At 37.9% G+C, this 72089-nt stretch overlaps 1 protein-coding gene across 1 annotated transcript; it reads left to right on the top strand.

Moving 5' to 3' along the window:
* The first annotated feature begins 18243 nt into the window (after window positions 1-18243).
* CALCR (calcitonin receptor) lies at window positions 18244-70500 on the top strand. The gene is made up of 12 exons (XM_047752663.1): window positions 18244-18318; window positions 23621-23777; window positions 25457-25567; window positions 29929-30041; window positions 32670-32761; window positions 40582-40708; window positions 50627-50780; window positions 54628-54688; window positions 54768-54834; window positions 57385-57603; window positions 58864-58905; window positions 68678-70500. The coding sequence occupies exons 1-12, from the start codon at window positions 18268-18270 to the stop codon at window positions 68930-68932; spliced, it is 1449 nt and encodes a 482-aa protein (XP_047608619.1). The 5' UTR covers window positions 18244-18267; the 3' UTR covers window positions 68933-70500.
* The last annotated feature ends 1589 nt before the right edge of the window (window positions 70501-72089 follow it).

The raw sequence follows: 72089 nt of genomic DNA, 5'->3' as shown, positions 1-72089 counted from the left end.
TCCCTCACATTATGAGTTAACCAGTAGTTTATTCTCATTATGTCAAAGATGAGCATAACTCCCCTAAAACAAGTCCTCTTTGTCTTGGCCAACTCTAGAACTAAGTAATTTTTTATTAGGACAGTATTACAGCAGAAACAAATAACCCAGTCAGCAAACAGAGCAAAGAAGATTAAATCTATAGGATGTTGGTATCATTTTCCCTGTTTTCAAGGCAAATGAAATCTCTCATGCCTTTGTATCAATGACTGAGACAAGCTGGCCTTGTGAGTAGAGGTGAAGTGCAATTTGATAAGGACCTTGATCTCAAAATATATTAAAGATCAGAACATCATACAGAAGATTAGAATGAAGTTTCCTGAGCAGTTAGAAGAACTGGAAAATGTCAAGTTTCAAGAGCCCTTAGATATCCACTAATATTCATATTATAGATGGGAAACTAAATCAGTATAATGATCAATCTAAGATGGTATGGGTACAGTGAGTGGTAAAACCAGGGCAAAATTATGGATCAATAATATCATTTGAATATTTGTAACTCTAGTAATTATTTACACTCTTTAAAGTTTCTTCCAATTTTAGTTATAAATATTGCTTCATAAGTATTTAGAGCACTCCCTTAAATGCTTTCTTCATCTGCCTAGGATACAGAACTTGTTCAATATATGGATTATCTACTCAAAGGAAGCTTTCCATAGAAAGGAAAGAGAATAGAGATAGGAATACTGTGATTTTATTGTTTTTGTTGTCCCTCTCCCTTTCTTCTTATTTCTTTAATGAAAGGTCTTTGCTCGGTTGCATCCAGTATGTCCAAGGCAACGTGCCTTAATATTGATGTTCTCAGGATGACATGCCATGTCAATTACTCCTTCTCAATCTCCCTGTGCCTGTTTTTATTTTTTATTTTTTTGGTAAAATGAGGGTAATTCTGTAAGAATTAAATGATACAACCTATATAAAACACTTTGAACTTTGTTAATCCATAGTAAATGCTAATTAGATTTTATTATCACCAGTCATTGTTATTTGCTTAATCTTTTTTTTTTTCAGACAGTATCCATGAAATACCATTTTTTAAGGTTATTTACAGGCACATGGGAAAATCTGGCAAGATAGCCTCAATATATTATTTGAGATTATTTTAAAAAGCCAGTTTAGGAGTTCCCGTCGTGGCGCAGTGGTTAACGAATCCGACTAGGAACCATGAGGTTGCGGGTTCGGTCCCTGCCCTTGCTCAGTGGGTTAACGATCCGGCGTTGCCGTGAGCTGTGGTGTAGGTTGCAGACGCGGCTCGGATCCCGCGTTGCTGTGGCTCTGGCGTAGGCAGGTGGCTACAGCTCCGATTCAACCCCTAGCCTGGGAACCTCCATATGCCGCGGGAGCAGCCCAAGAAATAGCAACAGCAACAAAAAAGACAAAAAAAAAAGCCAGTTTAAGAACAGAATAATTTTCAGATCTAATTGAAGATTGTTCCCTGTAATTATAATGATAAAAGATGGCATAAAGAATAGTATATGTATGAACAGAATTTTTTAATGTGTGAAACATTAAATTAGGTTATAAAAGGAAAAAGTTTACCAGAAATGTGCAAAAACAATCCCATAAGTGTATGTCTCTCCTAAAAACCTTATAGCACATAGAGATAAATGTTATCATCTTAAGTCTGTAAGCTTTCTAAGGACCTTCCACTTCTCTGACTGTATCTGGGTCCTATCCCTGACTTACTGCACTTTCTAGAGGCTTCATTATTAAATTATTGTTTATTCTCAAAGAGAAGTGGAACATGCCCAGGCCACGATAAAAATAAGGGTCTGTATAGTGAATGGTTATTGCATGTCAAATGTTTACAGACCCGACTTCTTTGAAATTAATTTTAACACTGCAAGACTGGCATTATGATCCTCATTTTTCAAATGAGAAAATGGAGCCTCAGAGAGATTAACTGACTTTCCCAAGGTCACACAGCTCAAAAATGCCATAACAGGGTTTCAAACCTAGCTTGGTCACTTGCCATGCAGAAAGTTCAAGAGGTTTTATTGAAAAAAATAGCATTCTAGAAAATATTACCTTTTAAAATATGTACAGAAATATTAGTAATAAAATATTTTTCTTAAAATAAGAGAATATTTTCTCTCTTAAAATAAAGTATTTTTCTAAAATAAGAGAATAACTCAAATGAATGGAAATATAAAAACATAATAAATATCTTTTAAAATCAGCTGTTCTGTGAGAAAGCCATAGTTCTATATTGTAGTATTCAATAAAATGACCTATCAAATAAAAATACATGTATATACTTTTAATCTGAGCAGCGGGTATTAGATTTTTGTTGTTGTTTTAACATTTATTAACATGAACGATTAGCTTGATCTTCCTTCAAAATAGGTTTTTTAAATATTTCTGTGGAGCATTTGAGACTTCTAATTGTCCTTTAAGATTACTTATATCTCAGTTTCCTTGGAAGCCAGGAACATCCTTGAAGCATAGTGAGAGGAGGGCTGGGGTCAGGATTCATATGCAGGTAAAGACCACATCTCTGGCCTTTGCAGGGAGCACAGAGATTATGGAAGATCAGCTCTGTGTGATCTGCATCACCTCTGTGTCTGAATTTAAGAATGGACATGGATTTGAAGAGTGTTAATGATCACCCTTGGCCTTTGTCCAGTTTGTCTTAAATATTTTGTTTTTCACATAGCAGGCTCTACTGCCTTTTGATATTTAGATGCCACTTCCTGTGTACAGTAATCATATGTTGGAAAGAAAGTGGTTATCAAAAATTATGTCAGTGTAGCCATGTATTGAAGAAACAAAGTTTATTAAGTGCCACTTAGAACCAGGAATTTTCTGTGGAATTGTATGATACTCATGTATGGTCAGGAGCAGGTGCAGCCAAACTGCGTGGCACTCTTCAAGATCTGCTGAAGAGCCTCATTCACTTTGGAAGAGAGTTGCTTTTTAATTAGACTTCTCAGATTATCTGTATAAGTCATAGTAATTCATACTATCAAAATATAATTATCTTAAATATTTTAGGATCTCCAGCTGGATTAATTAAGCAAGAGGGTCCCTCCATGCTTATACTCACCAAATGGTTGTCAATTCTGTGTAAATTTTATAAAAGTCTTATGTATGTTTCTAAAACCGAAGTAATTTTATTACCAATTATGTTACCATAAAACAGAAGAAATGCTATTCTGAAGTAAGGAAATCACCACGAAGTACTGGGAAAATGAAAACATGGACTGTAGGTCAGAAAAACTTAGGTTTGATTTTGGATTCTACCTCTGACTAAATGAAAGACTTTGAAACAATCTCTTAATCCCTGCGGGGTGCAGTTCCTTCCTCAATAAAATAAAGATGGCCTGTACCACACAGGGTTGTTGTAAAAGTAAATAGCATGATGCTTGGTCATACCAGGTCTCCAACAAGTTTGAGTTCAAGATAGTTGTCAGAAGTACCTGTGAATTCTTCCCAATCTCACCCCATTACCTTCCCAGTGAGAGACAACTGTTATCCTAAAATTTCTGGTTATTAACACCATGATTTTCTTAATTATATGCTTTGCATTCCTGAGTGATATATATGTATGGGTTTTTTTTTCACCTTGTAAAGTTTTATACTTATCTTTCTGTTCTCAGCTCAAAGTCACCTCCTTCACAAAGTCTTCCCCAATTTCCCAGGCCCACTCTGTGCCCCTCCCTGCCTCTAGGACTGTTCTTCCCCAGCCCATTTGCCAAATAGAATCCTGTCCCTTTCCCAGTCAACACTCTAGAGGCTCCCCTGTTCTCCTGGTCCAGGCTTAGAGATGAAAGAGTTGATGCAATATATGCAAACCACAGTGCTATTCCTAGCTTTTTGCAAAAGACTGATTAAAATCCCCTTGGGAAAGCCTCAGTACTCCCCAATGGGTGCCCCCCTGGCCCACCACGAGATGAGTAGTCTCCATGGAGCTGTCCAGAGAGGCCAGGATGTTTTCTGGCAGTGAAAGATGAGCCCTACTTTAACATCTTGGGGGGCCACCCCCACCACCATGGCTAGTAGCCAGGTCTTTAGCTCCTCGTGTTCTCTGAACCAGGAAAATGTGGAGCAGAGAAATACTGATCCGCTCTGACTTCAAAATATAGTTTTAGGGGAAGACATTTTCATATCATTAATGTAAATAATTATAGAGCACTCACTACTCTGAGTTCCACTTGATCAGTGAAATAATATAAATAAATGGGAAATTTATAGGGAGAAAAAAATCTCAAGAGCCCTTAGAAAAGATTTTTGTTTTGTTTTGTTTTTTAAGATAGAGGACATTCCAAATCTTCCCAAAAAATCCCTTCTATATTAAAAAATTAGTAAAGGTATATAAAAACTATAGCAAAGCTTTATGTTAAACTAATGATGTAGGGAAACTATTTTTACATACTTAGCCTATAAATATCCACATTCTGGAATTAGAATTAAGTATTAACTAATTTTACTGCAGAGATTTTTCAATTCTGTATTTAAATTTTCATGATGTACTAATGTCATAGATATAGTTTACTTGATGCTGAGCCCTTAGTCAGGGACATAGTCCTTAAGTGCAGCTTTGTTCCTGGATTAAATAAAATTCACTTGATAGAATGATTTTCATTGAAGAAATAAACTGGAAACATATATTTGGCAGGAAGTTAATCTCCAAATCTAAGTATTCCAAATGTTGTTTCGGACAAAGTCTTTAGAAAGAAAATAGCACTAGTTTCTGCTTTGAAAGCAGTTGACCTCAAAAGTTTTAGATTGATTCTAAATTGAAATTTTTTGCTGAGTTGTCTTGAAAGTTTTTTCATTTTGTTTTGTTTTTGTCATATGTACTAAAAGGTTCAAAAAGACCTAGAGCATCTGTTTATATGATATCAGGTTAGGAAGTCTGTTGGCTCTTAAATACACTATTAGGATCTTCTTTTTCCCAGATAACAATGTCATATTTCTAATAGCTTGAGTCTATGAGTTGCCAGCACCTCTTGAGAGAATGACTCCACCAGATAGATTTTCAGTAATGTGCAAGATAAGACTTATTCGTTTCCTGTCTAAAAACCAATATTATTGGGGACAATTTAAGAGATTTGGGGAAGCAAATTTTTCCTGGGCAGCTGAGTAGAGTAGGCAACTAATTGGAGCCTAGAACTTTCTTCTACCAAGCACATATTTTGCAAATTCCACTTTTCTTCCCTGTATTTTTATATAGAATGTAGCTCTGAGAGGAAATTGCTTGTGCCTTTCTCACTCACACTTGCATTTCTAATGCCAGCCCATTCCTTGGCACAATGTATATCTGGTTATATGTGAGACACATTTGTCATAAAAATATATATGTATATGTGTACATATATACATATATATGTCAACATATATAATGAACAATTTCATCTCCATTCAGAAACCTTGTGGGGGTGTATAGCTGAAAAACATTGAGACTTCTTTTTAATATCACTGTAGTTTTTTCTTTCTATTTATTGAGAGAGAAGTAGAATTTTATTGGCTTTATTTCCATTATGAATGAGCCAGTTCATAAACCAAACCCACTAGAAAGTTATTATGTAAAGTCATGTTAGCAAATCTCTCATTAATTTAGAATATTAAAGAATATCTATCTGCATGTTAAGAGATAGGAATCATTGACAAACTTTAAACCCAATAGGAATATTATTTTCTGTTGTGATTGATGCAAAAATAACCAGAAACTTTAAAACATTTTAAATTTTTTAATTTGATTTCATGATGGAAGATCTTAGTTTCATTGTTTTATTTTTGAAATTATATTGACATCTTGTTTTGGAAAATATTTCACTTTTATCAGCCTTTCTGTTGCTGATATAGTTGAACAAATATCAACATAATTTAGTACATTTAAACTTCTTTGACTTTCAATTACCAGTTTAGGAGCTGACACAAGGGACCACTTTATCATCTTATTTAGGAACTATCTCTCACATTACATGTAATAACTTAAATGAGTGCATAAAGATACCAAAAAAGATAAAATAAAAAATCTCTCTAAGCCTTCCAATTTAATGTCAAACTTAGTTTGTTGTGTAGGTCCCAAAGGAAGGACATCTTTATTAATTCAGCCTTTCTAACCACTAAGCATGTAGATGGTCTAAGTCCTTGTTCTCCCACTTTTCAAAGTTCTATTAATTTATTTGAGAATTATTTGTAAAATATTTTTAGAATTTTAAGCATACTCTTGAATTTAAAGTGTAGCTGGAACAGAGTCCTTGATTCAAGTATCATTAATTGAATAGCCCTTAAGTCAAACCCCAGCTGAAGAGTCCTTGAAAACTAACTTGAATTCTAAAGTACATTCCTAAAGAAATACATGTGTAAAATTTTTCTATATCCTATCAAAATGAAAACCTTGGATCATATTATATGTGTCTTGCCACCTATTTATCAAAATGCTACACTCCATAATTATGGTGTACCTAAAACTTAAAGATCTGTGTGGAAAAATATCTAATGTTATTAATCTGCAAATGAAGTCACAAAGCTAAAAACCTTTTTTTTTGGTAGCATCAATGTTTATGCTCAATATCTATAATCACTGTCCATAATTTTATTCTTTGCATGAACTAATATTTTTCCATCCACTCCAGAAAAGAGTATGTATGTAAAGTGTGTACATTTGTGCACACACATGCAATGAAAGGCAGAAATAGATGGGACAAGTGACTTTTAAATTCCTTTGCCACTCAAGTTAAGCATAAACTGAATGTATGAGGACCACACACCTAATTCCTTTTTGCCTGAAGTTTTCATTTCATTAATTGATTCAATCTCTTCTGGCACCTATTTTGGCATAATATAAGTATACTCTATTTGAAATTAATTCCAAAAATGTGCCTGATTGCTGTGTACATAGGTATGCTAATCATTTTGTGAATAGTGAGAAGTCTTAGCCAGTTTTTTTTGTTTTGTTTCTTTGTTTGTTTTTTGCTCTGAGTACCTAGTTTAATTTTGAACAAGGGAGTAGGAGAGAGGATCCAGATCCCCAATTCTTAAGCCAGAAAGTACAATTAGGCAAGTACAATTTTGTTTATGGTTACATGAGAATGTAATGTCAATAGAAGCAGAATTAAGTTTTAAATGCAATTAAATTGCATTTAACACTTTAGTTGAAAATGTATTTGTTGAAAAAGCCCACCCTCTTTGGTGAATTCTCATGCCTTCTGTTGGCCACACTTCTGAAAGTGTAGTATATCCAACTGGAAAATATATTATATTTTCCTTTAACTCACCCCCCCCCACCAAGTCTATTAACTAAATTTCTTTGGTTATATATACCAAACAGCAATAGAGGTTTTCATTGTACTTAGTATCTATGCTTCCATAAGGTTCTCTGAGAGTATCCAACGACATATTGTAGATTTGAGGTTTGGGGAAATTTGAAACATTGATTCTTCACAGATAAAAATGGAGAAGAGGAAGTCGTCTTCATCTAGTCCATGTGAACAACTGCACAAAAGAATGCAGACTTCATCAGCCTGATTCCAGGCTGTAAGGTGGTTTCTTCTGTTCTCTTTTTCCATAGTTCTTTCTTAAGACCTGATTCAACTTGGAGCCTGTCTCAAGAACCCCAGCATTAAGAGCACACAGGGCCTGCCTTACCTGGTCATTCCCTCTGCCCCTTTCAATTCTGGATCACTGCCCTCCCAGCATTTCATTGCCCTGCCAGCTTGTTACCCTTTTGAAATGCTCCTGTTATGCTAATGTTTTCTCAGTCAGGTTTTAACTGACAGAACAGTTTAATGTGTCCCCTTTTTACAACTTCCTTACTTCATTGGTATGTTTACTCTCTCTCTCTCTCTGTGTGTGTGTGTGTGTGTGTGTGTGTGTGTGTGTGTGTGTGTTCGACAAGGGAATGTAATGCTGCCTTCTAATTGCACTAAGGCTGCTTACTCTTCATTTTCACTAAACTTACCCTAATTTGGCTCTTTGGGACTTTATTTCTTTTCTGATTATTAGCCACTTTCTGGGGAAATTGTTGCTTAGGAAAGTAAGCTAGAAAGCTGAGACTCTCCAGATCTTATACACCCCTGAGTAAGAGATCAAAGATTTAATATAGGAAACTTTAGTTGTGACAAAAACGTAATGTTTCACCAATATTTCACCATCATTTGGTTCCCACCCAGGCAATACATCCGTAATAATTGTTAGTAGTTCATTTGTGACCTCTGGCTATTTAACTTATTTCCTTTGAAAATCTTATTATGTGTTTGCCTTAATTTATGATCCAATTTTGTTTTATGCTTTTTCCTTTTTGCTTTTTAATGATGCTTTCAGTAGTCACCACTGATATGCTCATTACCTGGGCAAAACCACCCTAGTGAAGCATTTTAATGGCATAGCACTCTGTTTTCTTCTGGTAGCTCAAGGCAGCTTGTTCTTATTGCTCTTTCACGTGGAATTGTGCAGACAATGTCCACAAGGAAAAGAGGAGCTATTAAAATAGTGAATCTCCCTGATGCAATGACTTCTACTTCTTGACCACACTCTGGAACTGTCTAGGAATGGATGTTCTCAGTGATATTCTTGCTTTCCAGGCATTTCTCAAATGAAATAAGGTATGTGCCCCTCTCTCAACAGTGTTATTAAATGGGGTTTTTGTCATTTGGCACACTGCCATTCAGAGGGGGAGAAGGGATCTTGCCCCATAGAGAGACAGAAGAGTACACAGCATATCCTCTGGGTCCTGAGATCCTGACTACAGTTTAGAACACAGGAGTGACCTGTCAGCAGTTTTCTCCCACAGGAAAGTCCCTTCTGTTTCTTCCTTCTTTCCTCCCTGAATACTGATTGTTGTCGTGCTTAACACTCCATTTTCTATTCAACATCCTCCATCTTCATTGAATTATAGAGTGACTGAAGGTTACAGAGCTTATAATAGCCTTTCTTTTCCACATCTGTAGTCCACATCTTGCCAAAATTCCTACGATTAGCTAAGAGCGAGGCTGCAAACTGAATCCATATCTCCGGACTCCCACTCAAGTTATTTCCCCTCAGCCCTACCCCTGTTGGCTACTTTATCCTCTCCCACCGTGTCAGTGATGAACTCTAAATGATTCCAGCCATTTAGAGATTTTTCCCTAGTGTCTTTCTTGTCTTATTTTTCATTGTGATAGAATACTTGTAACATAAAGTTTGCCATCTTAACCACCTTTAAGTATACGATTCAGCGGCCTTAAGTACATTCACTTTGTCACGCGACCGTCACCACTCCAGAACTTTTTTCATCCTGCAAAACTGAAACTCATACCCACTGAGCAGTAACCACCCCCACCCCACACCTTCCCACTAAGGTGTGGTTTTGATTCATATTTCTCTTATGATTAGCGATGTTGAGCATCTTTTCTTAAGCTTATTGGCCATTTGTATCTCTTCTTTAGAGACATTTCTATTCAAGTTCTTTGCCCAAATTTTAATGTAGATTTTTTGTTGTTGTTGAGGGTTCTGATTTGATTAATTAATTTTGAGGCAGCTTATATTACACCTGTCTCTTCCTGAGAACTGTCATGCTAAAAATAAAAATAAAAAATACCATTTCAAAATATAACATGGGTGTAATTTGCATAGAGTTGCCAACGCAGCATTTTTTTTTTTTTTTTTTTGTCAACAGTGTATCACAAGCATAAGCATTTATCTCTCTTAGGTCTTAAAGACTATGGTATAGACATAGAAGGCTATCTTATTTCCAAATACTCTCTGAGTGTCTGCCCAAGATGAAAGATCACAGATTTCATTTGCAGTGGGAAAAAGACAAAACATTGCTGAACAGAGAAAATAATATGTAGTTAAAGAATTCCTGGAGTTCCCGTCATGGCGCTGTGGAAACAAGTCCAATTAGGAACCATGAGGTTGCGGATTTGATCCCTGACCTCGCTCAGTGGGTTGGAGATCCGACGTTGCCATGAGCTCTGGTGTAGGTCGCAGACACGGCCTTGATCTGGCATTGCTGTGGCTGTGGCATAGGCCGGCAGCTGTAGCCCTGATGAGACCCCTAGGCTGCGAACTCCATATGCCACAGGTTCAGCCCTAAAAAAAGAAAAAAAGAAAAAAAGAATTCCTGCTGCCATTCTTTGAGTACCAGATATAGCTGAGGTAAAATATTGTAACTACCTTATAGTCTATTATTTTGCAATCAAGGGTTGCCTTTATTTCAAGCACAGATGCTGCAAAATTTAACTATTCTTAGCTACATTTAAATAATGTTAGAATGATAGTGTATATTAGGAAAGGCAAATGTGAAACCTAAGAACTTGTTGGGTTTTTTCCCCTAGCTGGTAGGAATTTCCAAAAAAGCAAAACAGTGATAAGAACTAAAATAGAAAACCTGGGCCATTTTCTATAATATCACTGAACGTTTTCTGCCTTTGTTTGTGTTATTAGGAACTGTTTTTATTGGTGGATTATGACTATTTTTCATTAGCCGTTGAGATTCATTTCCTTTTATAGTAATTATATTTATGAAATATATTTTTAACACCTAATCACCATCAGGGCACTCTTAAGAGATGTGATTAGAAGGACTATCAGACATTCTGTCTTAAATGTATTGCTAATTTAGTACTAACTCATTTTTTTTATTGCAACTTGCTATTGGTATCATGAACAAAGCTTTAATTATAGAGAATGGTCCTCACTGAAATGGCACTTCCATTGGTTTAAGTGCCTTCTTTTAATTTGGAGAGTATTCCTTTTGGGAAATTATTGTCAAACATTTTGTTAATTATACTTCCAGTTACTAGAAGACAGATTGAAAACAGCACCAAACAATTAAGGTGAGATGAGCATAACTTCCCCTCCTCTCTACAGTTTACTTTTTCTGTGCTCCAAAGCTACACCACAGGGAACATTCCCATTAGCAACACTGAATAAAACCCAGAACCTACATCCCCAAACCAGACCGCATTTATTAAGATGACTTCCTTGGTGTTCCTAATTAAGTTGATGATTAGATAAGTCTTTTTTTATGTACCATAACTTCTTTATATACTTAATTTTTTTAAGTGAACTGGCAAAGCAAGTCATAAGCAAGATCCTCACAAAGACTAAGCTTTCTTTAATAAAGCAGGTTGCAGAATGTTTTTTTCACCTGAAATGTTAGATTGCCACATTGACATTGACTTGGACACCATCAGTTTAAATAAATGGCCTTTAGATCAGAGCCTTGAACATTAGCTGTTAGGGCCATGTGGGAAACAACTGCTGTTATGGAAACTGTCTACATCATCATGGCTGACATTTAGGGATCCAGCTTGGCAGGCCCTCCCCGATGTCATTAATCCTGCTTAATCTCTCCATTTTTTTTTTCCAAGGGAATCCAGCTAATTTTACAGAACCTTTTGAGCTGCTCACACAGCCATGCAAAAAGGATCATTTCCAAGATGCTCAAATTTCAGGGAAATGGATCTTTAAATAATTTCAGAAGAAAAGGAAAGCTTTGTAATGATTAAATTACATTTGGTGATGCTCTTCTCTACTAGGAAATATATGCTACTGGGATTGGAAATACAGGGGCAAGCTTGTCCCTTGTAAGCTTCTAGATAAAACACCTTTGTGTGGAATTTCAGAAATGGTGAGAGGACTGGGAACCATGGGTACATCAGGGTAACTCCCACTCAGGCATCCTCTGTAGTGCATAACAACTCAGAAGAGCAAGACATGCCTCTGACTCTATAAATATTTAATGAGTACATTTACAAATACAAAAAGTGCTTTGCTGTATTGTACAACCTGGGGGATATAGCCAACATTTGCAACAACTGTAAATGGAAAGTAACCTTTTAAAAGTATATAAAATTTCTAATTAAAAATAAAAAGAAAAATATTCTTAATGACTAGAATTAGAGAAATTAAAAATTTTAAAACTAAAAAAAATGTGTTACATGGTGCCCTCTGTCTCATTCCAACCCACCTCTATTTCTGCAAACACAAATGTACAGAGATACATGCACAGTGATGAGTAGCAAGGTTATGGGAGAGAGGAGAAAAGTGGAGAACAGGGCTGGTTTACACCTGGGGAGCATTGGTGTAACAGCCCTTGCAGTTAACAGCCAGCAATTGTTCTGATTGGTAGATGTTTTAAGTAGCAACAATTGTTAAATATTTTGAATAATATCACAGGTTATTTAACCCATTTTATTCAGGGCTAAGCGCCTTCTACCCTTTTACCCTACGATATCCTTGAGATCAGAACCATCTGTTTGGGAGTTTGGGATTCTGTTATTCCTGAAGGTAATTAAGAGACATTGAACTGGGTATTTATTGAATGGTTTGATTTGTATATGACATTGAATTCTACCTGAATGTTTTAGAGTTTGACTTGAAGAGCTTATAACTTGTTATCGGCCAATGAGTGCCTCTCAGGAAATCTCCTGAGTAAGAGAGAAGGATACTTTTCACATATCAATATTTTTTAAGTAGACTTTTAAAACAAACCATCAACTTAATCATCTATTTATTAGAGTTGCAATTATCCAGACAAGTTGTGGCAAAGTCCTACAATTTCTATTCCAATAAAATAAATACTGATAAATCTGCAACATTTGCCTATAACTGCAATGTTTTAGGCAAATAAAGAGAAAGCAACACAACTTTCATTCACTGACATTCCTCATTCTGGTTCTACCTTTTTTGCCTTGCTTTTCTCCCTTAAATTCATAAAGCCCAAGCTTTCTTCACAGCTCAACCTGCATATTGTTTCTCCCCTCATCACAAATCACCATGAAACACTTTTCTCAAAGACAAGCACATCCACAAGATACTGTTTAACCCTGGACAATTACAGTTGAAATTTTCTGGCTAGAGGCAGGGGCAACACAGCCCAGATCTACTCTCAAGTTGCACATGAGGACTTCATTAAGAGTTCAAAATAATGCAAGACTAAACCCTTTCATCATTTGCAAATGTTCACTCTCAGATCAATTTTCACACTGTTTTCATTCACCTTAGTTGTTCATGATACAAGTGTAAAAGTAGTATACAGGGCTTTGAAATCATGGGACTCCCCTTTCCTGTGACAAATTGACTATGCAGCTTCATTCACATTCAGGGGGACAAGTCTACAGCTTCTAATCATCCTCATTGTAATGATCCTGTTAAGTCAAAACTGAGAAACTTTATAAAAGATCAAGTGATATCAAATCCATACAGAGATAGAACAAGCCAATTAACAGCCTATCACCCCATATTAGCTTTCATAGAGAAGCTGGCTTCTCACTGTGCTTTAGCTCTCACATTTGGAATTAATGATCAGGACTTGTGAAGCACAGATCTGGTTTTAATTCTTACACATGTAGTATTCCATACACCCTACTTCTCTCAGGAACAAAATCGTAGGCTATCATATGCTGCCGCCTCTTAGAAATTCACTGTATGTCTATGATTTCCTTCTTAAAAAGTAGGATCTAGTTAAGGAATACTGTGTCAGTTTCACAGGTATGTGAACATTTCAAAAGTTTTACCTTTTACACCAGGAAATAAGTCTCATCCAATACCCAGGTAGTAATATTCCCAATTAAGGGAGAAGTCAAATTAAAAGCTCCTCCTCTTCTACCTACTTCCCCTTCCTGAATTCCTTCATTATCTGTCTTTATGCCTCAGATAGCAATTTAGGAGACAACTTAGTTTCTCTTTATTTCTCTCTCTGATCATATTGGTGCTTGTTACTAAAGAGGGGTGCCTGTATAACTGCATTCCTAGCCAAGGGTTTTATGCATTTACTTACAATTTGTAGGGAATCACTGAAGGAGGATACAGTTACAACTCATTTGGGTATAGAAAATGGGTTGTAATGATTGAGACTTGCAGTTTGGAAACTGGTGTGAGGCTGTTGCTAGGGTCTGACTATGGTGGTGGAGACCAGTGAACAGAGTTTATGGGAGTCATGGGCACTAGATGTTGGGCACAAGGAAATGCGTGAAATCAAGGACCATCCCTTGTTTCTTGTTTGGGTAACTCATGGATAATTATGTCACTTTCATGGGAATGCAAGGAGTTTGAAAGGAAAAATAATTCATTTAGAGGAGTTCTATGCTTCATCGAATTCATTAGACTACAAATCATCATTACTACATGTTAAGTGATTATGTGAAGTTCCAGAGATACATACATTAAAACATTATCCATATCTGAAAGGGGTTTAGGATCAGGCTCGGTTGTTAGACCATGTATATACATAGATAAAAAATGTGTGGCAGACACACAAAGTGCTAAAAGGGTGGTTTGGGTAATAAATTTTCTAGGCACTCAAAACCTGCTTTTATCTGGCCTTATTTTCACTTCCTCAGAAGCTCAAACTCCAGCTGAATTAAACTATTACATTCTTTATTCTTTAGCTACCCCTAAATTTTTCTGTCTCTATGTCTTGTTTAAATCTGCTTTCTCTGCCTGTATGGGTTTTTGTTTTTCAAAACCCTATTTGGTTTTCAAATTTCAGGTCAGAATACAAATCCTTCCCTCATCCCCCAATCAGAAATGATCTTTTATGAAGCTCCGTATGTGTACCATTTTGTCACACTTTAACCCAGTCTGCATTGTAGCTCTTTTAGCACATGTCTTATATCATTCAAACTACTCTCTTCCCCCTCCCCACCACGCTCAGTTTCTTCTAATGGAACCATATCTCATCCGGCTCACCCATATGTGCATTCCTTGTAATGCCTTAGCTCTTAAAACATGTATGTATGTGTTTTTAACTTGCTGTCAGGCTGGAAGTAAATCAGAAACAATGATAATAATCAGCATATAAGATGACACTTGAAACTTCTACCTTATATTCTCAATTTCCTGGCATACAGATATGTAAATTAAATGCAGTTTACTCTTTTGAGAAGAAGCATAGCAGGCCATTCAAGATGGCTGGTCTCTTGCTCTCTGTACATCCCCCTGCTCGACCAGGTCCTGCTTCTCTCACATGCCTCTCCAATCCTCTTAATTATAGGGCCTCATTAGTAACTGCCTGCCTACGTGCTTGCCCCCTGCCCCAGCTGCTGGTTTCTCTAGTATCCGAGCCAGTGACGTCAGTTCCTCCTATAAATGGTAGCCTCCTGTGCCCCCATTGTAGGGATGCTGTCTGTGGTAAACAGTGCGCTGTTGCTTCTGCTCTTTGGTTTAGGAGCCCCTGTCCAATAAGCCACTGATGTGTCTGTTGCTGTCTCTAAATCTTCGGTCCCAAGGCTGGGCAACTACAAGGCTTGCACGCCTGCAGGGTGTAGTCCAACAACGGGTAAGAAGCCAGAAAGCTGAGAAAACTCCTGTGAGTGCCGGGATATTAGAAAATAAGGACAAGGTATGGAAAGCTGGGGTGGGGGGTAACCCCAAGGAGGCCGTCCACCAGCCTGTGGGGCCCTGTGGCAGCTGACTGCCATAAGAGATGTCTTTTCCTTTTGTTACACTGCTGATATCTTGTTCACTTCAGAGCCTCTTTCCAGTTTAAAAGTAGCAGTTTGTGGCTCATCTGACTGCACAAGGATGGCTGGGAATTTCCTATCAAATCCTTGGGTATTAGCTGGTCAGGTAGGACAAGCATACCCCTGTCCCACCACCCCTGGACAATTACAGACAAAGGCTTTAGGGATATTAACTCAAGGACAGGCTTGTGAATTGGACATGGCCAGTTAACCCAGAAGGGTTTGGTTGGAGCCTGTGGCAATGGCAAAATGGCCTTGGGCTTCTGGTCCCAGCTATGCAAGGGGGCAGAGCAGTGATATCGTGTGATGGGCCAATGAGTATATCTAACCTACTAAGCATTAAAATAGGTGGAATATATTTAAAAGGCCCACCTAAATTGCCAGAAAATGCAAAAACCCCCACTTTACTGACCATGAAGTTTAGGAATGGGCTGATAAAGATGCTATACACTGGTACCTCTACCTGTCTTACAGCCCCGCTGCTGTTGGGCTAATTAATGGACTAATTAACAATTGAGATGGAAAACCTGCTCTCTCCACTCATGGCCATGTCCCAGGAGCAGCAGTACCAGTGCTTATGCCATGTTAACCCTGAGGCAACTCATCAACACAAGCTGAGTTCAATTGTTGACTACCTAAGGACCACTGCATCTATCAGTCAGGACAATAACTCGGTTTTGCCTTTATCACAGTATCTACCCCCAGGGGAACATACTATAAAATGGTCCTGAGACAGGCAAGTAAGTCCCTGGCGGTTTGGGCTTGATGCTGTGTGGGGAATAGGATTAGAAAGGGACTTAGAGGTTTCACCTGTCTCCTACTCAGCCCCACCTAAGACTACTAAGGTAATTAGTCCAGACCCTCTACTGGGGAAAGGCCCCGTTGTATTAACCCTGTGGTCTCTTATACTGCCACTCCAGGATTCTTTGCTGGCTGTAGGGACTGAGGATGGACAGGTGGGATGGCACCACAGACTAGGATAAAAATCCCAGGGGTAGTGTTATCTCAAAATACAGGTACTGCTTGTGCTTTGCATAATGGTCACAATCTTCCCTGTATTGCGCCTATTAAATATCTTATATTCCCTCCTTAATTTGAGTGGAAAGAATCTGTGGATTGAGTGACAATTGTGGTCTCCCTGCAAAATTAGCGTGATGACTGGGTCCCGGTAGCAAGATGATGGCATCCTCATCCGGACTTCCATGAAAAATGGATCTAAATAAGCCGCTCACCCCAAAGTTTGCCCGTCTCTTTGACTCTTGATACTCTAGCTGCTATTGTCTGTATTGCATGGGTAGTGTTTGCTTGCAGTGCACCTGGAAGCATGGTGTTGTCACGGAAGAGGGGCAGGACCAAGAATGTAAGAGTCCTGCAGGGCATGTAGAGGTGGCATGTATGGTCAAGCCATTCAAGATGGATGTTCTTTTGCTCCCTGTACATCCCCTGCTCAACCAGTCCTTGCTTCTCTTACATGACTATCCTGTCCTCTTAATTATAGGGCCTAATTATTAACTGCCTATGTGTTTGCTCCCTGCCCCAACTTCTGGTTTCCCTGGTAACTGAGCCAACCTGATGTCAATTTCCTCTGTAAATGGTAGCCTCCTTCTCCCCCAAGTAGTCAAGATTGCTGCCATGTTCTGACTGCTGTCTGCTCTTAAATGGTGGGGTATCTCTCCAGGACCTTTTGCTAAAGCACCCCTGTCCAGTAAACCACTGATGTTTCCTCCACTGTCTCCAGGCTCCTTCTTTGGTCTCAAAATTGCAGGATGCAGCCCAACAGGCACACTGTAGATATTAACTCAAACCTAGCAATATGTAAAATCTACAGGTCCCACTGATTGAAAAACTAATAATTTTTTAAGAGTTTTCACTCCTTGGGGGAGGAGGAGGTGGGATAGACTGGGAGTTGGGGATTAGTAGATACAAACTATTACATTTAGAATGGGTAGACAATGAGGTCCTGCTGTATAGCACAGGGAACTAAGTCCAGTCTCTTGGGATAGACCATGATGACAGATGATAGAAGAAAGGGAATGTATATATGTGTGTGACTGGGTCACTTTGCTGTACAGCAGAAATTGGCACATTGTAAATCAACTGTAATAAAACATTTTAAAATGTGAAAAGTTTTCACACCTTTATTACCTTGTGTAAAATTATTTGCAGAGTCAAACTGTGACACAGCAGCTTGTTTCTGGCCATTGTGCTTTTGAGTAGCAATGGTGAGCTGTTAGACGGCATACACAAGCTTTGCGGTGAAAGAAATTTATACTTAATAGCAACTTGAAGTTTGAAGAATTGTATAGGAAAGAAAAATGCTGAAGGCTCTAAATAAGACCAATTAAAGAACAATTGGCCTTTTGATTACCCAGAAGGCACGGCTATTAACCTTTTACATAGCACAGATTTTATTCATGTCTATTGAGGTGACTTTTTTATGCATGTTTCCATTGAAGTTTTTAGCGGTTCTATTGATGCCATGTGTTAATTTGAAGTCCACAGTGATTGTGCTTAATTTTTTAGAGTCATGTATATCAGTCCTGATATGTGAAGGGGGGGCGTGCCAGAATTAAAGGGGAGGACTATAGCCCACAATCAGAAAACAATCTTTTCCTGGCCAAGAGGGAGGGCGATGGAATAGCAGCTGCACTTGGCTCACAAGCTTAACTGTTCTTACTTACATGGACTTTATTTAGGACATCTTGGGCCTTGATCTTCAAGTCAAATAGAAAGGCACGAAAAGTCCATAGTCAATACTAGAGCTATATTAATTTAGATGTCTTTGTTTTATGTATTTTAGGACTGACAAGATCATCTTCAAAAATCAAAAATGAGGTTCACACTTACACGCTGGTGCTTGACCCTCTTCATCTTTCTGAATGTAAGTGAAACAGTTATTCTAAGCTCTTCTAATCAAAAATACTGAAATAGTATGAATGAGTATGATTGGGCAAGGGTAGACATTGCTCTCCAGACGCCAAACTATAATTTTCTCAATATTTGTTAATCTCTTCTAAACATCATACAAGGAAAACTATTACTAATACTCCAAAATGTTAACTTAAGTGAATTTACATTTCGTGATGTTATACATCAACAAGTTAATGGAAATAATTGTTAATGAAGCTCTTTTGTACCTGTTTGAGTATAGTTTATTTTGTTATGTAAGACTGTCATGTTATTTTAATTTTTTAGATAAACAGTACAATTCGCTAAAAGTAATCCAGTATTTGGAAATGCAGCTACCTTCATACTATTGGAAATTTTAAACAAGAATATTGTAGAAATGACTGGAATATTTTATTTTGTATGTAAATGTGTAAGCCTTATGTCATTCTATAGATGCAGAAATAGTGGTATATTCTATTCATATTGATATCATTGCTATTTCAAATGAGAATGCTATGTGATCTACAAATGAGAATATTTCTAAATTTTATTTCATAAAGCGTAATTAGACATTGATAGAAATGCTAAAGTAACTATTAGATAATATATTTGAGTATTATTCAATTACTCTTTTACAAAGGCTACATAATTACATAAATTTTGGTGTGTTGAAAAACTAAGTCCAACTCTTTTCAAAACTTTGACCTGATACAGTTTTAAAACTCAAAGATTGAAAGAAGTATTTAATATATTTCAAAATATTCATATACTTGAATTAACAACAGGTGTCATGATTTGTGGGCATCTTTTTATTAGTAAACATGACTGCACAAGGTACTTAAATGGCTTTGTGCTCTCTTCACTATGACAAATAGAAATTTGCTTTTATTTGTATTTGAATTCTATATTTGATTTGGAGGATTTGTCCATAAAAAAATTTTGTTACATCAGTTTCCTTCTGAAACATTCATTTTGCTCCTCATTGAAACTCCTCAGAAATTTAATGATAATTGATTTTACTTTAAAATGTCACGTTTAAGATACATCATTGTGGAAAACTACTACCAATGTATTTATTGAATTCTACCAACCTGATTTCCAAATCATCTTTAAAACTATTAGTTTGGGTCACCACATTCCATTAGCCTCTTCTACATTTGCCAAAACCATTCACTTTCTCTTATCTACAGTAATACAATAGGCTTAGAGCAGAACTTTGCACATAGTGCTCAAAAGATGCTAGTGATGATGACAATGACAACAATGATGCAGACAGAAAAAGTAGCTTCTTCTGAGAAGCATTATGTTGTTGTCACCTACCTAGCTGTATCCCCCTAGTTGTGTTGAACTTATGATATAGCAGTTTTGCTGATAGAATGCTTAGGTAGAAGTATATAGAATATCAATAAAGCCCCTGATCCTACCTGGAAGAAGCAAGGCTGACAGTTTTTATTAACTATTTTATCCTTTGTTATAAGAACTGTATAAGAGAAGTATAAGAACTGAAAACTACAAATAATTCTAATATAGACATCATCATTAAGGATGGTGCCACAGAAAATTGGCATGAGTCTGAGTCCCCACGTTCAATAGCTTCAGACCATTTCTCAAAAGTTCCACACAGAACAACTATTTGTTCTGTCTCAAACCACCTATAACCCAAAAGGAGGCTGATTGTCCTCCATCAAAGTAGGACTTGCTTAAACACATGGCCATTCAAATCAGATTGCTTTCCCCTCTGGACCCCATGATAGTGTGGATGGAACCTTCTAGAATGTAAGCTCCATGAGGGCAGGGATCTTGCCAGTTTTGTTTACTGCTGAATCTTCAGAACATAGAAAAGTGCCTGGCATGTGGAAGGCACTCAAAGTATTAAGTGAAAGAACAGCGATGTTTCGGCTGCGGACTACAGCTGTCGGTGGCAGCTTGGTGGTCGTATGTGTGGCGCCATCTACTTGAGCGGTTAGGAGTGACATCACATATACGGCGGCTAAACTGCTACATAGGACAACAATTAAAAGGTTGTTTTGTTTTTGGAAGAATCATGCAAAATGGCTTGTATGCAAAACTTTGAATTCCAGTCTTTATTCAAAAAAGAGACATGCCCTAATGTCTCATTTCTATCTTCATGTAAGCATAAAATTATTTACATTCCACAAATACATAGAATAAACATAACACTTAAAAGTGGAATATTCTTTTTCACATTGTTCGGTGGTTTTATCTAATCACTACTGCTTTTATTTTACCTCTTTATGGCTGAAAATTATGCCACCTCACTAGTAGCAATTTTTAGCTGTATAAAATCATCAGCAAAAAGTTTAATATGTTGAATGCACTTCGTGAAATTTGCATATGTTAAGCAGTAGTAATTCCATAATCAGAATTACATAGACGTAATGGCTATATATCTATTTCTATATCTACATATATCTATATGTTATATAGACATAACAGAATGCCTCAATGTATATGTTATTTTCAGAAGAAGTCACTGAAACATTTCAGCTACCACTGGAAAAATTCCATCGTCAATGCTCAGGCATGAACCAGACCAGGAGCGGACTCAGATTGTTATGGCTCATCTAAGGACAGAAGTTCTAATTTCTCATTCCTTCAGTGTTGAAACACTCTGTTGAACCAGATTACAGAAAGTTCACTGGAGTTTTGTTTCAACATTGCAAGAATGATAAGATCAATGCTGTGGTGATCTACATGAACTACACCTACTTTTTCAGATGGTCATATCTCCACTATTACTGGTATTTAAACTGTCTTAAACCAAGTAATGTTGTCATTGAAAACACAGGTATAGGGTTTCCACTGCTGTTCTTGCACATACTCCCTCCCCATGGCTTACATGAATTTCCAGCTTAAGAAAGGAACATTTTTTAACTGGTTGTTCAATCCATTTAATGTTACTTCTGGAAAGAATGTCAAACTTGAACGAAGTAGTTCCTAATGTCTACAATATCTAAGTGACAAAAGATTTATATGTGACATCATACTACATCTTCTAATTTGATTTGAAGATGGTGAGAAAATGACCCAGAAATAATATATCAAATGATTGTCATATCCATTTAAGATTCAAAGAATAGAGCCACAAAGAATCTAAAAATGGTGACATGAGCTGAACCCATCATTTGTATCTTACTGTGAGGACACCATGCTCAATTAAAAATCATGGTTACATTATCTTTGGTCAAATTATTAAAACACATTCCTGCAAATGTAGGCCAGTAAAACCCAAAAAGAAGCTTTTACATGAAATGTCTTCAGAATAGTTTTTCTTACTCCAAAACCGTCTCTCAATTCCTGATGGAATACCTAAGCATTCAAGGATTGATACCTCTTTACCTTTCACAATTTATGTCAAAACATATTTATAGTGTTGGTCTTACCTTCTTCCCCCAGTAAGGTTTTCCTTTGCCAATTTCTCCTCTTTCTCAAGGGCACTACCATTTTTTTCCCAATTATATTGGGGGGAAAAAATATTTGGGCTATTTATTATTCTCTCTCCCTTATATTCAAACATAGCTCTGTGCTTTTATTATTTAATAGCTCAGAGTTCTCATCCCATCTTAAGGTGATCTAGTCCATGCCTTCAGCTGCCTGGCTGATCTCCCCATCTCTAATCTGTGGCTATCTGATGCCTACCACATGAATTTTATTAATGCTCTCCTTTCACAACCTACATCTCATCAAAAAACTGCAAAATAGCTTTATCATGTTTTTAAAATATTAGCTAAAAACATATTGAGCCTTCATGTCCCAAATACTTTGTTTTCACAAGGCTCTGTATTACCTACTTTTTCCATGATTTAATTTCTTACCTTCAAATATGCTCCTGTCCCTGGCAAGATTATTTCCTTAGTGTGTCACACATGCCATTTCCCTCCTGTAGATACTCCTGCCATCCTCTCCTTCCATCCAGAAAGCCTTCCCTCTCCTCTCTGCCTATGCAGATACTACGTATACCCAGGGTCCAATCCAAATTGTACCTTGTATCTGTAGTTATTCCCAACTATTCTTGCACCATACTCTCTCCACTCTGAATTTTTATCATTTATGTTCTGCACAGTTTAGCTTTTAGCAATAGGCTCTCTCATAGGACAGGATGCCCCATCGACACAGTGAGATACATTGGAACATGATGAGGCTGTACCATGAAGGACCAGGGGATGTACAGGTCAGCTTAATAAGAATGTTTATTTTAGAGACTGTGGAGAATAGAGAAGGGTATGTAACACTATTTCTGCTATCAGTACACTGGAAAAACTTCAGTCTTGGAATAATTTAAACTGAGTAAGGCCAAATAAGAGTGTTTGAATGGGTGTAATGGCAAAGCAAAGAGTATTTCTAACTTCAGGAAAAGAAAAGTCAGTGCAGGCTGAAGCTTGCAAGTCTTCTCCAAAAATCTCTCTATGCAGAACGTAGATAGTAAAAAAAATTAAAAATCAGATTCAAGCACTACTAAAAAACCTTAGAGCCACAATAGAAATTGAAATCTATCTAAACCCAGCTTAGGACAATTTGTCAGATATTCATCTTTTCAGATACACACAAACTTTCACAAACATGACTTGTTATAATAATGAGGATTAAAAGAGACTGACAAAACTAATGTCAGACTGAAAATTCAAAGGCACCAAGAGAAATATTTAAGGTTTACATTCATTTTCAGCACTGAAAGTGAATATCTTATTTGGTCACCTGATGATGAAAGCAATTTAAAGAGATTGAGGCCAATTATCCAGAGCAGAATATTTCAGAAGAACAGATTTTGTTTGTTCCATGAAATAAATGGGGTAAATTTTTGGCAGTGTGTGCAATCTAAGCACAAACAAATCAGCTGAAAGGATCCAGTTAAAACTTATTTATTGCACTAATATATCTACTTTTAATAACATGATTCTTGAGATCCAAAGAAAGCAAAGTTGAGTTAATATTAGTATTTTTTGGAAATCAGGTTATTTGCTTAGTTTACTTCTAAACTTTACACTGATCATAAAATTAAAACAATCTTTTGAAGAGGTGCATGAGTTTGTGTGGGTGCTACCCATTTCCAGGGGTGAATGGAATGAATGTAAATATGAAATTTGGGGGTAGAATTTTTAGAGGAAATATAAATATACTTTTTGCTTATAGAGCAGAAACATTCCACATGGAGACCATGCATAATTTTTGCTCATAGAAGGAAAGATAAATGTTTTCCTACTTTTTGTTTGTTTCATTTATGTATTCGCCCATTTCTACTCTGCATAACTAACTGAGTTTCTTTTCTAATACAGCGGCCGTTACCAGTTCTTCCTGACAGTGCAGATGGCGCCCACACTCCAACACTTGAGCCGGAGCCATTTCTCTACATTTTAGGGAAACAGCGAATGTTAGAGGCACAGCACCGATGCTATGACCGAATGCAAAAGTTACCCCCATACCAAGGAGAAGGTAAAAAGAAGGATGTATGTGAATGTGTATTTCAAACATTTAGTAAAGGCATATTTTCTTCTGTGGGTAAATATGTGTTGACTCATTTTAATCTAATATGCCAATAGTTTTACCTGTGACTCTCACACCATGGTATGTTCTTGTATTTTATGCAGCAGGCATAACTAGTTTCTTTGTTCAATATCAGCTGATGGCTTTGGGGCTAATATCTGCCCTTTTAACAAAATTACTGCAGTAACCCAATGTTCATGTCTGGCAAGCAGGAACAATACAAGACTCCTATGTGAGGGAGAGGAAGTGGAGAATGACAGGAAGAGAGTTGGAAAAGGCTGGGCAGAGAATTAGCCTGGGGTGGAACCTGTCAAAACTCTTTGTTGCTTGGATTAATTAGGCAGTATCTTCCCTTACCTGTCAATTGCTTGGCAACTCCTGCTGTTCCTTTTTCTTTTCTACCCCCAGTTCCCAGAGGAATCAGCAAAAGATTATCTCCTAGGCAGACATTGTTTATCTATCACCTTCTCTAGAATACTCTGTGTGATTGCCCAAATATTCTCAGAGCCAAGCATATTCTATTAGCTACTGAGGGCCCAGAGGAAAACAAAAGGGCTGTAATAACCAAGTATTGCTACATCCAATTAAATTGTCTGCCCCATCCCCTAAAACATTTGAAAAGGCCCAACAAGATCTTGTACGTCCTCCTATCTTCTCAGACAACACTGTTTGGTAGGAGGAAAATTAGTTGAATATACTGTTACTACACAAGATTTGCCATCAAACAGCTAAGGTTTTAATTTATAGTTCCTATTCTTAGCATTTTCTTTCAAAATGAGTAAACTGAAAGATAGATACATGTCATTCTTCTGTCTGCACTGGTTTCAGTGTTTTTCTAAGAACCTGAAAAGCCATTAGATGCAACTATGCCCAAAGAAAAAACCATTTCTCTGTAGTCAATGAAACCATAGAAACACAAAGTTGATAGTTTCAGAAACTGAATGAGTGTAGTCTTCTTGACTTGCCTGTAAAGCCTGAGGCTCATTCTTTTGAATATCTTTATAAAGGTAATTCTTTAAGTTTTAGGGTAGATTTAATTTTTGAAAGTGGTGAGAAACCATTTGGAGCCAATTGATAAATACATAAGGTGATCAAACTGAGCATTGTTTCAGTCAGTAACAAAGTGTGAGTCTAAAGTACTAAGACCTTTTATATGCAACCCATTAACTGGCTGCAAATGCATCTCCAGTAGGAATGTTGAACAGATGTGTCACCCATGGGTTAACAGCAGAACGACACAAGGCAATCCCTTTGAAAGTTAATGGTTAGTGGAATACATATGTGCCAGAGCCTTTAATTCTAGGGCAATATTGCATGTACTTTCACAAGAGTTCTTTCGTAGCATTTCTGGAGATATTTTAAAGCAAAACTTTTGGAGGAGCGTTTGCATACAGATGACAAATATGCCTTTTGAGGAACAATTGGAGAATATCCTCCAAAAAAAAAAAAAAAAAGTAAATTCCCTTAGTCTGGAAAAGTTAACACCTTTATTTTGTTGTTGCTACTGTTGTTTTAATATTTCCATACCCAAGTGGAAATCCCCAGAATAACTGCCTATGCACTGTTAAATCCTGCTGGGGAGTCTACAGTTTTTAAAAAACTGCAATATGTTCTTTCTAAATGTCCAGGTCTGTACTGCAACCGTACCTGGGATGGATGGTCCTGCTGGGATGACACACCGGCTGGAGTGCTCGCCGAGCAGTACTGCCCGGACTACTTTCCTGATTTTGATGCAGCAGGTAGAGGATTTATTTGTATTTTATATTTTGTCTATGAATCTTTTAGGGTTTTTCTAGTTCTGAAAAGAAAATCAGATACAAAATATACTACCAAATTGTACTCTATGCAGTTTAGCATTATGCATAAATGTTCTGAAGCATTTATGGAAATGAAATATTACCCAGTTGTAGAAAGATTGCCACTGTCCTTATTTTGAAGTCACATTTCTAACCAGTTATACACGTTGGTCATAAAGTCTATTAAATCTTAAAAGTTATGTTGTTAAATATTAATGTTAAATTGTAATACAAATTTAAATTTCTCTACAACTTAATGGTTTTATTTAAATGTGTGTTTTTTAAAAATGTTCAGTTGTTTCACATATGATGACTTAATACAAATGCTTGATCTAGAATTTGGTGTACTGGGCTGCTAGAACAAGCATAATAGAAATTTTATGTAACCTTGAAAATTATATAAAACTGTCATGTGTAGGGAAAATAAACCAGAAAGTGGTAACTCTAGACACTTACCAGATTTCCAACAGCAGATTATTAACCTATGCTCAGTAAATAAGACTAGTACTATTAAAATGGATCATAGTAACCCTGCTCTGTACCCTGCACAACGTGAACAGCCAAAAATATGTCAATTAATAATATAAAAGTCATGTAGGAATACTTTCCATTGAATATCTTTTTTCTTTTTTCTTTCTTTTTTTTTTTTTTTACTTTCTAAAATACTTTCCTATATATTATCTCATTTTATACTCATGGAATATTTGACATAAAACCCCAAGTGAACCCAAGTCTCCTGGGCTCTTAGAACCCTTATCTCTGTAAGTGCCAACAGTCTTGGAAAAGCATTTGAGAAACACTATTTCTAAATTGTTGTAGAAATGTATGCAAATTGAAGTACTTTTTAGAACTTAGAAATTACTCTAGCCCTAAGACAACGTTTGGGAGATGCTTTTTGCACTTCCTCAAGAATGAGATACAAAGTTCTACCCCAGTAAGGCAGAGATAATGGAAATGGGATTACAGTGGGGCACTTTTTAAAAGCAGCTCAGACCAGCCACTTCTAGGAATTTTCATTTCAATTGAAAAGTTGGGATATGAAGAGAGAAAGAGCTTAGTGCTATGCCCTGCTCAGCACTACATTCCTGTAAACTCTAAGTGCTACTTTTGGGGAAGCCTCCAGGTCTTTATTGACTCTTCCCAATACCTGATGCTTCATTAATCTTAATATGACAACTATATTAGAGGTCACTTGATTGGCACAAAGCTGTTCTGCAGTCGAGGTTACAAGGCCAGTTTCAAAGCAGCAATGCTCTCTTGCCAAAGTAGTGACAATTACTGATTAAAAGACAAGTTTGGGGTCAGCAAAACAGGAATTTCCAGGTGTAGATCCATCTTTTCAGGCTGATTTTTAGATAGAAAGCTCTTAGCCAAGTCGCAAATCCATTTCAGAGGGAAGGCAAATCTTAAAAACACCTATATTCAACAAACTTAAATCTTTCATATTTTAGTATTGACAAAAAGCTGGATCTTGATACACACAACAGTTTAATGAAATGACAGGGATTTCATTTTAATCAAAGTGCTTGGTTAAAGACAGGTAGGTAATGAAAAAGTGAATAACAGACTTGAAATTCCAAAGAGATTGATAGTCTTAAGAAAATTCTTGCTAACCTATATTCTAGAGTATGAAAATTAAATCCTTATTAGGAGGGATCTAAGGCCTGCCCTGGGAGTCAAACACTCAATGAACAGTAATGGGACAGAGCTAAGGTGGCCAACATATGGTTTAGGACAATGATTCTCAATCCGGATACCCTTTGAAATTGGTGAACTTTTCTAAAAATGGCAGTATTTTGTCTTTCTTCAAATTAATCAAACATGAATCTCTGGAGACTGGGTCTGAGAATCTGGAACAAGTTCCATGATATGAATCTACAAGGAGGGAAGCATGCTGTCCTCTTCGTGGACAGTCCAAACTCAGACCAAATTAGAGGGAAAATGCCATCTCAGAGTACAGGCAGAGAGGCTCCAGGCTGTGAGGGCACAGCATGTGTGGTGTGAATAAATGAGGATGTTTGGTTCAGAAAGGGCAGTCAGAGTAGACATAGCCTTCCCTCAAATATTGACAGATGTGCCAGGTGAGGGAGGACAAGTTCTTGATAGCTGCGACCCTTAGAACCAGGAAATGCCTAGATCCAGATCTGAGTTAAATCCAAACAAAACAGTTTCCTACGTTACCAGCCATGACTGGAATGGACTCCTCCGTATAGCAGGTCACCATATGTAGCTGCATAACTTTGTAAAAAACCAAATTCATTTCAATAAAACAACTATTTTCTAACAATATATTAAAGATATACTGTATAAAGATAAACTGCTGCATTACAAAACACTTTTTTTTTTAATTTCAAGTAAGCTTAGAATGGTTGACAAAACATTCAATTGTTGACCAATTTTCAACTTCAGATTTTCTCTGCTGATTAGTGCTAACCCTTTTGGAAACATCGATGGTATCCAACGGTGATTTTTAAATAGTTTTTTTGCCTAGTGGCTGTCACAGCAAATTCACAATTTAAAATTTTTCTTATTAACTTTGAAACAGGTTTACATTAAGCAAGATGATTCTGATAGGTACTTAAAAACACCATTTGTTTGAAGAATGTGTTTTTTCATCTGTTTTAAATCCTTGCTGGAGTAGACATTAAACAAGTCTGCAATTTTCAGTTTAAATGTTGTGTTGAGCGGGGTAGTACCTGTTTCAGTCATACAATAAAAATTATGAATTTCACCTAAAAGCTGCCAAAGATAAAATAATTCTCATACTAGCTCTTAGCATATTGATTCAAATAGCCAAAACTTCTGATAGAAATTTATTTTAAATATTATCAGATTTCAGTAATATTTCAGTCAAATAAGTTTCTTGGACATGAATTGTTTCCTTAGCCTTTAAAATAATAACAAATAGTATATGATTCTGATTTCCATATCCTTCTGTAAAAAAAGTTATATTTAAAAAAGACATAGATATGACAGCACTTTGCCTTTACCAATGAAGGACAATCCTTCAAAAATAATCAAAAATCAGAACTATGTGAGGCTTGCAAACATATTGGTAAAATCTCCTATTTTACCAATTCAGGGTTGTTATCTGATCTCTAAGGCAATACACACATTGAACAGTTACTTTGGAGAACTAGAAAAAATCTGAGTAACTCAGAATAAGTTTGGCAAGTACATTCACTTTAATGATTACTTGTTTGTTATTTCTACTTTATTTAATTCAGTGTAATTTTTCTTCCAATTGTGTAGCCTATTAGATTAGAATTTAAATACTATCTTGTAGTCAATGAAATTATTTGCGAGTCTTTGGGTCACTGGCATGGAGTATAGATACCTTTGTCACAGGACTCTGAGGCTTAATAACGCATTTACTACCTCTGCATTAACTTTGAAGGCTAGTAGGCCTAGATTCGATGCCTAGTTTTATGACTTGCTGTTTGAAGGGGAATTTATTTAACTTCTCTAAGCCTCAGTTTCCTGACATGTACATTGTGAAGACCAATAATCACCTTAAAGGGTCATTATTAACACTGAAGATAACTGTAAAGTGCTTAGCACAGGGCCTGGCCAACAGCAATGAAAGAGATCCTTAACTTTCCCATCCAGCTGAACCAGCGCCTCTCATTATCACTTAAGAGATGGCTAAAGAAGTAAAAATGAGTGCTAAATCTATGAATCCCTAATATTTTCTTCGCAGTATGAACAGAGACAATTCAAATGCAGTCTTTTGGAGAGTCATAAAAATGACTTGATACTTCCCTTAGTTTGGGACTTCTTTGTTCTACCAGATTTATCTGTACGAAATTGCCCAGGTTTGACCATTTGACCCACAAAAACTGCCGTTTCGTACAGTCAATCTAATAAATAAACATTGCATATAAATGAAAAGTATGGTCTTGCTCTTCTCACATAGTTCCTATCTAAAATCAGAAATTTAATGTCTTAAAAATATATATGAGATATAAGGTGTGTAGTGATTTGGAGTCTGACAGACCTAGAATTAAATCCTAGCTCACCCACTATCTAGTGACTTTTCAAACTCCATAACCTCTCTCACTGTCTGCTTCCTGTTTGTAAAATGGAAATAACGGCATCTGCTTTACATGGCTTTGCTGAAGCTAAATTGAAGCAACACATAGTAAAACATCTTCTGCAACACCTGACTTATTGTAGTCTCCTTTGACTATACTCACATTCAGATCTATAAAGTGATTAACACTGGGGAATGGCTTTCAAGCTTTAATCGACTGTTTTCCCTTCTTGTGATTTTGAGGTAGTAATAAGTTTTGTTTCACTAACAGAAAAAGTTACCAAGTACTGTGGTGAAGACGGGGATTGGTATCGACACCCTGAGAGCAACATATCCTGGTCCAACTACACTATGTGCAATGCTTTCACTCCTGACAAACTGCAGGTAGGTTCTTGTTCAAATTTCAGTATGGGTTGAGAATGCCATTGCTTCTACATGGAAACATATGCCTAATTGCAGGACACCTGCTATAAAGATGCCAGCCTATTTTATAGCAGGAAATCAGATAGTGACCTGCAGGTCCTGGGGACTCTATGAAGTGGTATTTGAGAAAATGTTTTACATCTTGATTGGCACGCAGTAAGTGAGCGTCCCATAAGCATATGGAATCAGGCTCTTTACAGCAAGGGGAATGGTGTCCATGGATCAAATGATGGGATTCCCTACAATGCCAGACATTAGATGGCATCTCCAGGAATCCCTTAACATCTCTCTTCTCCTAGAAGAGCTCTGCAACTACAGATTTCTCCACAAGTCACAAGCTAACAGTTGCCCTGGCCCTGTCGTGAGATGCCCATGACAGTTTTACTCTCAAACCTGGAAGGAACCCTTAAAATAGGGCTTCCCAGCCAGTCCACTGATAGAGGTGTCACTGGTTATTTTCAGTGGAAGTCCATTCTGACTTGTTACTACTTACGTCTTATGACTGTTAAATATTTTTAATATTATCTCTGCTTAGAAACATTTAAGCCAAGGTGGGGGGGGTGACACAGGATGCATCAGAAATCAGAAAAAATCACTACATCTATGACAGGCCTCCTCCCCCCACAGAGCTGGGAGAAACCACCTGGTCAGTGTTTAGCCACACAGGGCATCTCTGAGCAACTCTGATGGCTGTAAGAGAAACCTATGGTTTCCCTCAAAGATAGGTCTGTACACTAAATCATTACTAAGTTGGAAGCTACAAGCACAGCAGTGCTTTTGTTTCCTTCAAAAAACTTTGGGAGTATCAGAATTTTTCCTTTCATTAAAAACAAAATAAACAACAATTAAAAACAAACAAGATGAATAGACAGCTCAGAGACCAGTTAACTAAAGCGAGGCATCTCATCACAGGCACAGGCTGAGGGTACCAGAGCCAGTTACTGCTTCTCAAATTGCTAGGTCACCTCTGAGAATAAGACACATGTCTACATCCTAGAGCTATTTATTTAATAAGGTCTAATTGAAATGACATGCCATTGAGTAAGGGATTTCCTGAATGAATGCTGATTATGATTTTACAGAAAAAAAAATTGTAACCTCGTTAATTGTCAGAAAGAGTGCAAATCCAAATAAATAATTCTCAGTGCTGCCATATTTGACCTCGTCACACACTCTGGCCACAGCTGAGAAGGAAATAAAGAAGTATTTTAAAAATGAATGTTCCCCTCTAGGCACCTAACATAATGATTAAAATTCTTTGCACAAGGTATCTAAATTTTTTTTAATAATTACGTTTTGTCTTTGATCCATTCAATATATATCTGAGTTCTCTATCATTTCAGTTTCCTTTCTTTTACACTTTTTAATTTTCTTTAGATAGAAATTTAGGGAGTTCCCATCATGGCGCAGTGGCAACGAATCTGACTAGAAACCATGAGGTTTTGGGTTCAACCCCTGGCCTCGCTCAATGGGTTAAGGATCTGGCGTTGCTGTGAGCTGTGGTATAGGTCACAGACGCTGCTCAGATCTGATGTTGCTGTGGCATAGGCCAGCAGCGGTAGCTCTGACTAGACCCTTAGCCTGGGAACCTCCATATGCTGTGGGTATGGCCCTAAAAAGGCAAAAAAAAAAAAAAAGAAATTTAGGTCACTGATTTTCAATCTTCTTTGCTCGTATATACATTTTACTCTTTAAAATTCCCTCTATGTACAGCTTAATCTGTGTTCCGAAAGTTTTGGTATGTCGTCGTGAATTCTTTGATGGGGTGTCTATTTACATATATACTGTTTACTTTCAACAATAGAGTGGATTTTAAGTTATCTTTTTATTAATGATTTCTAGACTATTAGGGTCAGTGAAGATGGTTTTTAAGATATTAATTATTTGAAATGTTACAATCTGCTTTCCTGACTAGTGTATCTCAATTTAGATAAATATTCTTTGTGCATTTGAAAAGCATGGATATTTTGCAGATGTGTGCAATGTTTGTTATATGTAAATTAGTAAAACTTGTTGATCATGTAGTTCAAACCTTCTATAGCTTGATTTCTTTATCGTTGTGTTCATTCTGTTGATTACTAGGAGTTGTCAGTTTTTACTTTATGTTCTATGTGGTTTGAGTTTATAGTATTAGTGCATAGAAATTTAGCATTGCTGTACTTATAGCACACCAGTTTTCTTATGTTATATTCTCCTGGACCATCTTTTCTCATCCTTTCATAGCTAGCATTTCTATATCCCTGTATTAAATGGTGTTTCTTACAAGTAGCATATAGTTGCTTTAAAAATCATGTAGTGCAACAAAACGATTCTACAGGCGAGGACTACTGTGGTCTCTGTAAGTGAAGTGACTGACCTATGAGGTCATGCCTATTCTACTATAAGTGATAGTCTTATAATAGTTAATTTGCTAATCTAATTTATAACTCAGTATAATTTAATTCTCTGAATTATTTATCATTTTAGTAGTTCTTTTTTAAAAGGAGAAAACAGTTGTTGATTTATACTGTTTAAAAATAGAAACTTTTCCCTCTTCTATAATAATTTATTCAAGTATTTTTTTAACTTTCATTGTTGTTTTTGTTCTAGAATGCGTACATTCTGTACTACTTGGCTATTGTGGGTCATTCTTTGTCGATTTTGACCTTGTTGATTTCCCTGGGGATTTTCATGTTTCTCAGGTAAGTACACTTACAGCATCTGCTTTTTATTTTCTTCTCTTAGGTACTAAAATAAATGGTAAACTGTAAGAGTATTGGACGGGGGAAGTCTGCAAATTACAGGACATGTAACATTGGGAGTCATGAAGTAGCAAGAAAAGTGAAATTAAAATATACTCTTTAGCCCTATCTTTGAGGAAAATAGGATGGATTAATATAATTTTCAAAGGCCATATGCCTCCTAAATAAAATAGTCCTATAAGTCCATAAATACACTGTATTAACATGGTAAAGTTGCATCTACCATGGCTAAGTTTCCATGAAGTATTGAGGAAAGAATCCTTTCTTTTACCCTCACTCTAAAATATGGAGGCCATTGGAGTTCCCCTTGCAGCTCAACAGAAAGGAATCTGACTAGCTAGCATCCACGAGGACGCAGGTTCAATCCCTGGCCTCGATCAGTGGGTTAAGGATCCAGTGTTGCTGTGAGCTATGGTGTAGGTCACAGATGCAGCTCAGGTCTGGTGTTGCTGTGGCTATGGTGTAGGCTGGCAACTACAGCTCTAATTTGACCCCCTGGCCCAGGAACCTCCATATGCCACAGATGAGGCAATAAAATAAATTTTTTTAATGAAATAAAATATGGAGGCCATAGCCACAAGTTCAAACATACCTTGCTTATTATGAGCTATACTGTAAGTGGATTTGCTAGAAGAGAGGTGGGGCTGGTAAGGCCATGACTGTATTCAGCCAGAAAAGGAAGTCTCTTTTGGCCTTGACTCACTCAGCCAGAGTAATCTCTGGAAGAAGGGGGCCTATTGGCAAAGACAGTTTCTTGCTCTTATAACCCTACCACTGTTAACTGAAACGAGAGTTTCTGTTCTGAAGCTGTGTCTATATGATTGCATTATCTGTGCAAAGTGATTAAGTTGATACAGATACTGATTTTATAATGAGATTTTAAACATTGATTCTGTGTTTTCAAGAGTGACTACAGTGTAGGTGAGGTAGTGACATATATTAAATTTGGTCCTAAAAACAGGTTCTAAATTTAGTGTCATTTCTTTAAATCAAAGGCAGGAGGCATAAATTACTCTTTCATGAAAATTCTAACTTCTACAGTGCCATGGTATTTCCTTCCACTAACGCTTTTTTTAGATAGCATACAAATGATGAAGAAAAGCTCATAGACACAGACTGAAAATAAGTTTCCACACTTAAAAGATGTGGTATGTAATTAAATTTATAGTGGTTCATATATAGAATAAAGAATCTTAATTCGACTTTTGTTAAAATATTTCCATGGTTATACTAGAGAAAATTTATTCTAGAGGAAAATACCTGTAAACACACCCTTTACACAATGATTATTTTTTTTCCTTGATCCTGTATTTAATCTCTGTGTATAACTTATGCCTTAATTATATATTATGTCTTCATCTTCTATAATCAAAATTCTTATGTAGAATAAGCAATATAACTGAATATCAATATTTTAACTGAATAGCAAGTAATAACATAAATAAGCAGAGAATGTGCTCCTTCCGCATGTGGTCTAACAGGAAAAAGACTGATAAAGCAGTAAGACAAGAGGACTTAATTACTAGAGTTAGAATAATTTTTCCTTTGTAATGATCAGAATAGAGCAGAGTAAACCCATGGTATGAATAATCTTTGAATATCTGTTCATTTTTCGGCCACACTTGACCACAGTGCATAGATGTATCACATCATGGCTCTTACACAACTTTGGTTAAAAAGTCTAATCTTTGAACTTTTAAAAAAAATATAACCATAAGAAAACTGAAAGAAAAAGCCCCAAGTTTGTAATAGTGCAAATAATAAATGTATGCAGGACTTGAAAGATGAAGAAAATGTCAAGGGGGCATTTCTTAGTCTTTATGTCTCCAGTCACTTAAATAAGTGTTGAGTATAAGAGCCAAATCAGCAAAGAAAATAAGAACATTCTTTCAATGATCATTTCCCTATTAAGCTACTAATGATGTGTGTTTAAAAGTTTAGCACATAGATGAAGTGAAATATTTCTCAGTTCCAGTTAGTGTCCAAAACAAGATTCATCTGGTAAAATCCTTGAGCGAGTATAGGGGCATATTGTCTAGGAAGCACCAATTTTGCCTTTATTGTCTCTGTTTCAAGAACCTACCAAACAGCTACTTAAGTCTTAGGAGGAAAAACAAGTTGCATTGAGTTACAATCTGAATATAACAATAAAAAGACAGAAATTTAAATAGCTGGTTCTCCAAGGCGCCCACAGTAAGAGATGACTGGACTACAAAAAGCACACATGCTAGATATTCAAATCCAAAAGAAGTCATGTCTAATTTTTATACCTGTTCTTAATCTTAGCGTAAATCTGCCCAAACTAAAAATATCAAGGCTATCTGTTGCTCTTAAATACATTTCTGATTCTTCACATTTTTCTTATATTTGAATTTCAGAACTATTAAAAGTACTATGGAAATAAAAGACCAAATAACTCTGGTCAATCTGGATTCTATCTTGTAATTGGAAATATTTTCCCAGATTTTTTTTCAAACATTGAACATCACCCTTGTGATATTTACTTCACATTATGATAGTAGGTTTTATAATTTATGGACTTAAATGATATCATCTGCCTGAAACCTGAGCAAGAAATCACCATCACTCCCTTGCTTAATTCTTCATGCCCAGGGTTATGTTATTTTGCAAAATCCAAATAATGAATTTCATAAAACTTTCATGAAACTAAAATGAGAAGTTATACCCAGCTTCACTTCTGAGACCTAATGCCCCATTCATAATCATCCCATTGAAATCTCTAAAGTCCTAAGATGTGCCTTCTAGAATCTATAAAAAAGAATAACCCTGCAGGTGTTCTCCTTGAACCAGCAGGCCAGGAAGGCCTGCAGAGGAATTTAAACTTATTAAATATATGGGAGGCTGTGGAATTACCAATACCTTGCTAAAAAACCCTGGGATATTACTCAATGAGATCATTAAGGCATACCTCTAATCTTAATGTGATTTTATTCTGAGCATGCAGGAAAAGATAAAAGGCAGAACTATGTAACCCTGAAACAAATAAGAATCATGCTTCCTGTGCTGTTGGAAAATGAATGTAGCAATGTATATAAAGTCTTTGCTATTTTAGGAGTTCCCGTCGTGGCTCAGTGGTTAACGAATCCGACTAGGAACCATGAGATTGCGGGTTCAATCCCTGGCCTTGCTCAGTGGGTTAAGGATCCGGTGTTGCCATGTTGCAGAGGTGGCTCAGATCCCGCGTGGCTGTGGTTGTGGCGTAGGCTGGCTGCTACAGCTCCGATTAGACCCCTAGCCTGAGAACCTCCATATGCCGTGGGTACGGCCCCAGAAAAAACAAAACAACAAAAATTTTTCAGTGATTTAAATCATAGAAAAGGCAATACTAAAGATCTTAACTGTACAAAGCGGCAGAGTTAAAATAATGTTCAGGGTGATAGACAGGTTATTTCTGGGCCACCAGTTGAAGGTTGAAGACAGCCTCTTTAGGATGATATTTGGCTTAGGTTCTTTGCAGGGAAAAATTAGTTAGGAGCAATACCATGGAGAGGAATTAAACAGAAACATCGAATCAGTCCATCAAGACTTCTCATTACTAGCATGCCCAGAGTAAATGTCAATAACAGAGTTATGGCAAGTAAATCCTTAAAGAAGACTGGCTTGATGAAGTCACATAAATGGACATTTGTGCTTCCTAACCATTGAAGCAGGTGTGCAGTAGATTTGCTTATCCCACCCATCACTTCCATCTGCAGTTTATTAATTTACATTTCTACAGTAGAATTCTAAATACTGAGAACATCTCACTGTTTTTTCTTAAGTCCAATAATAGAACATTAAACATCCATTTTGACTGCTTGTCAAAAACACCCATGCCTTGCTGATTGTTAAATATTGTGAATATCAGTTACTCCTGCCTGATAGTTAATAGAGATGTGTGTTGAAAGGAGTGTCCTCATTGTCTACTTTACATGACATTAGCCACATTAGCAAAAAGGAAGGTTTCCACTGGGACCTCCAACGGGAATATTGATTCCTCTTCTACTTGCTCAGTATCCCCTATTTCTCTGTCATATATTTATAATGGATGGATAATTTCTACAGTCTGCAAAACTCAAGGCAAATACTAAATACCTTTTCATACAACTTCTAGATTCCCCCAAAGCATACACATATATACATAGAATAGCAATAATTTAAAACAAATTTTTTAATGTGAAATAATATCAAGTAAACTAAAACCATGAAAATGACATCTAGCTTCAGCCTTACAGTATGATGTCTTGGGATTTATACAGAAGTAAATCGTTCTTTCTCCTTCACATGTGAATGGTACCTTGATTGGGTCAAGACAGTAGATTATATTGTCCTATCCTCCCTCTCCTGGAGAATCTATAGGACTGATGGTTCCTTGTCACTCAGAGTAGGCAATGTCCTGTTCATATAAATGCCATTTTTTTTTATCAAGAGGAGTAAAGTATAGCTAAAATCAGGTTCATGCTATTTATATTAAAGACATTGCAGGTCTGATAGGAAAATGTCTGCTTCTGTCACGTTCATTCATGCAACAGGCTGTTTGCACTGAGAACAATTAAACACCTAATTAGTTTATTCTCTTGAGCATCCTATACTTCTCTCTTAAAACATTTATCTTAATAAGAGTAAATCGTTATTTAAGTTTTCTGAAAATAGAAGCTGTCTTTCCCGAGCATCTACAAGAAAGTTGTAATCATAGTGGGTACACAGTAATATGTATTGGATTATAGAAAAAAATTTAATAAACTTAAAGTACCTTTAACTCGCTTCAAAAAGCTGAGTGTAAATGTCATTGAGTAAGTGTAATAAAAATTTTAAAACTCAATAAGCAGAAATTATATTGAAATGTTCAAGAAATAGAAACTCATATATTAGTCATATTCTTCCTTTGGAACCTAATAGATTACCCAGTTTAAACCATCATCTTTTCATTGTGTATATTATAGAGTATTCAGTATCATATATGGATTTTTAATGTTGAACAATAGGATAATGTCCAATGTTAATATATAACAAGTATCTGGAAAATGTTCAGTATAATACAAAGCATAAAATGTGAGATCATCTAGCATTTAATGTAATTCTCTGATGTACTAGAAAACTGTTTTGTGGTCATGGTTCAAAGAAGAAAATTACTATTATATAAAGATTTTTAATGCAAAAAAAGAATATTATGTCCTACCATATGGCAGACACTATCCTAGGTACACAAGACAAATTCTTTTAGCACTTCTAGTGAGGGAAAATAACAGACAATAAACAAACATATGACAGGAGGCAGCACGTGTTAAGAAAAATAAAAGAAGGGCGCAAGGGTCCGAGAGTAAGCTGGAGGAGGAAGGAGGTGTATTTTGTTCACAGTGGTTCTGGTTTACCCAGGAGACTGAACATTAAGCTAACATCCATCGACAGATTATTGAACTCTACCCAATCCAAAGAAAATCAGGCAGGAGAAGAATAACACTGAATGTTGCATTCAGCTACACTCCTTAGTTCTGCATGATGTCAAGTGTCGTTGGTTTAAGCCAGGATGAATCCAGTAATAGGACCACTCCCAGTGAGAAGAATTATAAAGTGCTATTATGACTATATGAAAAACGGCAGGTCACAGGTTTAACAGTTGCTTTATGGAAGAGTTTATGCAGTATAAATGAGCATGATGTTTCACATAAATAGTTCTTCCTTTTTAAAGGCTTTTTAATTTGCATCCTACTTTTATAGTACTATTATAAAACCAATTAGGTTCAGTTTATTTAACAAAATTTTCTGCTGCTACGTAAAATAATACATGATAGTGTGTGTGAGAGAGAAAGAGAAAGTTCTTCTCTAAACCCCATCTTTACCATTGGCCACCTCCTATATTCTACCCCTGGTCAACAAGTTGAGGATTGTAAATATTCTGTATTAACTGCTTACTAATGCTTGTGCTTCCTGAAAAGTTGAAAAATGTAGCTGCAATAATCAAAATAGGCTCTAACAGATGCCCTCATTGCTTTGGCTTACCTTTGACTACAGACAGTTGACAACTCATTTTCCTTTGATTTGAAAATATAGGAAAGCATTTTCTTTTTTTTCTTTTTTTAATTGTTATTTCCCCAATACAGTTTTTTTTCTACTGTACAGCATGGTGACCCAGTTACACATACATGTACACATTGTTTTTTCTCACATTATGCTCCATCATAAGTGACTAGACATAGTTCCCAGTGCTACACAGCAGCATGTCATTGCTAATCCAGGAAACAACCCAAATGTCCATTGACAAATTATTGGATTAGGAAGATGTGGTATATATATACACAATGGAATACTACTTAGCCATAAAAAAGAATGAAATAATGCCATTGGCAGCAATGTGGATGGAAATAGAGACACTCATACTAAGTGAATTAAGTCAGAAAGGGAAGCATGTTTCATTTCTCCTCCAGAATTTTCTTGTCAAAATGCCAGGGATTCTAGCTTTATTCTGTGAAGTTTTTTTTTTTTTTTTTTTAGGAATAGTTGCCATAAGCAATCGTTGGCATCATAAACTTAATGTTAATACTAAAGTTCTCACATTATGCTAAACATTTTTTGACCAAATCCAATATGGTAAACAAGATTTTTATTCATGTAGAATAATCATTCCAATTTTGTTATAGCCTATCCTTCAGACTCTCTCCATTGGCATCAAAAAGTGAGCTAGGATATTCACAGTACTGTTTATGTGAACATTCATACAGACGCATATGTACACATTTATGAAATGGAGGAGAAAGGAAGGGAAAATCCAGCAAATTGTCCAGTACCCCAGAGGGGGAAAATGACCGTGCCAACAAGCAGTGCACTTGGATAGGTACCAGATCCAAAACCATATTCTGTCTCAGCAAGAAATCAGATTTGAACCTCTTTAGAATTCTCTGCCTGTGTCTGAACTCCACCATCAGGAGGACATGGAAAAATGGAAGCATAGAGGTGATTCCAGTTGGAATATGAGAAATAAGATGTTAAAAGAAATGGTGAAAGAGAAGGATGGTAGGAGACTTAAAGTCTGTGTATGTGATGGGCCAAGGACATGGGTTCAGTTAGGCTATTAGGTGACCTTGGTTCTGACTTCAGGCTCTGTTATCCTATTTGCCACTCAGTTTCTGCCAAGTTACATCAATGGGTAGTCAACTTTTCATCTGAAGCACAACTCTAAATGCTAATGGTTTCTCTTGTCAAAGTCCTTCTCAATTTTATGACATTTGTTAGAATTAAAAGTGATTTTTATTGTACTTTTAGTTATTATGGGAAGTCACCCTGAGAACTAAAAACTATGAGCTACTGTGACTGGAAAACTGTCTTTAAAAATCAGACAGAATCCTCTGTATAGCACTGGGAACTATATCTAGTCACTTGTGATGGAGCATGATGGAGGATAATGTGAGAAAAAGTGTGTGTGTGTGTGTGTGTGTGTGAGAGAGACTGGGTCACTGCTGTATAGTAGAAAATTGACAGAACACTAAATCAACTATAATAGAAAAATAAAAATTATTTTTAAAATTTATTAATTTATTTTAAAAATTATTAAAACAATAAAAACGAGAAAAATAAAAAAATAAAAATCAGGCATAAAGGTAGTAATGAGTCTTAAAGGTGGGACCAGCCTCACTTACTTCTATTCTTTCCTCTGTTGCTCAAGAAAAATACTAAAAGTATTACCCGAGTTGGGTTTTTTTTTTTTCCGCCGGCAGGTACTTTAACCTTTTAGCACCATTTAATGCTTTACTTTATCCTACCAGGAGCATTAGCTGCCAACGGGTGACTCTGCACAAGAACATGTTTCTGACTTACGTTCTGAATTCTATTATCATCATCGTCCACCTGGTTGTGATCGTGCCCAACGGAGAGCTAGTGAAAAGGGATCCGGTAAGTATGGCATGATTTGTTTTTAATTTTATTGTTAAGGATATTATATCTATAAACAGTGAATGTGGTGTTATTGTTTCACTTAAGCATCTATGTACATATGAAATCATATTTACTTTTATAGTTGACTTTTACATTAAGCAAGGCATCTCATTTCTGTGTAATTAATGGAAGTAATCATTATGTGCTATAGTGAAGGGCTGGCAATAATTAAATTATAGCCAAATAAATCATGAGTTTTGAATCAATAATTTACTACCATCAAAGGGAAGTTCACTGAGCATGTATACTAGGTGTACTAAAGTGGGGCTTTACCATGGCCCCAGTGTCATTGATGGGGTACAAGGTGTGTTTAGATGTTCATCCCCCTGGTGCTAGACTGGTTTGGGGCCAGTTACTTTCAGCTGTGAGAATATGCATTTATTCCAGTGATTCATATAAATTTTCTCATGTCTTATGTCTGCCTGACTTTGAAAGAGGTTCAAAATCCTTCATTCACTCACTGTCCTCTCCTAGTTTCTGCCGATGGCCCACATTAACTGAGCTCAACCAGAAACCAGAGGGCAAGGGAGCCTGTCAGGAGATGTGCATGTGTGGAACAGTTTTTCCAGGCCCAGGAGCTGGGGAGAGAGCTAATTAGGAAGCACAAACAGAAGTTACCTAGCACACATTGAATGGCCAGAGGATATTTTCATTTTTTGTTTCTCTGCTTAAATATGTTATGCAAGCAAATGTAGATAGCCTCATCTCTCAAAACTGGCATTTGACAGCTCTGCCAACCCAATGACAAAAATGTGTGAAATCTGCCCAGAGCGTGCATCCTGTGTGACAGTGGTGTGGCATGGGAAAGCAGCTTAATTTGGCTTCTAATGGATCCACAGTGTTACTAATTTTTGCAGTGTGAATACATCCAGAAAGCCATTATGATCCGTCTTTTTGAATCATGGCATCTGTTATCTGAGACAGAGTTCTATCTGAGGTGGACAATGGGTTTACCTTGATGAGTTTTCTTTTTTCATGTCAACTAATTTTTTTTAATAAAAGTCTTATCATGTCATTTGACCCTCATAAGCCTGCAGCAAAGGGTGAATATTGTTTCCATTATTAATTGAGTAAACTGAGGCTCAGGAAAGACACACATCCTCTGCACTGTGGATGGATAGAGGTGAGATTCAATCCCAGACCCTCCTACAGAGAAGCCCATCCTATCTTCTTGGACCACCTGGTGCTCTTGATTATCCTGAGTTAGTTCCTTAGGAAGGTTGTTCTTAAAGCCAGTGGCTCAGCATTTCAATGTTATGGCTGTCCATAATTGCACACATACACTACATATCATTAGGGAAGCTGACCCACACTAAGTTCAAACAGACGTGAAAGCCACTAAGAATATCTCAGCAAAGAAAGCTCAAATTGGGGTCTACCATTTCCCATCAAGTGTGGAAACCCTGAGAAAGTTCCTATCTATACAAAGTAGGCCAGGAAATGGCTCTTTGCTCATTAAGTAACCAGCCCACCAACCCGCAAGCAATGCTCAGTCAAATTATGAGGTTTTGTAAATTCTTGGATAGATTCTCTCCTATCTCTGTTGGGGGAAGGGGGTCCTCACACCTATATATCATGCTTCCAGCCCACTCTCTGGCTGCTAGACTAAAGGGGGCTCCTCATCCATTATGAGATCATATTAAACCAGTTAACTTCTTGAAATAGCATAAATTCAGGGCTTTTCCAAGTTCACTCAGAAAAACTGTAAAAGCCATTTAAATTTAAAATGTAAAAGCCTTTTAAATTATAAAAGCCATTTTACCTTATCCATCAAATGAGAGTAATAAAAACCTCCCTGCTTACTTCCAAGAAGTTATCCCAGAGTCCCAAAGAAGCCTAAATCTTTAAAAAATTTCCAAGGGCATGATATTACAAGCAATTGCTCATAAGGTTACAGCTAACCCTTGCCCTTGGGCTAGCTCGCTCAGTCTCTGCTCGTGGTCTTCCCAACCAATCCGTTACTCTGTTCATTGGTCTTAGTCTCATGAATTGTTGTTGGTGGATGTTTTTGCTTCCATAGACTATTTTAGGGACAGATACGTCTATATACACACTGCCAGTGACTGAGCACAGGCTGCCTCCTAGCCACCAACAAGCAACCCAGCTCCACCCTGAAGCCCCCCTACTGCCTAGAAACCTTTAAGAAAGCCTCTAAGCAAGTACCTGGGGACCTGGCTTAGCCACTATGCAGCTGATTCCCTGGGAGAATGTGAATGTGAGCATAGGGGAGCCAAAGAAATTAATAGGAAGCTTTCTTCTGCATATGAAGGAATGGGCATGGCTGTCTCACAATTAGACATTGTCAAAGTGATAGAAATTTGAAAAACCGGAAAGAAGCTTATCTTTATAGCATGACTAACACCTGGTTCTCCTAATCAATATATTTTTAACCTAACAGGCTTGGGGATTTTAGCTATGAAAGAGCAAATTTCCTAGGGGAAAAAAACTGAAACTCTTGAAAGGTAAAATTTCATCCAGTCAATCAAATGTTTATTGAGCACCCCAAACTCAAAGTTTAGTCTTCAGGCTGAACTAAATTCATGCCATTTGGGGGAAATATCTATTTATGACATCGTCTTCACAATTCCTAGGAATGTGCCAAGCCCCACATGGAAACAGCTTCCTTTATGTTTTGCAGCTATATACATGAGGCTCAGTCATTTATTTACCTATTCTTAAGTATGTGTGTGTGTGTCTTTGTTAATAGAAAACAAAGGAACAAGAAATCTGGGTATTTTTTTCTGTGTGTCTGAATGAGAATTTTCAGACCTCCTTTCCTCTGAGGTTCAAATAGAATAAGCCACCAGTCACAGCCCACTCACACTGGTAAACGGGGAGTGTCATAGTGCATGAGCACACTGCAATTTCCAAATGTCTGTTTCTTCCCTAAAACAAAATTTGGAAACACATGCCTTTAACCAAATACATATAAATAACAAAGACTAAAAATGAAGGACTAGGAAGGTCCTGTTGTGGCTCAGTGGTAAGGAACCTGTCCAGTCTCCATGAGGATGGGGTTTGATCCCTGGCCACACTTAGTAGGTTACGGATCCGGCTTTGCCTGTAAGCTGTGGTGTAGGTCCCAGACATGTCTCCGATCATGCATTGCTGCAGTGTAGGCTGGCAGCTATACCTCTGATTCGACCTCCAGCCAGGGAACTTCCAAATGCCACAGGTGAGGCCCTAAAAAGCAAAAAAAAAAAAGAGAGAATTGACCATGGAGACAAACATTAATTCATGTTTGTAAATGGTGATGCATGCACTTGGCCCAAAAGAAAAAAAACCTAGGTCATTCATTTTAAGTTCTCTATCTATTCGATCACAGTCATTGTTTTCCAATGAGGTTTTTGTATATCTCTTATCTAATCCTCCACATACAAACATAGGATGCTCTCTCTCGAGGCATGGCAAAATTAGTTTAAGAGAGCGCAGGAAAGGGTGCTCAAGTAGATATATATTATATGTTCTTCATCCTTGAGACTGCTTATTTGCTATTTCTGAGAGAGACATAGGTCTTAAACATTGTATCTGACCTTGAAAATGCCTATTCTGCTATAAATGCTATATAGAAGTCCAGTTTCCTGAGGATCCTTTCCTATCCAAAAGTAAATTGCACTTGAAACTACAAATACAGGTATTAAGAATAAAGGAATTTTTCCTATTGTAATATATTTGAACATACAGAGAATAAATAAGAACTAGGAGAGGTTTAATTACAAAATCTCCATCATTCTCAGCTGGAAAGTTCCCCACCTCTACAAAGACAGAGAAAATAACATCCAAACACTGAGAGTTATGTCATCAGCATATTACTAAGTCATCTGCAAAATCAGATATTTTACATTACTCTAAATTATTCAAAATACTGCACTTTTCTTGAAAAGCTGACATTCCAGAAAACATGAGATGAAGGTCCTCCCTAGCCAAGAAGAATGGAGATCATAAAGGAAAAACCCAAGAAAGAAGAGACAGACCCAAAAAAAGTTAGAAGAAATTTTCGAAAGGGGGAAATTAATAGACACTGTCAATCTACAAATATTGATTGAAGTTGCAACTAACTTTAAAAACATAACCAAAGGCATAAACTAAAGCACATCTGTCAGTACTTCATCTATTCATCTATCTGTGATTCAAGCATCTGTCTCTCTAAATAAATAAATATATATATGTATATATATATAATTTTTTTTTAAGCAAACTAAAGGCAGAGTTGTGGGTTGTTAATTCATTTTGACCCGATTCTCAGGTCACTGAATCAGCGGTTAGGAGGCAAAAATATTTTCCTTCCCAGCGCCCTAGGGGATATATTAAAAAGAAAGTTATTTCTTATAAAAGAAAGCTGCATCATCTCAAATGCTTTCACACTACTTCTGTAAAGGTTTATTTTGTTGGGGCAAAAGAAAACTGTTCTCATTCCTCAGCAGGGAATCCCTATGGGTTTATAGTCCCTTTCCCATCAAAATAGTCAATCTCTTCCCTTAGAAGTTTTTTTTTTGGGGGGGGGGGGCGGGGGAGTAGGCAGATCCTCTCCTGCAAAACCAAGGTGAGAATCTCATTCCTTCACATTCTTGTTTTAAAAAGTTAAACTCAGGAGTTCCCGTCGTGGCACAGTGGTTAATGAATCCAACTAGAAACCATGAGGTTGCGGGTTCGGTCCCTGCCCTTGCTCAGTGGGTTAACAATCCGGCGTTGCCGTGAGCTGTGGTGTAGGTTGCAGATGCCCATGTTGCTGTGGCTCTGGCGTAGGCCAGTGGCTGCAGCTCCAATTCGACCCCTAGCCTGGGAACCTCCATGTGCCGTGGGAGCGGCCCAAAGAAATAGCAAAAAGACAAAAAAAAAAAAGTTAAACTCAGAATAACTCATGGCATAAATAAGGAATAAATAGATGCTTAGTTTATTGAGTGATGTGAAAATTGCCCATTGTCATTTGTGTCATTTGAACATTTCATTTTCATAATACCTAAAATTTCATTTTCTGGTTCTATCTGCTTATTCAGTGATCTACATATAGAGAGTCAAGAGACAGAATTAAAAGCATTGTTCTTGCTACATCTAAAGGAAGCTGGCAGTGTACTTGACTTTTTTCTAGATAGAAATGTCTCTCTGAACTTTTTATCTGGGTCTGAAAGGGACAATAGAGAGAGATTGGCTTTTACTGGGATCCTGAGCATTTTGCACCTTTTCCAAAAGCCAAAATGATGGGGTCATATTTTCTGTAGCCTCTTTTATGAGTAAAGTCACATAATCCCAAGTCCTGAAAAACAGACTGAATTTCTTCTAAGTCTCAGTTTTTGAGGACAACTGAGCTAACAGGGTATGCAGAACTTCATCCTAGTCAGGGGAAGATCAGCTTGGAATGGATGCTCAGGAGTGTGACGCCATAGAAGCTAACGAAACCCAGGGTGGAAACAGGACTCCTTCTGCCCGGCCCAGAGGAGGCTGGTGGGAGAGAGGGATATAAATGTGAGGTAGGTGACAGGGATATCAGAGTTTCTGAGGTGAGAGATCAATGGCAGATAAAACTATATTGGAATTATCCATTTTTGTATCTTATGAAAGACCTAGATTAAGAGGGAAAAATTATGATGGATTTGATGGACAGTACAGGGAGAATAATGCCAAGATCTGGTCACAGAAGGAGGTACCTTATCCTGGTCACTTACCTGTTAAAACCAATAAATGGTCTTTTAACCAAGATCATATGGTGCAGAGAAAAAAAATAGCAGATTTCTTTATTCCTTTTACAATTTATTATTTATAATCAACCACTTTCCCATTAGATTTGAAGAATTTATTCCTAAAATGGCTGTAAATATCAACCCAATTTCCAGTTTCTCTCATCGATCAATATGGGTGCTACTTCTGCAGGAGAAATTAGTGACCTACAATGGTATCTTGTGGCATGGTTTGTGTAGTGAATCTCCATCTCAACTCTGCAGCTGGTTTGCCCTGCTTGGAGAAGGCTGCTATGAATTTAATGTAGAACTTCTTAGAGATTTATTTTCATTCTCAAAAACTTCCAATTGAGATGCTAGAAGTACATTCCCTTGGGGTATGTTGATTAGTTGCTGGAAAGCTATGGAGCAATAATCAGTTTGGTATTTGCTGTGCTTAGGTGCCTTGCTCCAAATACTATAGCACTGTTCTTGCTGAACCGTAGGATCTCAGAACATAACTCTTCTACTTACAGATTATTCTAATCTTGGGCAAGTTACTTAACCTCATTGTGCCTCATTTTCCTGAGAGAGGTAATGGAGTTTTTTGAGACAATTAAGTGAACCCCGGTACACCTAAAACCCATAAAATTGGGTCTGGCACATAAAAACTCTCAAATGTTAGCTATTACTATTTATATTATAGTTGTTATCATTGTCTTGGCCTTAAGCACATGTATTTTTCCATCTGTGGTGCCCAGGTTCATTTCTGTGTTAGATAGCATAGAAAATATGGAAACTCAGAGCATGTGTGAAATACTGCTTAAATCCAAAAGAACTAAGTGTAAAAGCAGAATGTACATACTCAGAGATTTTAAAATCACAAATAACCAAAAGGGGTCTGGCTTGAGAATATAAAAATCAGTTATGGCTTAAAAATCCCCAATGATATAATATCCTCATCATACCACATAGAGAAAGACTTTTGAGTGTAGCAAACTGTTAATTTTTATTCCCCCGCTACATTTCTGGCAGTTTTTTTTCCCCATAATGTTTTCTGTTTTCTCTGGCTTTGTTTTCTGAACACTTCCAGAGTGTTTCCTTTGCCAATTTCTTGGACATCTTCTGATGTGTTTATGGCAAATGGGACTTTTTCCCCTCCAGGACTTTTTCCCCTCTAAATATGCCAATTACAGCTATAGTTGCACAGATCCAAGCTCATTTGCTCTGATGCTTTATCAGAAATCAGCTCAAGGTTGCATGATAAACTCACATTTAATTGAAAAAGTTGTGTCTTTAAATTCCTCTAGAGAAAGACTGCAGTACTTTCCTACAAAGTTAATGCTGACTTTCTGATTGGGGGATTTTTCTCCTTCACTCAGCCAGCTTTAAAGACTGTACCAGTTGACAGTTTTCAAGTTGATATGAGAGCCTTTTGCCCTTTAGTTTATCAGCCATGCTGGCATCTTCATAAAAAGTTCTGTAATTCTTCCTCATGAGGTTTTAGTGTATGTGGGCATCAGAGTCAGGATGTTTCCCATTGCACTGTGAGTCTGCAGAAACAAGAAGTTTGTGCTTTTTGATGACTGAGATTATCTGTACTGGAAGACCAGCAAGTTACCAAAACAGGAGTCAGGTACTTAGGAAACTCCTCTGTACCCTAAATGCATTCAAATTGGCCCATAGACCAACAGCAACAACACTCAGGCACTTACTAGAAATATAGAATCTCAGACCCTACACTAGACCTGAATCAGAATCTCTACTCCTGGGGCTCAAGAATCTGTGTTCTAAGAAGCTCTCCTGGTGATTCTGATGCATGCTGAAATTGGAGAAGCTCTACTATAAACTATTCCATTTGAATTAGATATATTGAGAGAGATTCACTATAACATCATTGCTTTCAAGACCTCATGCTCCCATAAATACGCCACACCCACACCCTTTAGAGTTCAATGTCAAGGAGTAGATGAAAGGGCATCTCAAGTTTGTAGGCTGTACGAAGGAATAGAGAAGAAAATGTAAGCCACATGTTCCTTCCAGTTCTTTGTGTATCAAAATCCCCCTCTCCCTTCAAGAGAGGAGAGCTACCATTTTGAAAAAATCAAAGAGTTTTAAGTAATAACATAGGTGTTTTTAACCAAAGTCTAGCAGATTGTCCTTTAAGAAATAGTTGGGGAGTTCCTGTTGTGGTGCAGTGGAAATGAATCCAACTAGGAACCATGAGGTTGTGGGTTTGATCCCTGGACTCAGTGGGTTAAGGATCTGGCATTGCCATGAGCTGTGGTGTAGGTCACAGATGCAGCTCAGATCCTGCATTGCTGTGGCTCTGGTTCCAGTTGGACCCCTAGCCTGGGAACCTTCATATGCCATGGGTGCGGCCATTAAAAAAAAAAGCAAAAAAAAAAGAGAAAGAAAGAAAGAAAAAAATCGTTCTTATTTTTAATTCTCCCTTGCCAAATTTTTTAAAGCCAAACAGAAAACATCTCACACTTTTTTCCTTAGGATACTACTGTATTTGGCCAGCTAGAACATGACTTCTGTGACTAATGAGGATTGACTACATAGAAAACGTGCAGCCAAAGCTGCTGTGGAGGACACAGAGCCCCCTCTTTGCTTGGGCCATCACCTTTGCCCTCTTCCTCCACAGGTGGCAGCCACCAAAGCATCTACTCTGGAACTCTTGATTAGAAGAAATAGTGTTTTCACATATATAGTCTTTAAAATGAATCCAGGGTATCAAGTGAATTTATTTTACTCCCTTGTTTGTGTGTCCCATGCCCATAGCAAATATTTGCTTAATAAATGCAAACTAATCATAATATCAAATCAGATAACCCCAATTATAAAGGTAAGCAGATGGAAAAGGATGCCTCTATAAGATAAATGTAAATTGCTTGTAGATTACCTGATGTTTGAAGTCCCTGCATTATTGTTCCACTTTGGTCAGAATCAATGATTGATTCTGTCTCTGAAAATGCACTATCGGCTTTCCCATAGACTCACCTGGCTTCATTTTATGTTCAGTGGGTCCTAAAAGGACTCAGCACATCAGGTTCCCAGTAAATGAATTACTATTGCTATGCATTGAATAGAAATGAGTGGTCCTGAAAAGGTTACTGTGGTACTGAAAGAAATGTTATGGCTACCTCACTTGATAAAAAAGGAAGTCCTGAAATCCAGACAGATCCAAAATGCAGTAGGAGCAACATAATTTAAAGCCAAGCATTTGGTAAAATATTAATGCAAATAATCATCCCTAATACATAAGGCCTTGAATACTCAGTTGTTGTTGTTGTTAGAGTCAAGCACAGTTAAATACCTAGGGTAATGTTCCTCAGCCAGGGCCGTTTTGCTCCCCAGGGAGACATTTCGAAATGTCTGGAAACCTTTGTTTATCTAGCGGATAGAGGTTAAAAAGACTGCTGAACACCAGTCAGTGCACCGGACAGCCCCCACAACAAAATTATTACCCAGTGCAAAACATCAATAGTGCCCAGATAACAAGCCCCACTCTCAGGTGACTAGGAAATGATTTAGGGTGTTCTGTGATGCAATTTAAGCAATGATTATTTTATACAGACAACAATAGGCAGTTAATCTGATTGCCCCAGAAATGTGGAACCCACATCAGTATTAAGTACTAAGCAGGGATGCCATCCTTATCTCTGAGCCCCAAACACTTCGATCCCAATATAGAAACTAAGGCTCCTTCACAAATGCAAAATCACTCCCTTCATTTCAGCTCAACATAGCTCCTGGCTCATATATGAGAAATTTATCACCTTGTTTTCTTTTACTGCTGAGGAGACATCACTAATGGATCAGTGAACTCTAGGAAAACATTAACAATGTCTGTGTTATTTTTCTCGTTGGTCATAGAATAAAGGCCATAGAAGTCATGTGACAAGTTCTTGGATTCTGTCAAAAATGGGTCTCAGACACATGGCAGGAAAATAAACCTGTCTAGTCTATATAAGTCACCAGAATGTAACGAGAAAAGAACATTTGGGGGACTAGACATCCATTACTCTGGTTGGCTGTTGGTTTATATGTAATATAATCTATGCACTATAACTCTGATTGATGCCATGTGTTGACAGATGCTTGAGGAAACTGCCTTTCAGGCTGAATGCAGATACTCTGGCTCATTTTCACACACACTCTGTTGCCAAACCCTTGCCAGTGTCTTCCACTGAGTATCTCCATTTCTTTCCAACAGCCAATCTGCAAGGTTCTGCACTTCTTCCACCAGTACATGATGTCGTGCAATTATTTCTGGATGCTCTGCGAGGGGGTCTATCTTCACACTCTGATCGTGGTGTCCGTGTTCGCTGAGGGACAGCGCCTGTGGTGGTATCATGTCCTGGGCTGGGGTAGGTATTTTCCACAGTTGAGTTTTGAGCCATCTTTACCTCTGTCTGTATATTTATAATCTTCTTCTAGTCTTGGTCTCAGAGAAGAGTCGGGGCCCAGGTCCTTTGAGGAGAGAGGGGCACGGCTGCTGACAGGGGTTTAGTCTCTGCGAGAACTTGGTAGAAGTGTTTGACAAGTTCATACAGACTGTGCTGAGCATGAGGGTGAGTGTAGAGGAGGGGAATGTCTTCAGGAAACAAACCCAGCTAACAGATGCGAGAGAAAACATGCCCTGATTGAGAGACCATCTGATTAGACCCTCTTCAGTTTGGTTTATCACCTGTTTCTAGAGAAAAAAGAACCTCACATTTTGAATTATGTACCTAGCCTATCCTGACCCCACTTCACTTCCACAAGAATGTTCCTTCCTCATAGTCCATCAGCAGGATTCCTCAGTGAAAGTTCAGGAAGTGGAGTCCAGCTAGCAATTGATATAACCACATGGGCCTCCAAATGGAACCTACCTGGCATTATAGTGCATGGCAATGGCTTTGAAAAGCTTATAGTAGGATTGTTTGAAATGTGGCTACTTCTGTACAAATTGAATAAGTTAAGGTTCTTGAGGACTGTCTAGAATGCTCCCCTTCCCCTAGGGCTGCTAAAAGAACAGCTCCCAGTGGTGGAAGGGGAGCAGATAGATTATGGGGCAATGAGACGGGGGGAAGCTCTGGGTTAAAAACACATTCTGTGAAACTTCCTTCTGGAAGGAGGACCCTGAGGACTATTCCGCACTGTCCGCGAAGCTAAGGGCTGCCCTGACTAGGCACAGACAAGGTGACTCTTGGAGTGGAGGCTGTGGATTGCCTTCAACTAAGCCTGCCCTTTAATGAAGTATTTTGGGGAGCCCCTAAAAACATTGATAAGAGAGGCAGGCTTTCTTGAGAAGGGAGCGTAATCCATAAACTGTCTAAATATATTACCCTTTGTAGTTAAACTTCTGCCTAACAGATACTGTTACCAACTGTATAGAAATGTTTCAGGGAAGTCATATAAGCAGCGCAAAGTCTAATCCACCAGAGGGCCCGATGAAATCTTTGTTTTCTTAACACCCCTCCCTAGTGGGAGGAGATAGATTTTAACCGATACATTACCCAAACCCTGTGGGATAATCCTTTAATGGTAGGTCAAAGGGCAAATATTTGGGTTGCCTCAAAGTTGAACTGATGATGCTGTGGCTCTTTGGTTGCAAGTAACAGAGAATAAGATACTCTAATTTAATCAGAAAAAGAAATTATCACACTCTAAGCGTATCTCACGGAAGTCAAGAGCCAGAATGCAGCTGGGCTACTAAAGGGCTATATCCTGAGGCCAGATAAGCAGGAGCTCTCTCCCTCTGTCTTCTCTCCTTTTCTCTCAGGATCTGTTTTAATCCTTCACTTTCTCTGCAGACCACAGATCACAGGGTCTCTTCTTCCCCAGTACTAATGGAAAATACAGTCTACCCAAGGCTTCCTGGTTTCACATTTTTATGTTCCAGGGACACAGAGAAACTAAACTTTTGTCATTAACTCCCAGTTCTGAATAGAAGTGCACGAGGATCTTATGGGTCCATGTCAAGTCAGGAGGCCAGCCATGGTTCAATGAACTATAGCCAAGGACACTGAGGGAGATGTTGTCACACAGCGCAAACATGTCTGGGGATGGCAACCCATCCAGAAAAAGATAGAAGGGAGGTCTTTGTGACCTGGACAGGCCTCTAGACTACACCCCCAAACTGCCTCATCTTGTGTGCTGCCCCCCACCCCCAAGAGCCCAGCATTCTGGGGTTTTCTTTACCACCCATTTTAACCATACAGTAAGGCCAGAAATCAAGCTTGTGATTATCCTGGCTATATCACGTCAGGTGCCAGAGAAGAAGAAATTTCTGCTGGATAACATCTTGATTGTCCTTTGGAAATTGTGTTCACACCAAAACAGTATGATAGGTCCTAAGTTTTAGATCCAGTGCCAGGAAATAAGGTGTAACTTGTGTTTTGAAAAGAGTTTGAAAGTGGGGCAGCAGGAAGTTTGACCCAAGAAAACTGTGTCCTAAGACCTGACTTTGTTTGCTGGTAATGATTTCATCCATTCATTTCAGCTGTGATGAATAGTACCCACTCTATCCTAAAGAATTATAAGAGACATTATAACCATCACCCTTTGAGTGCAGCGTTTCTGGTAGTGAACTTGTCCCCAACAGGAAATGTTTCTTTCAGTTGTCTCTTTCCTTACAAGTCTGTACCAGACCACTTACTGGTCAATTTTGCTCAAATAGAAGCAACTTCAAATACTGAAGTTTAGTTCTCAGAAAAAAAATCATTTATTTTACAACCCTCTTCAGATTGATTCCTATCCTTTCTGGGTTTTCCCCTTGTTATAAATCAAAGAAGGAAATTCCCCCCATGGACTTTTATAATGAACAAATAGAATTTATCTAGTGCCCCTGAAGAAGGTTCCTAGCAGGGAGGATTATTCTTACATCTCACCCTCTTTAGTGGGAGGGAAAGGTTGTTATGGCTCTTGAAGCCTGGAGGGAGAAGACGCAAAGAAAAACTGCATAAAAAGAGGCATAGTGACCAGAGGAAGGTGAAACAGCCCTGGGAATTAGCGGATACCAGTCTATATTGCCCTACATTAAGTAAGACACACGTTTTCTTTTCTACCATATGATGAGGTGGAAGTAAGACAGCCATAGTGCTTCTCTTGCTGGCTAATTCTAAAATGTGTATTTCAGGATACATCAGAGAGTGAATTTCTGATTCTAAACCTGAGTGGGAAAATGGTATGTTAGAATGGCTATGAATGAAACACAATTATGTTTTGTGTACACAGTCAAATTCAAAATTCTTTCAAGTCAAACATTTAATCAATGATATGCTTCATGGGTTAAGAAGCTGAGGTTGTTCTTAGGTGAAAGCTCTGGTTGTTCTCTTTTGGCATATAATTCACAGAAAATAAAGATGTGTAGCTCTAATTCACTTCTGAGACATTTCTAAATCTGATAATTTTTAAAACCCTTTCTACAAATATCTCAACCAAATCAAACAATATTCTCCTGTGCATGGGTACATCTAAGAAAAAGAGAATCTTTTTTTCCCACAAAAATTACAACTTTAAATTACTTTTATAGAATGAAGATTGATTTTTTTTAATTTTTTTTATTTTTAAAAGAGTCAGCCTGACAGGATGCATTGCTAGCAGCTGTCTTCATTGCTCCTTTTATAAATTCAAAGTTGTTTTTGACTGGCCCTTAAAGTTTCTTCAGGGAAGTAGATAGTGAGCTGCTTTAACAAAGGTCCTGCAGCCTTTACAGAATCTAGGGTGTGTACTAGCTACTCTGAACTGTGCTTTGTGAAAGAAAAGAGGATCAATGCACATGATAAAAATAGGAAAACAAAAATCCTAGAATACCATGAGCATCGAGTCTTTGGAGTAGTCAGACCATGGCTTTCATAGTCAGGCCACTTCCCTCCTGGACAACGTAGCTCCCGTCTGTTCCCACACAGGAAAAAGCTCTGTGGTCTTAGTTAAACCATCATTATCATCACAGACGTAACAATGGTATTCTAATGAAGCAAGAGTGATAGTGTTCCTGCCAGATTAGATGATTTGGGAAAAAGGTTTTTGATAATCCGCATACTCTTAACCAAACTCTCTGAAAGCACATGATGTTCTAAGAGCACCTTTGATCTGGTTTGACCAAAAATGATTTGCACAAAAACATCAGAGCAATATAGACAAGACGTTAAATGTGCCACTATTCTTGAAAGTAAACTACTATTTTCCATACGGCTGTATAACTAGCTTTTGTACCTTTTCACATTGTAGGGTTCCCGCTGATTCCAACTACTGCTCATGCCATTACTAGGGCTCTGTTGTTCAATGACAAGTAAGTATTGTGGGGTGTAGTTAACATGTTTGTAAATAAATTGCAGTTGTATTAATATCTTCCCTCCTCTCATTTTCAGCTGCTGGCTGAGTGTGGACACCAACCTGCTTTACATCATCCACGGCCCTGTCATGGCAGCACTGGTGGTAAGAATTGCCTTTTCAATCAACAGTGTTGTCTCTATGGGGTTTTCTGTGAGGATGGTTCTATGTAGCATACATATTGTAACTTCAAAATGAGGATAATTTAATGATCATCTGCAATAAGAGCAATTTGATCTGAGAGTCCTTTTAAAAAATAGTTTTTATTTAATGTAATTGTGTGGAGGGAGCATAAGCCCATTTCTGTACAAGCCATACAAACAATATAGGTTTCTGGGTTGCTTTAAAAAAAAAAATTCTATAACTAAATTCTCTGATTTAAAGGTAAAGACCAAAGGCAAAGATGTTGCTGATAAGAAAGTGGAGACCACAGAGTCCTCCTGCACTAAATTCCCCTGGGCTCTGGCAAACTAAACCACCTTCCATTTCACCTTTGGTCCATGAGCCATCACCATAACAACTACTAATCATGCACTTAAAGTATTTCAGGCACTTCACATACACTGCCATGCTGTTCCTAACAGCAGCCCTTCTTGTTATATCAAGATGTTTTATTCATTAGGAACACTAGACCCACAGATTCAAGTTAAGTCACTCAAAATCACATGACTAGTAAGAAGTTGGGCCAGGAGAAAACAAGACCGTCTGAATTTATATCCAAGCTCTTTATTTATACCCATGGTTTACTATGTGTTGGCCACATCAGAACCATCAAATTTAATATAGACATTATTTCCTCATTAACTTCAAACACTGTGTTTGCTTCAGATAATGGTAAGAAAAATAAAAACGGTCAAAGGCATAGACCATATTCTGCTCCTGCACTGAAGAAGTATGCATTAGTAACTGATCACCCACACTGTCTTCTAACTTTCCTGGCCTTTGAAAGCAAATTCAATTTCTTTCAGTGCTTTTCAGAGTAGTGACGTACTTACTAAGTGTTCAAGTATGATCACAAGGACCTACTAACGTGGGTCTTGAATATTTATACAACACCCCATAAGAACTCAATTTTCATTAAAGGTCCCTTTCCGTTCTTGAATTTTTGGGGGAGCAACATTTATTTCTATTCCAGGTGGAAAAGTCATTCTAATTTTTAAATAAATAATCAATTAAATTTTTAAAGCAACCTTGGTTTCAAAATTAGTCTACACAGCCAAAAGTAGTTTGTAATCCACCAGAATGGCTGATATTAAAAAGAGTAATCATACCAAGTGCTGGCAATAGTAAAGAGCACCTGGAATTCTCACATAATGCTAGAGGGAATGTAACATGAAGCCACCTCTTTGGAAAACAGTTTGACAGTTTCATAAAAAGTTATACATATGTTACTATAGGAACAGGCAGTTCTAATCCTAGGTACTTATTCAAATGAAATGGAAACAAATGCCCACACAAAGACTTGTATCCAAGCATTCATAGCAGGTTTTTTCCTAATAGTCAAATTTTGGAAACCATTCCAATTTCCACAAACCAGAGAATGAATAAAAAAATTATATGTGTTTTTCTTTTCTTTTTTAGGGCTGCACCTGCAGCATATAGAGGTTCCCAGGCTAGGGGTCTAATTGGAGCTGTAGCCGCCGGCCTGTGCCAGAGCCACAGCAACGCAGGATCCGAGCCATGTCTGCAACCCGCACCACAGCTCACGGCAACACCAGATCCTTAACCCACTGAGCTAGGCCAGGGATGGAGCCCGCAACCTCATGGTTCCTAGTCAGATTAGTTAACCACTGAACCACGACGGGAACTCCAGTGTGTTTTATTCACACAATGCAATACTACTCAGCAGTAAAAATGAATGAAATGCCAATATACATAACATGAATGAATCTCAAAGATAGTATGTTAAGCCAAAGAAACCAGACACAACAAAATACACACTATATATTATTCCATTTCTGTGGTAATAGAAATCAGCAGTTACTTGAGGTAGGGCGAGGGAGTTGTTGACAGTAGAGGGGCAAGAGGGGACTTTCTAGGGTGATGGAAATGCTCTTTTCTTATTTGGAGTGGTTGTTACACAGGTACATACATTTTGTCTAAACTTCCCAAATGTAAACTTAAAATCTCCATTGTATTGAATGTACATTATACCTCAAATTATTTCCTTTTAAAAGTTGTTATTAAAAATGACGTCTGGGTCAGCTGTGACCACTGCATACACTTTACAGATAAATGTTTCAGTCCTCATTTTACTTTCAATTAAGTTGTCCTGGGCTAAGGAGGAAATCTTTGTAATGAAAAGACAAAGTAAGATCTAAAAGTGTCATTTATGACTTACCTTTGTAAAAATCATTTTAAAACCTAAAGAATAAATACCTTCCTTAGAGTCAAACCTAATGTATTTACATATATAGGAAAATATTTTCTCACCTAGGAAAAAAAGTAGGGAACGTTAATTCAGGTCTGAAAGGGGTATTGGCTCTACTGATGCTCTGTGTTCCCTGAAGGTAGAATGATTGTTACCTCTTAGGACTCTTGGCCCTCGGAGGCATCTCCTGCTCCCCACTCTGGACCAATAAGGACTGAGGCAAGTGGGTGTCCCTCGGTGGTGCTGACCCAGAGAATTTGTTCCTAACAATCATATCTTTGCAGGTCAACTTCTTCTTTTTGCTCAACATCCTCCGCGTGCTCGTGAAGAAACTGAAGGAAAGCCAGGAGGCGGAATCCCACATGTACCTGAAGGCGGTGCGGGCCACTCTGATCTTGGTGCCCCTGCTGGGCGTCCAGTTTGTCGTCCTTCCCTGGAGGCCTTCCACCCCATTGCTTGGGAAGATCTACGACTACGTGGTGCACTCTCTGATCCACTTCCAGGTAAGGAGACCCTTGATGCAGCTACTTGCTCAGCTAGTGGATGCAGGGGCAACAGTTTTCTGAGGCTCATCTGAGATTAGAAGGACCCCTTAGAACATACATTACCTGGAAGGAAGAGGGCTCCTCTCTGTCTTTCTCCTCGCCTGCCTTCCCAGGTTTTGAATCTTAAAACTGAGGAAGAAAACAGGAAACAGGAGGCACGAGCTTTGAGAACACATCTTTACAAGGACAAATATTTGTCCCGAGACTGACCCACTGCACAGAGCTGAGGTCAGAGCTCTACCCACAATCTTTTCAGCCTTTGCTTCCCTCCCCCAGAATCTGGGAGCCACCTTCGGTTTTGTTTTATGAAGGGGGATGTCGAAGACCAACATAACCAATACCAGTGGCTTCCCAGCCTGGATTATTACCAACACAGTTGCTAATGCCATGAAAACAGGTTTCTATCATTATGAAATGCCAACACATCCAGTCTGTCAGAGCTGGAATCCATACCCTTCTTAAAACTGGAACCCACGTTCCAATGACTTCACTTCATTGCCCTCGCCCTGACTAGAGACATCAGCACCTTAGAATATCCATCGTTGAGTCATTGCTCAATGTCAGGCAGATCACTGTCCAGTCAGCAACAATCACCATTATAGCTACCATTTCCTAAGGGTAGGGATGGTTTTAGTAATCTGAGCTGTTATTATGGCCATTTCTATAGAGTTAAATCTCAAAGCTCAGACCTAAGGAATCTTCTGAGTAGTGACCAGAACCTCAGAGGTTACTCAGTCCACGTCCTTATTTGGGAGATGGACTTGGCTGTGAGTACAGCACACTACTAGTTCCCCACAGGGACACAGGGCAGAGTCAGGCCCACAGCTATGCTCTGTGACACTTGAGCTTTGCAAATTTTCTCTACTAAAATCTACCAAATCTTAGTTTTTAAGTCTTTTAGGGACAAAAATTATATTCCAGTCCTCTATAATCAACATATTCTGCCATAAATCTCCATGTTAAAGGCAGCAATATATAAACCAGATTGTCAAGAGCAGTCTTTTTAGCCAAACAATAGAATCTTAACAAGAAAAAGGCATTTTAGTCACATATTCTTGTAGTGAAGCATTGAATATGGGTGGTAGTAATTGTTTTTCATCGAGCCTTGACTTCCTATTGCTATAGTGAAGTATTCCTCCCAGGTTATCTATTTATATTGATTACTAAACACAGTGCACACAAAAATAACTTCAATTCTATTTTTCCTCCTCTTTTTAGGGATTCTTCGTTGCCATTATCTACTGCTTCTGCAACCACGAGGTAAGCGTGCTTTTCATATAATACTCATTTATATAAAGCCAGCAGTCTCCAGAGGGCCTCTGTACACTTTTCCTTTGCTCTCACTTCTACAATTGACCTAATAGCTTTCCTGACTAGCCAGTTCATGTTTTTTTCCACTATTGCAAGTTGAATCTTATCTGTGTTTTTGTGTAGTATTATTGCAAATATTATCCAGACAGGTGGCTAAATTCTGATTTCCCTGTATTGCACCTTAGGTCAGCACTCTGAGCAGCAGTAGTGAGAGGGTTCAGGGTCGCCATGGAAACGGAGTCACACCCCCATTCCCTTTGGAAGACCCAGCTCAGCACTAGGGCAGAGCCAAAATCTAGCCAGTTTGTCCTGGTTCACTGCCTTTCTTTCCAGTTGCTTGCTGCCAGTGCCATACCACTTATTCAACATTTTGAATATTACCCTAAAGTTAAGGCTCAAAAGGGAATAAGTAGTTCATTATCTGAATATTTAGATCAGTAAAATCTAGACATCCACATGGCCAGTGTTTTAAAGGGTTTTTTAGCCAGTTCCCTTTCTTCCAATGCTATCTCACCTGGGAGCCCAATTTGTAAAACAAAAGTGAAGCTTTGGTACCAAAAGTGTAAATTTGTACCAAGGAACTTCTGGGACTTCAGGGAACACGATTTGAAAGCTCCCTCATTTCTCAGGTGAGAAATCTAAACTCCAGAAAGATCACGTGGCTTGTCCAATGTCACAATAGTAGTTTGAAACTAGGACCAGCACCCAAATTTTCTGGTTCCCAATTAAATGGCCTATATCTTCCACTGCACCCCATTGAGGTCTATGACTCTTTCCAGAAGCTCTCCTAGTACACTTTCTGGAGTTATACATGGCATAACTTTTAATGTAAAAATATTTGTGATTGTCTTAAATTAATCCCTATTAAGGATAATTTTATACCAAGGCAAATCATGTTTTATTAAGAGATTAACATGTTATTTTCCAGTTAGTAACAAGAATGGTTTTCTAACCATTATCAATTGATATTTAATGGATTCTCTAGTCTTTATTTCTTCAGTTAAATAATTTTCAGTGAGCACCTATAATATATTTTGTACCTCTGCAACCTCTTGCTCATCTCCAACCCCTAAATTGCCAGATCATTGCTCCTGTTCTCCCTTTTAATTGATACATTGTATTCTTTCATTCATTCATCCATCAACTTATTCCTTAATTGAACAAAAGTACACTGTGCATTCATTATTGCTAGGTACTATACTGAAAGCCTGGGATAAAAATGAAAAGACATCCTTTTGTTTCCAGCTGTTAAAGCACCTTTCCCTTTTTTTAAGAATAATAAAAACAAATAAAAAGGGCTTAAGTCACCCTATCTTTATATCACTTCGTATGACTGCATATCCCTGCCTTTTGAATTGATTCAGGTGGCATACAAAAACAAATTTTTTCTCTAAAATAATGTCAATACAGGGCTAACATAAAAATCAAGGTTCAGGAGTTCCCATCATGGCTCAGTGGTTAACAAATCTGACCAGGAACCATGAGGTTGCAGGTTCGGTCCCTGGCCTTGCAAAGTGGGTTAAGGATCTGTTGTTGCCGTGAGCTCAGGTTGCAGATGCAGCTCAGGTCCCGAGTTGCTGTGGCTCTGGTGTAGGCCAGCGGCGACAGCTCCGATTAGACCCCTAGCCCGGGAACCTCCATATGCTGCAGAAGTGGCCCTAGAAGTGGCAAAAAGACAAAAAGACACACACACACAAAAAAAGCAAGGTTCAGGATTGCATGCATCTGTAAAAATACCTCAGTAATTGATTGTGCCTTAACCATGATGGCATCTTCCATGTGGCAGGCACAGAAAGCAAGCCTAGAGGTGCTCCTAATAATTGAAAGTCTCCGGTTCAAGTATGTTATCTCTGCTTTTGGAAGTAAAAGGAAGTATCTCCATTTTAATTAAGATCATGCTACTTGGGAAATGTACACATGTGACATTTCTAATACCGATATTGTGTACGATGTCAAGTGTAATATCACAGCCCCATGGGTTTTAGTTATCTGACCCTCAGCTGGGCCTTCTGTGAACATACTATCTTAAAATACTGAACACAGGCAGGACACTCATACATGAGGGAAGTTATTTCCAGCTACATGTGAGATAGGGTTGTGATCAGGCATTGCCTGGCTGATTGTTACATTTTAGCAGAGATCCAAGGGGCTAGTACATCAGTTCTATAATGAAGATAAAGATTTTAATTTTTATTTACTACCCATATGTTATTGGTGATTCCTACTGTGGAAATCGACTAAATGCAGGAAAGGTATTTTTAGAATTGCAGTGCTAGGAATCAGGAGATGACCATGAGAGCATGCTTATGTGTCAGACATTTCCCATAGCTCTTCCAAGGGTGTGGACATTGAACATCTTGACATTTCAGTGAATTAAGTATCTAAGAGGCCTTACAAAGATAATGACGGCTATAAAGATGCCCAATTTTCCCAGGAGACTCTTAAAAACTGAGAGAGAGTACTAAAAACTCAGTGGAATGTTCTCCCTCATTTTTCCTGCTACTTCCCATGCATTGTGGATAAAATAATTTGCAGATCAAAGTAACAAGCGCTAGAAGGATCGCAACTTAATGGTTACAGATTGAAGTGTGTGAAAACTAAAACTTTTGTTATTTGCTGTAACTTACCTTGCTTTGAAGAGCCCATTCACTCAGCTTCTGATAGTTTACTACAGTCTCTTTCTAGGAAATATTTAGTTCAAAAGCTTTTGAACAAAAGCACAGCTGGTTAGCAAGAATCATGGTGGTACTCCCCTCCCCCATGTCAGAGTTCACGGAGGCTCCCCTCCCTCCTCAGAGCCCTAGAGATTCTCTCACCCTGCAGCCTCCTTGACCAGGCCCAGCCCTATTCTGAGACATCAGTCCTTTATTCCTGGAAGGAGCCCAAGCACTTGGGCCCTGTGAAAGGCCTATGAGTCTGTCTTGAGTACATGCATAACCACTGCCACTCTACTGCTCAGGCACTGTGTCAGACATGGTACCAGGCCAAATGAGAGCTATCAATTTTCAGGACTGCTCTCAGAATCAAAGAAAAGGACCTATTCTGCTGGGGTGTTTATTATTCCTGGCTTACGTCTCCCTGTTTTTTTCAGGTATTCCCTCCTTGAAGGGGATATGCAAAGTCATTTGTGTCTCTTTACATCTCTCTCTCCTCTTCCTCTTGTGGGGATTGGAAGGGCTCTGCACTCACACTTCCTGTCTGTAAGGGACTCCCCTTACATCCCATCCTGCGGCTTTTAGTAACATTATACTTTCAGACAACTAAGGTTGTGACTTCATATGCAAAGATAAGTTTTTCTATTTATAAGTTTTCTATTTTCTATTTAGTTTTTCTAGATAAATTCTTTCTCTTTACAGTTCCTGTTGTAGCTCAGCGGGTTAAGAACCCAACTAGAATCCACGTGGATGCGGGCTCGATCCCTGGCCTCACTCAGTGGGTTAAGGATCCAGTGTTGCCATGAGCTGTGATAGAGGTTACAGATGTGGTTCCTATCTGGTGTTTCTGTGGTGTAGGCCAGCAGCTGCAGCTCTGATTCAACCCCTAGCCTGGGAACTTCCATATGCCACAGGTGCAGCCCAAAAATTAAAAAAAAAAAAAAAATCCTTTCTTTCAATAAAATGTGGCTTTCAAAAAATACTCTCCTCCTGGAGACTCAAAGTCAGTTTGGGGACTTAAAGTTAAGCAGTGATTGCTTTGTTCTAGAGCAGTATTCTAAACTAGGATGCATCAAAATCACCTGGAAAGTGTGTTAAAACACAGGTTGTTGGGCCTCTTCCAGTAGAGTTTCCTATTCAGTAAGATAGGGCGGAGCCCGAGAATCTGCATTTCTACCAAGTTCCCAGCTGATGCTGATGCAGCTTGTCTTAGGAGACCCACTTTGAGGACCTCTGCTCTAGACAAAACTTATTTGGTCTTCAAGCAACGAATGACCTTGACTTAATCAGGGAGGTGTGGGAAATGTCATTTAAGACATACAATAAATGTTTTCAAAATCTTTAACCCTATCACAGATGATACTTATTTTTGTCTTTTAGAACAACAACAAAAAATCTTCCTCAAACTTAGGAAAATCGGTAGTGAAAGGGAATTAGAAAGCCCCAATCTTATAATCATCAAGTACCCAATTATCTCAAACTATAGAGCATACAAATAAATTCTGTAAGATAAATATTCTTTAAGATAAAGACTAAGAGAGCTGTTGCTGCTATGTCCTCCAAAACCATGAAAAAAAAAATCTGTGACAACTTTGAATAATATTCAGCAGTATTCTTCAGCATCTAGTTAATAGAGCTTAATAGGGATCCAGCTTTGAAAAGTCATATGACAACAACTGAAGCATGCAATTACTTTTCAACTTCCAAGTGAACTTAAGGTGTTTTTAACACTCACGATTTGTCATTTTAAATTCAGCTTGCAGCAAGTCTGTTGAGTTGTGGTGGCAGCACATGAAAATGTAAAGGAGCCAGGCCTTAAAATCTTTTCATTCTTTGAATCAGAACTCCTGGGATAAATCCTCCTTTCCATTCAGCAGCACATAACTGCACATGCTGAGGATGAATTTAGGAACACATAAGCCAAAGACAAAAACATCCAAATCCAACCCTAAGGATTCCAACCTGATTTTCTTTTTTTTTTTTTAAGTATAGAAACGGAGGCCAAAATATTACCCACCTTATACAGTCAGTGACTAGTAGAGCCAGGTATAATAATTAGGTCTTCAAGCCATCAGACCAGGGGATCTATTTTTTAAAGTTGGTAAAAAATAAATAAATAAATTGACATAATCAAGGACATGTGATCTGTGTTAATTGCTTTTATAAAGAGCAATGAATGCATATAATTCAAAACTTTGTATATTATGCTTACCCCATTGCCAGCTCCTAACAATTCTTATGCTTTTCAGGAGCAACGAAAATTTCCTTGGTTTTTTTTTTTTTTTTCAAACGATTCAATGCCCATATTTTTGTGATCAAAGCAGTGTTAGGCTCAACCTGTGGTATTGTAGGAGATAATTGCCCTTATTAAACTGTAATTATTGAAGTGTCTTTCACATGCTGCTAAGGGCCTATTCTTACACGTGTGGTTTACAAATTGAAGCAGATTGCCATCACCACACAAAAGGACAAGTTATAATTCTGGAATACAATTATCGAAGGCTATGAACATTTCTGTAATAATTTTAAAAAATTAAAATAGACTTCAAAACCCTTTGGCTTCATGCTGGGTACTTCATTAGTATGCATGGATACTCCAATGGAGATTATTTTAAAAGGACAGATGAGGCGAAACAAAGACACCCCCCCCCACACACACACCCCTGCTGGGCACTGTCTGCCTTGGGTACCTCTAAATATATGTGTTATGTTTTAGCTATAAGAACAATGTTGGTATTTAAAAAATGCTGAATCCACAGAAACTATCAGTTCCCTTTGTCTGGGGACATTGCTTCTCCTAAAATACACTGAGCCAGTATATTTCCTAATTCCTCAACAGGGCATCCAATAGTTCCTAGATTATAAACATGGCATTTAAGGACTTACAGTTTAAGAGACCATATGACCCAAATAAAACATCACCATCTCTTTGCTAGTATCAACAGGAAAATACATTGTACAGAAATCCAAAGTCCAAAAGAGAACTGGAAAGCAATTTAAATATTTACCAGATTCTTTGCAGAGGTGCTAAAGGTAAAATTTCATTGCATGGCAAAAAGAAGAATTTGCTCATGTTGTATCTGAAAGTATAACTCAGTGGGGACGTTCTTTCCCAGCTATATTCAGCTGTGGTTTCACATCAATCCTTTGTGATATGATCAGTCTAGTCTCTCTTCAATTCTGTAGTCTCCCTCCTGCACAGACTGCAAAGCAAAAGCACAGATAACTAGACAGGGAAACATAGTATCCTCTTGGGGAGTGATGTAGAGGACAAAGTGAGGGATGGAAGGGCTGAGTCTGAACTATTTATTCATTAATAATTTTAATAAACACATTTGTATTTGAAAATATATTCCTATGGTGATCTTCCACTGAGTGCTTTCTTTCCTTTTCCCAAAAGATCAACACCCGTCTCCCAGCACAAATCTCAAGGTGAATTAAACTCTTTCATTTGCATTGGCGTCAGATATTTCATCAGGCTGCAGCGTATTCTTTGTGGAGACCTAGTTTAGAATAGAGGAGAGGCAATTAAACAAGAGATCAGAAACTATGTAATTAAGAGCTCTTTTTATTTTCTTAGCACTACCACCCTCCAAAATATACACATACATGACTAAAGAGTTTGCTTCTGTCAAGATTTGAGGCTCACATCCTGCCATAATAACAGTAGAATGGAGTAATAGTAGTCTCCTTGAATGGCACTTTACATCTTAGAAGTCACTTTGATTCATGCTGCAACAGTTTAATCCTTTGAACAGCTAGATGAGGTAGAAGAGTTGTATTGAAGAAAGGAGTCTTAGAGGAGTTAACTGTTCCACCCAAGATACAACCATTCTCTCTTGGCCAGCTGGTTGCTGGTGCAATATTACAAGTGTTTGCCTCTGATATTTTCCAAAATTAGCAATGCATTGGAGCTATTCCCAAAATCGTACACCAATGTGTGAGAGAGAAGACATAATAACAGTTGTAGATGATCTAATGGGTTACAGTTCTCCAAAACCTGTGTTTCCTGTCTTGTATCAAAACTCAGGATTTCATATTTGCATGACAGAAAAGTTCAGTTTCTCAGATTCACTCTAGATATTTTCAGCCACCCCCTATCCCCACCCCAATACCACTGGATGCCAACACAGTAATTGCAATTCAGTCATGGATGATTATTTTCTTGACTGAAGGAGTTAGAAACTCACTCTAGAATAGATGTTACCAACCACTCAACAACCATTTGTTGAATAACTGCTATATGCCAAACACCACAATATCTGATAATACCAAGATAAGACATGGTTCCTGCCCTTAAGGATTTCACAGTACAGGAGAGAGAGACATAAAATATTATAACATAGTAAGAACAATAATGAATATATGAACAAGAGCAACAAGAGCGCAGAAAAGAGACTCCTAACTCTGCATTAGAGGGTCAGGTTCCCTGGGGATGACAGCACAGTCAAATCCTGAAAGAGGAGTTGTGCTATTGATGAAGGTGGGGAGGAAGACATTCCTGGAGAGGGAACAGAGGGAGCAGAGGCCTGATGGGAAGAAATGATACAGCTTGTGGGAAAAGACATGAGGTTTATTACTTTTGGAGAATTAGGGTCAAGCCAATAAGTGGCCAAGAACCACTTTGGCAGAGAGATGAGCCATCTCAGGGGGAAGCAGAGGAATGGTGGGGATTTGCTGCTCCTCCCACTGCCAGCATCTCTGTGCCTGGTGTCTGCTGGGCATTGAATCCTTCATATATGTGCCTGGCTGAGTTACTGAAGTGGCAGCATTTGGGGTAAATGGCTAAAAGACAGAATCATCAGACCAAGGCTTCAGATCACTTCTGATGTGGATTAAATTCCTCCTTTTAAAGAGAACAAGCCTGATCACATTCAGTCTATCTGGAATATGTCACCATGTTGCTATTTTGAGTGACAGTCACAGAGTACAAGAAACCAAAACGTGTGAAGGAGCATGCTGTTTTGATTAGAAAGAGAGGACTTAATCTTCCACATTTCATCTTCTCTGTGGGTCTTATTCTCTAGACAGAAATGTCTCAAAGAGTTAACAAACTAGTCACTACTCAGCTATTCAGCCCTAGGTGGATGGAGCTAAACTGTCCTGATTTTCTTCACTGTTCCATTCTCCCTCCCTTCTACCTCTCCCCTTCCTGCAGTCCATCCTTTTCTCTCCAGCTACATTACAGTTCACTTTGTACCTCTTCTGCTCACGTGCTCAGAAAACTATAGGAAGCAAAACATTGGCATGAATTAACCTTCAACCAGTAAATAGATATAGTGAAGAATTGAGCTAGATAGGAGCCTACAAGTGCTTGATGATAATAAGGGAATCAAATCCAGACATGGTGCCTAGAAAATCTTTGGGGGTCAGCATGGAGCAGAGAATAGAAGGAGAAGGGGGGACCCACGGTGGCCATGTACCTGTACCACCCAAGGTGACTTAAATGACCTCCAAAGATCTTACCAAGAGCTCTTTGAGCATTATGATTCCCCTTTTAACAAATCCAACATTCAGTTCATTTTTTAACTTCATGGTCAGCCCTCTACAGTCTACACTAGAGCCAAGCAGTATGGTCAAGAGCCGTGGCTTTACCTGGGACTGTGACTCTGGCACCAGATATGAAGTTCTTTGCACCCAAGCACTCATCACCTCCAAAAAACAAACAAACAAACAAAATCAGCTTGTTGCCTCAGGAATGTGGAAAGACTAGTCTTCTACATTATCAGAGTACCAAATTAACCTGCTTACCATTTGTCACCTGGATCCTTACAGCTATTCTGCTGTATGAACCACTCTGGCTACAGGTGTCATACCTTCTTGACTTGCTTTTCAATGAATCATTTCACTGTTTTGCCTTTCCCTGAGTAAAAATATTGAAAATCAGATGGCAAATACCAGTAATTATCTGGCAACATTGTTACTCTACTATATGTAGGAAAAAAAATTGCCCCCAAAACAATCAGCCTTCTCATATTAGGCATATAGTTTTATAACATTAGTAGATGGGGCTATTGTTTATATCTTCTTTCAGATTCATACAAATGCGCAGTGCATAAAACAGCTCTGCACAGTCAACTTGTGACATATTTTATCACATGTTATATTTCCACGTCCCCCTCCATAATGTTTAGGTGTTACATTCAAACCTGGCAGCAAAACAAACTACAGATGTATTCATAAATTGATGCAAATAGTTGGTACATAGGCCTGTCTTATGTACTAAGCAACAGACTCAGAAATATAGAGTAGGTATTATAACGGTATCTCATTCTTTTATACTTCTGTTCAGCAATAGAGAAAAGAAGTTAGAAGACAACAGAAAGGATAGACTTAACTACTAAATGAATTCTGTAAAAAGCAGTTACACAAGCAAGTGCACTGCCTCTGTGGTTGCTTTTGGTTGCGGCTATTGTAGTTTTCATGTTTAAAGCTTCCTGACTTTAGCACCTTCTCCTCTTGAGTTTGATAAAGAGTTGATTCTGTTTATAAAGCAAGTTGGGTAAATTTGTTTACCTATGTGAAGTTTCTCAATAGAAAGCAATTGAAATTTTATTCTTAAAAAGTTAACCACTCACCAGAGTTTTATCGGGCACACTGCATCTCAAGCCACACTGGATAAAAGGAAAATCAACAGTTATGGGGCCATTATCATAAAATCCAGAACTATGCAATGATTTCCATATATATTCTCATGACCAATAATATGTAGAGTTAGATAAAAGTATCTGCCATATCAGAGGTGGTAGCAGATAAAAAGGTTTCAAAATCTATCTCCCTAATACAACAGGTATGCCATAGGGAAATCAAATTTCACTCAGAGCAAATGACAACTCCTTTGCTCAAATAACAACCTCACCAGTAGTAGCAGAAGCAAATAGCTAAGTTCTCCAACTTGCAAATTCTTCTTTGGAAATGGCATATTCCATAGCCTCACAGCCCCTTAGATCCGAAGTACCATTCAACCTCCTGTAACATGTGATAAGCTCGGAGAATTGTGCTCACGAACTTGCCTCAGCTCCTATCCCGACAATGATGTGAACACAAGGTTCCCTTTTCTCCTCCAGGTTCAGGGAGCCCTGAAGCGCCAGTGGAACCAATACCAGGCCCAGCGCTGGGCTGGCCGCCGCTCCACCCGGGCCGCCAACGCTGCGGCCGCCACTGCCGCCGCCGCCGCCGCCCTGGCCGAGGCTGTTGAGATCCCTGTCTACATCTGCCACCAGGAGCCGAGGGAGGAACCCGCCGGCGAAGAGCCGGTCGTGGAGGTGGAGGGTATTGAGGTGATCGCCATGGAAGTCCTCGAGCAAGAGACATCTGCCTGAACGTGACGCAAATACAGCATCGTGATCACTGAGTCCTCACTTCCCGGGAGAAAGACCAACCTTGCATCCAAAATGATTTCCATCCTCCCCGGGGGCAAACATCTCATTTGTGAGAATTATTCAGTGAATTTTTCCATCGTGAACCTGAAGTAAGTTTTACTTGGTACTCTTGCTACGGGAGACAGTTTCGGAATGGAGTCTCCCTCTGCAACCCTTGTGAACTCCTGTGAATTCCATCTTTCATCCAGGACTAAGATACAAATGTCAGAGTAAAGCAAGCAAAGATCCAAGTAAAACGTAATTCAAGTTGACCTAGTTCAGAAGCAGGGTGCTCCTTGTTAACCTTGAGCCATTTATACCTTTGAAAAATCAAAATCACCGTCAGTATTTTTTTTTTCTTTTTAACTCTGAACTTTGAATTAGGATATTTCTCTATTTGGCTATGGATCTGATTTTTAATTTTTTTTTTTAATTTCAACCAATCCTGATGTTACTCAAATGTTTTACCATTCACAAATTACGTGACCTCCCCAAGACAAAGTGTCTATCTAATAGACAGACACACTAGGTGTGCAGGGAAAAGAACTGCATATGGCAGGAGGAAGTAATGCTTTTGAATGAAAAAAAAATTTAGAGTTCAAGTTTGCCAATTTGTTACTGGGTTTACTAATATTGTCTGCTCAGCTTGGTTTTGGGTAATCCTGTCTGTTGGGCAGGCCCCAACTGCAGTGAAGAATTGGCTTTCAAGTTGAATGTGCTTTAGTGACTAACATTTAAAAATCTGGAGGTCACAAAGAATCCATCACCAAATTTTTCACAAAAACTGCCAAAAAGATAATTCCTAGTATAAAAGAATACCTACTTACTCTGGGAAAGAGAGTTTTCCACTTTCCTAAACTCCAGAATTTATAAAACAAATCACTCTAAGGTTTATAAAGCAAATTACCTCTTGCCCTTGGGTGCTATCTAGCAGTAAAAGATAAATTTGTTTAAGACTGGTAATTAAAAGACTCCATATAAGTCCATTAACTGCTTTCCACCCAGCTTCAAAGCTTAACAAGATCTCAGCCTTTTCCAGGAAGATTCAGTAGGACTAATTAGAAATCAGTTTGTAGTTGACCTCTTGTTTTCTGCTATTAGTGAAACAGGAGGGGGGGAAATTGTAGCTGCTTCAAATTTAACTGTATACTAATTCATTGAAAATAAAAGTAGAGTTCCTCATTAAAATCCAATATTATATTCCCATAGCTCCCTTTACCTCCTTCAATATAAAAATCTCCAAAAATCCTGAATAGACCAATATCACTACTAGCACCTGAAATTAATTTGTGAATTTACAACAGGAATCAGTTACCATTGTTTCATCTGTATGCTAAATGAGGGGCTGCAGTGAAGCCCTCCACATCTCACATCTCATCTTTGTATCTTCTGCTACTGCCTTTCAGAGATGATCTAGTTTTGGAAAGACAAAAAAAAAAAAAAAAAAAAGAGATTTGTTCTGGTTGTATTTTTGGTGCACTTAAAGAAAATTATATTCTTTCAGAGAAAATGTATTTTGGATACTAAAGATTAAGCCTATTTTACTTGAACGTCAGGGAAGATTTGAAAAGAGGGTATTTTTCCAATTACAGTGTTTATGTAGTAGTAATCCTATTTTTGTTTACAAATGTGGAAAACAGAGTATTTCTGGCAGCTCTAGTACAAATGTGATAATATATTGCTGAAATATTCTTGATGCTCTTGTGCTAATATAGTAGTGGCTGAATAAAACCAAACAGCTTACTATAGAATTGTGCACAGTGCCAAAATTATGTGAAATGCTTCTGCTATCTACATGTATGAATTAATACAGAGTATGTGATAAGCAAAATGTGGAGTGTGTGTGTATTTTTCTAAGGAAATATATCCTACCTGTTTTCATTCATTCATCTCGACTCTTGCACATTCCATAGTCTCAGTTTCATTTCAGCCATGGGATGCTAACATCTCATCTTGCTTGTACTGCAGGAGGGCGAAAGATAATCCAAAAATACAGATTAGAAAACCATGTGCAAAAACATCCAGGTTTTTATCTTTATCAGTGCAGCTATCTTTGATCTTCAATTTGACTATAAACTCCAAAGCACCATTCTCATACCCTTGTTAATGCAAAACCACACACAGCTGGCAGTCTATATTGTATAAGTTTAGGAAGCACAACAAAGACATCTAAGACAAAAAAAAAAAAATCATAGGCTTTCATTGCTTTTGGTTTTTGTTGGTGTTTTTTTTGTTTTTCATTATTCTGGAACTAGACCTGTCCACCATCACATCAGATCATTAGAAGTGTTACAATCACTGATTTTTAAGGTAGTTTTGGAAACTAAGGCTGGATAAAAGACATTTAATTAAATATCATTAGAATGCATAAAGGCCCCTATTGGAAAGGTTTTCAGATCTGAAAACCATGAACTGGGAAAAAATGAGGATTAAATGAGACCTATGATGGATTAAAAAGGGGAACAGGAGCAGTTTGTAGGTTCTTCACATTATGTGTTAACAAGCAGGATTGTCCACCTCAGGAGATCTGGGGAACTTTTTCAGAAAAGGTACATCAGGGCTGTACTTTTCCTTTTGTATTCCACTGGGAAATATAAATATATTTCTTATATTAAAGAACAAAAATAATTTCCTATCATACCATAAAGTCTGATTCTTTGAGAAGGTAATTTGAACTCAGAAGATCAGCTGTCCGTCTGCTCTGATCCAAAACCAGCCTTTGGGTGCACATGGACATCACGGTTCCCAGAGGAGGGAAAAATTAGAGGAACACTATCATCATGGAGCACCGACCCTTCTCATTCATCTCTTCATTCATTATCATTGATTCAACAGATGCTTCACACACCTTTCATCCGGCTATACAACAAATATTTGTTAATAGTATGACAGTTTCTTTGTGTCAGCGGTAAAAATCAAAACCTGCTAAGTGAATCCATACCATTAAACTATAACCACAGATATCTTTGGGGTGGAAGAACATGACACATGGACTTGGGGGTGGTAGCTGGGTGTGATCCTTCTTCCACATTAGCATGGGGTAGGACAGCTAAATTATAAGAAAACATCTCAGAACCAGATCTCTGCATGAAGGCTTAGCAAAGACTCATTTTCCAAC

The sequence above is a fragment of the Phacochoerus africanus genome, chromosome 11, assembly GCF_016906955.1.
Source record: "Phacochoerus africanus isolate WHEZ1 chromosome 11, ROS_Pafr_v1, whole genome shotgun sequence".
Lineage (NCBI taxonomy): Eukaryota > Metazoa > Chordata > Mammalia > Artiodactyla > Suidae > Phacochoerus > Phacochoerus africanus.
This window is presented reverse-complemented; position numbering and strand designations above follow the sequence as displayed.

Coding starts and splice junctions, on each gene's coding strand:
- CALCR (XM_047752663.1), top strand. CDS start 18,268: ATGAGGTTCACACTTACACGCTGGTGCTTGACCCTCTTCATCTTTCTG. Junction 40,709..50,626: donor AGCTAGTGAAAAGGGATCCG/GTAAGTATGGCA, acceptor TCTTTCCAACAG/CCAATCTGCAAGGTTCTGCA. Junction 58,906..68,677: donor ACTGCTTCTGCAACCACGAG/GTAAGCGTGCTT, acceptor TTTCTCCTCCAG/GTTCAGGGAGCCCTGAAGCG.